Source organism: Cryptomeria japonica, chromosome 5 (assembly GCF_030272615.1).
Source record: "Cryptomeria japonica chromosome 5, Sugi_1.0, whole genome shotgun sequence".
In the NCBI taxonomy this organism is placed as follows: domain Eukaryota; kingdom Viridiplantae; phylum Streptophyta; class Pinopsida; order Cupressales; family Cupressaceae; genus Cryptomeria; species Cryptomeria japonica.
In genome coordinates this window covers 476,729,956-476,802,044 of record NC_081409.1, presented here as the reverse complement: position 1 = coordinate 476,802,044, position 72,089 = coordinate 476,729,956, and positions in this window count along the sequence as shown.

Sequence of the window (72,089 nt, the reverse complement as noted above, 5' to 3'; positions counted from 1 at the left end):
ATTGCTGGTTTGATTGTATCTTGGAACTCATTGAGAGAAGTTCGAGGAACGTTTCAAGCCCGTAGAAGATGAACACACCTTGCTGGCCCAATTGACCCAAATGAAGAAGGATACCCATGAAGGCATGCGTGAATTCATTGCTAAGTCTAATAAACTAGCAAATAGAATTCCTACCAATTTTCAACCTAGTCCTGAGAATCTCAAGTGCTTTTCAATCAATACTTAGTTACCAGAGGTTAGTTTCTTCCTAAGACGAGCTACTCCAACAGATTTAGCCGCTGCTCAAACAATGGCTACGAAATTGAGGACGATTTGATCCTAATCGGTTCAAAGGAAATTCTCATGTGGAGATTTCATCTTCTAGTTCTACCGACCCAATGGTGCAAAAATTAGCAAATGAACTCCTTGCTTTTAGAAGAAGGTATTTCGAAATTCCTATCCCACATCGTAGAAAGATATCCCAAGGTGGACATATCCTAACACTGCTGCCAGTTATGTTGCTAAGAGTCAATCCAAGCTACCTCCTCCTCCCTAGAGGCTCGCGCTTGAACCACCTCCTTCAAAGGCAACTATTGGTTACTATGAGACCGAGTCTTCTTACTTTGATTATTAGTCTGTTGATGCTGCTATTCCTCAACAAGAATAAGAAGACACAACTGGCGACTCTACAGACGCTATATGCACTATGATGATTCTGTTGCTGTCGAAAGGACTCATAGTCAAACTTTTGCTGTAATGACAAGATCCCAGACGTGGTTGGCTCAACAAGAAGAAGCCGCGAAAGTTGTAGGTGATTCCCAGTTACTTGTTACTATTGCTAAAAGAGGAACACCGTTGCCTTATATTCCAAAGGATTTAGCGAAAAGTCAAGTAAGTAACAATAATCCTCCTTTTGCTTCTTCCGTTGATCCCAAGCCCAGTATGCCTAAGCTCAAACCACAATCGAACAATGTTCATCCCTTCCTAGCTAGTTTGTTCCAAGAATTTGATATTAATGATCATGTTAGGAAAACAAAAATTTAAATGTCCGAGGTTAAGTATTTTCAAGCTAATCCTGATCAATTTGATAGGCTAGCTAATTTTGTCAAAAATAAAGAAACTCGTCCTATACTTGAAAATACTACCCCGCAAGAACCTAAGAATTTGCCCAATCATTTAGTGACCATTCCATCAGCTACCCGAGGAAAGATAGAACCCTTTTAGATTTCCTTGCTGATCAATGGTTTTTAGTTGAGCAATTGTGTCTTGGATTCTGGTGCTTCTGATAATGTCATGCCCGCTAAGGTTGCTCAAGCCTTGGGGCTGACCTTGACCAAAACTTTTGGTCATTGCTATTCCATGGAAAACAAACAAGTGCCTCTTATTGGGCAATTCTAAGATGCTCAATTCACATTTGCAGCTTTCCCAGAGAATAAAATAAAGATGTCTGTCTTGGTAGTTGACGTTCCTGCATCATATGGAATGTTACTTGGCCGTAATTTTTGCAAGGACGTTGGAGTTGAACTCAACATGGATATGACTGAAGCAAGGATACCTGTCAAAGGTATAGTGCAGAAGTTAGTCCCTGAAAGAGAGACTAAATACACAATTGTCAAATCTAATGGTCCTCATACGCAGATTCCTTTTGAATCTGCTGGTTTTGGGAATTACTAGTTTCATATAGATGTAAGTCTCTGAGTTTGCTGAAGATTGGCCTTCTAGCAGTTCTGACAGTTCACTACTTTCAGCAAGTGAAAAGTTTGTTGATGCTGAGAAAGATCAAGCATCGAAAGTTGGATCTTCTGGTTTATATATCATGATTGAAGATGCTTCATCTTTTGTTGCCGATGAAAATGCTCAATTACCTACTCAAGAAGAAGAATTTCAGTCTTCTCCTACACAAGAAGGTGGTTCATCCTCTCCTATGGAAGAAGATGACAACTTTTCTTTTCATGATGCATCCGTCTCGGATGAGGGTAGTACTAGTCACTCTAATGAAAACAACAGTTCAAATGATGTTTGGACTCTTGAGTTTGATGGTAGTTGCACTACAAATGGATCCAGAGTTGGTGTAGTTCTTATATCTCCTAAGGGAGAGATTTTCCCTTATTCCTTCAAGGTGCAATTTGCTAATACTACCAATACGACTGAATATGAGTCACTTTTGTTAGGAATGAGCATTGCATTGAAGAGGGGAATCAGAAATCTCCATGCCCAAGGTGATGCAAAATTAGTAGTTTGTCAAGTGAGGAATAGATATCAAACAAGAAATGATAGACTTAAGCATTACCATAATTTGGTATGGGAAAACATTGAAGATTTTGATGCTTTTAGCATCTCAGTTGTACCTCGTGAGTACAATGATAAACTGATTCTCTTGCAGTTTCAACTACTTTGTTGGTTCCCCATCTTGATTTTGGTCAAGATAAATATATTATTGAATTGATCTGCAGACCCAGTGTACCTAACAATTGGGATCATTTGTAAATTTTCAATGATGATAAGCAGATTAATAACTTGTTGCAAGTAGAAGATGGCTTCAACAATCTGTACTTTGAAGGAAATAATTCTCCTTCCTCTTCTTCATCAGTCTCAATGTCGAAAACATCATCCGAACCGGATGAAGAAATTCTTCAGTTAAAAGGAAATAAAATTCCCAAGGGGTTGGTTTCTCTTGAAAAACTCTTTGATCAACATGATCGTTATATCAAGAGATGAAAACAAGAAAGTGTTGATTCTTCCATGGGATATGAGAAGTATAACATTGGCTCGGATGATGACCCAAAGTTTGTCAATATTGGCAATAACTGCACTCCGGGGGAAAAAGATCAATTTATTCAGCTTTTGCGCCAATATCATGATGTCTTGGCATATTCATATGATGATCTTAAATCTTTCCAACGTAAGGAGGTGCAACATGATATTCCTCTTAGGCTTGGTGCAGTACCTTTTTGACAGAAGCAGTGCCAGTACAATCCAAAAATCTCAGGTACCATTCTTTCTGAAATTCAGAAAATGTTGGACGCTCGGATTATTTTTCCCATCCATCATTCAACATGGTTGGCAAACATAGATCCAGTGCGTAAGAAGAATGGAGAGATGCGTATCTGTGTTGATTTTAGAAATCTTAATCAATTGTCACTAAAAGATAACTATCCATTGCCGATCATGGATCAAGTTTTGCAAACAGTGACAGGATTTGAAATGTTATCTATGTTAGATGGATTTTCAGGATATAATCAAATTGAGGTTAGTGAATTTGATCAACATAAGATTGCATTCACTACTCCATGGGGTACATTTGCCTATCGTAGGATTCCCTTTGGGTTGATCGATGTAGGAGCTACTTTCCAACAAGCTATGGACTTGGCTTTCCGTGGTACTGTGGGAAGATATATTGTAGTATATCTTGATAATCTTACTGTTTTTTCCAAAGATCGTGAGAATCATCTTTTTCACTTGAAAGATGTGCTTGAAAGATGCCGTAAGCATGGCATCTCTCTTAATCCCAAAAAGTCAGTTTTTGGGGTAACCGAGGGAAAACTTCTCGGTCATATTGTTTCCAAGGAAGGGATAAAAATTGATCGTGAAAGAGTAAAATCTATTCAAACTCTTCCTTTGCCGTCTAGTAAGACCACTGCCCATTTTTTCTTTGGTAAAATAAATTTTTTGCGAAGATTCATTCCTGATTTTGCATAGAAGACTTGTCATATCATGGATATGATGAAAGGAAAAACTGTTTTCAATTGGAATTCAAAAAGAAAGGCTGCATTCAATGAAATCAAGGATACAATTACTCATGCACCTGTGTTGGTATGTCCTAACTACACCAAGGATTTTATCATGTACAGTTATGCTTCCGAGCATACTATGTCTACTATTCTAATGCAGAAGATTTCATAGGAGATTGAGTCTCCTATTCCTTTCATGAGCTGTCCTTTGAAGTCTCATGAACTCAAGTATTCCCTCATTGAGAAGAACGCTTACACTATTGTAAAAGCAGTTAACTATTTCTGTTTCTACATTTTGAATTCTCATCCATTCTGTTAGTTCCTGATACAACAGTCAAGTCTTTCTTGACGCAACAAGATTTTGGCACAAAAAGAGGAAATTGGATTGCGAAAATCCAAGAGTTTGATTTGGAGATTAGGCCTACTAAGTTTGTTCGCGGTAGAGGACTTTGTCAGCTTATGTTAGAAGGTATTCCAGAGGAGCATGAATCAGATGATTCTGAAGATCTTCCCAACGTGTTGTTTGTTAGTACTACTGATGAATGGTACTCTAATATAGCATTTTTCTTGACCTATGGTGAATGTCCGCAACATTTGTCATTCTAGGAGAAGAGTATTAAGCTAAAGGCTGCGAACTTTGTATTATGGGATACTGCTTTGTATAAAAGAGAATTTGATGGTACTTTCCTCCGTTGTGTTGACAAAGCACAACAAGTCAAATTGTTAGAATCTTTTCATGCTAAGCCTTGTGGTGGTCATTTTTCTGCACGAGTAATTGCTCACAAAATTTTGAGAGCTAAGTACTACTAGCCTACGCTCTTTCAAGATTTTTTTAGATGGGTGCGTAAATGTGTACATTGCCAACAGTTTGTGGGCAAACAAAAACTTGCAGCATTACCATTAAGACCGATGATTGTTGAAGAATCTTTCCGGCAATGGGGAATTGATTTCATTGGAGTTATCAATCCTTCTTCAAGTGCAGGTCATTCACATGTTCTTACTGCTACATATCACTTCACCAAGTGGGTGGAGGCAATACCAGTAAAACATGCTACTTCTGAAATAGTATGCAGATTTCCCAAGGAGAATATTATTTCCAGATTTGGTGTTCCACACAAGATCGTGACTGATAATGCAACCACATTTTCCTCCTCTGAGATTACAAAATTTTGTTTTGAATATGGTATTTTGTTAACTCATTCATTCGATTATTACCCTCAAGGTAATGGTCAGGTGGAATCAAGAAACAAGAACTTGATTACCATCATTCGCAAGCTTGTGGAAGAGAATCAAAGGTCTTGGCATAAGGATCTTTACGATGTTTTATGGGCAGACATAATTACACCCAAAAGGGCTATTGGTATGTCACCATTTTAGCTTTTTTATGGGATCAATGTAGAAATACCCATTACTTTGGAACTTCCCACTCTTAATTTGGCTAAAGCAATTGAAGATGAAACTTTTGAGAATGCTTTAGACAAAAGAATCATTTATCTTTCTCAGCTGGAAGAACAAATAACACAAGTGGTGGACCGGATTGCTCAACACCAACAACAAGTCAAAGTTCTTTTTGACAAAAAAGCAAAGCAAAGAGAATTCCAAGTTGGTGATCGCGTGTTGCTTTGGGATAAGCGAAGGGAACCAAAAGGTTTACATGGAAAATTTTATTTTCTTTGGCAAGGACCTTTCACTATTCACCGTATTGCTGGAGAAGATAGTTTTATCTTGGCTTATAGTGATGGTACACCATTTGCGTTGCCCTATAATGGTTAGCATTTGAAGCATTACTTTGAATAAAAGTTCGAGGTAGCCTCTTGTAAATAATGTTCGAGTCTTTTTCTTTTTGTCCTTTGTCTTTTTGTTTGTTTTCGCGTTGATTGACTTTGTGGCCCAATGGATAAGAGGAAGACACTTAGAGATCTAGTTTCTTTTCTTACACAATCTTGAAGGATACATGAAATAATTGCCCTGTCAAAGCCAATTGTTGTCCTCATTTTTGTTTTAAAAAATGATGGACCATTACATAAATTTTTTGTTAAAAAATAAAAAATTTACTCTATGACACGCTTCCAGAGGGAAAATTTTGCCTTACCCTTGATCTGAACTAATCCTCAGTCCATCGTCAAACCATGTTTCAAATTTAATTGCATTCTGAGTTCCTTTGCTTTGTTTTTCTTTCAATTTCAGGTTTTTTCTCCCTGACTACAGGTGGGATATTTTTCTTAAGATGCAAGTTTTATGTTTTAGCGTTGTAGGGAAATTTTAAGTTAATTACAAGTGCACTTTATGAAAAATAAAACTTGTAACTTACTTTTTTTTCCCCCTTGTTGCTTTTTGGCCTTTTAGTGATTGTAGGAACTTTTTGGACATTTTACAAGTGAACTTTAAATTATAAAGTTTAAATAAAACTTGTTATTCCTTTAAAAACTTCTACTTAAGTGATTTTATGTTATGGTAGGGGTTTTTCTCCTCCATTACAAGTTTTATAAAGTCACTTTAAATTATAATAGGGATTTTATTTCCTTACTACAAGTTTTATTTTTAAGTTATTTTTGTGACTTGTAAAAGGAATTTTATTTTCCCTTTACTAGTGTTTTGTTGAGTTGTTTAAAACTTGTAAAGGGAGTTTTATTTCCCTTTTACATGCAATTTAAACTTGTTGTTTGCTCTCACAAACCTAATTTTGCCTTATGCATGAAAAAGTGAACACTTTTAACTTGCAAATGGGTTAAAGAAACCCGATTTCTTTTCTTCTTTGCATTTTAAACTTGTCATTCCACCTCATGAACCTGACCAACAATATTGGAGAATTTGGTTGAAGATTTCCAACGATTTTTGTGAAGAGATTCAAGGAGGAAGAAGGCGTTTAGGTTTCATACCGATTTTCATGCATCTTTCAACTCCTTTCGTGCCATTTGGAAGACATTGTTGTTGGTTTTATGGCCTTCAAACAACAAAACATGTGTTTTTCTTGAATGCCACGATTTTCTTCTTGAAATGCCAAAAATCTTACCTCTCCCAAGTCATTTTGGCTTGTCTTTCCTAGGCGTGGAGGTTGGATACTTGTCTTGACCGATTCTTCATACTTTGAATGGGCGTTTTGATCTATATGGCATTTTTTCAAAAATGTGGCTAGGGTTTGGAGTGTCGTTTGTTGTTTATTTAAGAGATTTTCTCTCTTCTTTCAAAGATTTCTTCTTATTCTTGGGAGGTCATTTTGATTGATCAAGGTATGTTCTCTTCTCTTTCTCTTGTTTCATTTCTTGTTTTTGTTTGTTTTGATTTTGTTGGCCAATTTGTATATATGTTAGTTTTGTTAGTTTTTGCCTAAAATCGGTTTTGTGAGAGATTTTCCCCTTTGTTCCAAGTTTGCAAAGCAATTTGTGAATTGCATTTGTCTTTCATCATTTTCCCTCTTTACTTGCTTTCGGGATTTAAAAGCCTGATTGCAAGTAAGATGAAAATATTTGATCTTCCCGTTTGGTTGAAAAACCTTAACCATCTTTTGGTGAAATTCCAAGTTTCTAAGTTGAAAAATATTCATCCTTTCAAAATCAGGTTTTTCAAATCTGATTACAAGTTGAAAGTTCTTCCCATTTTCATAAAGATGATCTTCCCAAATCTTTCCATTTTCATTACCATCATTCGTACCTACCATTCCCACCATTTCCAACATGTCAAAATCTCATTTTTCAACCACTTCTTTATTTTCCTTTTTACAAGTACACTTGAATTCGGGTTTCAAAAATTCGATTGCATGTTTGTTCTTCCCCACTTGTATACTTGTAAAACATTCCCCAAGATCCAAAATTCGTCAAAAGCCAAGTTTCAAGCATCCTTATTTATTTCCCATCTTCCTCTCACAAAGTTGTGAAGTGCAAGGGTTATAGTTTTTCCCATTTGAAGAAGAGAAAATGATAGTTGCAGCGAATCTTGATGTTGCTTTGACACTTTTAAGTCTTCAGCGCAGCGTACCAGGTTGTTCTTCAATGCCAAATTTACTATCATCTTCCATTCCAAAGAAGATGAAATACAAATTTGATAAGTACCAGAATGAAGTTTCTCCTTCACAAGTTTCCTCTCCTATGGATCATATCAAGGATATGGAAATATGGCATATTGACATGTCAGATTTCATCAAAAGTGTGGAGGATCTGCAAGATAGTAATATGCAGCTACTGTTGGACAACCACATTCACCATGCTTCTTCTTTTCTGGTGGCTGCCCTAGAACCCGAGTTTGTTCCTGCTTGTGCTCAGCATTTTGATAAAGCGACAAGAACTATCAAAAATGATGATGGGGAGGCAATACTCCGTCTTGATGTAGATACTATTGACAAAGTTTTCAGAATACCATCAACACTTTTGTATATGGAGATTTCCCAGGATAGTGCATCTGATTATTATGTCAAGAGGGAAAAGGATTGCAAACGTCACATTAACAGATGGATCCACGAGCCACAAGTCGCTTTCACAAGATGGGCTAAGTTATACCGTTGTGATTTCAAGTGGGAAATTGGAGACATCATTACTCTCCTCAGTAGGATGTTGGGTCTAGAGCAGTCCCATCACATCTCATGAGGATAATTTATCACTGATGCTTTTTGTGAACAACTTGCAACAGTCCCTACTACCATGATATTTTATATGAACTCATACTTGGTGTATTTAGTGGCATCACTTAGACATTTCCCTGGTCTTTCTACCAAGGGTGATCACTCACTTATACGTGTGTGGGAGTACTATGATCAACTGCCTTTGAGACCCAACAAATTACATTTTAGGAGGGTTTAGGATGCATTCTTTGGTTATTTCATGTCTCAGTTTGATAAGACTCTAAACAATTGAAGAATATTAGAGGAGGCATGGGAAAGAGTGAATGAATATTGTTGCTTGTCCCTTCAATTCACAACTTTCACTTACATGAGAGTTGGATGTTACAACGGGCCGCCGTATATGCTTCCTAGATAGTCAACTGATAAGATTATTCTTATGGAGTTGGGAAGACAAATCATGGCTGTTAATGCACATCAATCTGTCAAGCATAAGGTTGGGATGGGGATTTCTACAACTAACCCATTGAAGATTGGCCGCTACTTCCTCATTACATCCACCAAAGCCAAAGCTATGGAAATCGAAATGGAGGAGATAAAACTCAAAAGGTTTAAGTCAAGAGCATAGTTTTACTTCTGAGGTATGAAGGAGAGAATCAAAAAGTCCTTTATACATGTGCATTGCATAGAGGATATTTAGGTGGAACTTCGTACAGAAAATGAGGTTCATAAGATGGATTATTGCAGGCTCGCCCTTGAACAGATTATTGATTTCAACTTGATGGACATTCCGCAAGGCATGATTGATGATGGGAATGTTCTTGATCTAGAATATGTTTCACAAAGAGTTGATGAAGCTCCACTTCCATTAATTCAGTGGTCACACAAAGAATGCACTTCCATTCTTGAGAATTTTCAGCCTATCCTAGCTAACAACAACACTTGGCTGGAAGGTAATGGTGTTAGACTCATCAAGATCAAGGTTGGAAGTAAAGATGATTCTATAGGACCCCTCAGACGCAAGTCTGAAATCCAGGTAGATAACAAGGAAGGTGCATCATCTTTGGGCACAAGAATCAAGTTGCGGGTTAGTCAGACGATGGTACTTCCTTTTGAGGAGGCGACAGTTCATGGGAATGAGAAATCCCAGCTTCATATTCATGTGATTGATCCTGAAGATCTAGAGGAAGAACAATAAACTAGATGATGCTCCTAAGTCACTAACTTCAGAGTCACCTCATGAGGTTCTTTCCTCAATCCCCATGGAGCTACCTTTATCTCCTCTCGACCTAGTAGTGGATGAGTCTCGTTAGAATGTCGTTCCAATTTTAGCAGCTAAGCCACCTCTTGATCATCAACAAGAGAGTTTGCTGGAAATCTTCGAGGATACTCCTGCATGTATTTATTTGTCAGAGATTGATACCTCTACTTCCAGCTTTGAGGAGTTTATGAAACAATTTTCATACCCTTTGGTTATTGAGCAAGCCATGGTTGCTATCCAGAAGATTTTAGCCTTAACAAAACATACATACACGAACCGGTATACCGGTATAAATAGAATTGAAAGAAGTAATGCAACCAATAAGCCAAACACATAAATGAGAACCATAACACATCAATTTATACGTGGAAAACCTCAATGACGAAAAATCATGGTGGAATTTGTGACCCACAATATTAATTCACTAGCCATATGAAGAGATATTACAATATATGATGGGCTTGGACTTGCAGGAAGGCTTACAGCCTAGAGCACACTGCTCATGACAAAAGGAGCCTCACTGACTACATAACAATCCAGACAACAATCCGGAGAAGTGTGAACTGCTTAGTATAGCATCTCCAATACCAGAATATAGTTCCGGTTTAAGCTTTGTCTGTTCCGATCAAAACGCTAAAGCTCAGTACCGAAATAACCCTTACAATGAATTCCTCACATACATAGTCTGTCTGATATATTTCGCATTACATTACATCCATAAATCCATTCCACATGTCTATCCCTATTCTCTTATTCATCTTCCTATTACAAAATGATCTAATCAATCTCCCCTATATACCCTATACAAATTTATGTCTTATGTCGGGTTACAAGGATATATACAATATTACATTTACATGTCGGCCATATAACATAAATGAATAAGCATTAAACCAAGTTGTTGATGCCGGATCCAAGATGTGTTGGCCTCCAATACTGATGACCTTTACCATACCATGGTGACTTGCATTGCTGGTGATCAAAGAAATCTTCTATCCTGCCCGTGTCGATGTCGGTGCCAATGTAGAGTCTGTGAAGTGCCTGCCGGTACACCATATGAAGCCGGAACCCAAAATCATGTTGCCATCAATGACAACATAATGAAGCCTAACCAATAGAGTGCCAATTGCCAACGATCTCCCCCTTTGGCATTGATGGCAACACTTATGTGAAAAATGGTCATGGTTTCAAGTGTCAGTTTCATCCTGCCCTGCTCCCCCTGAGCTGAATATGCAAAATGCTCCAATACTCCAAAATTCCAAAAACTGTGTAACTCCCCCTAATGTATGCAACCCTTCATTCTTTTTCACATGTATAGTACTCCCCCTTTTAACTCAATGCCAAATTTTTTTTTAAAAAGAATGTCAGAATAATAACTGTACACTGAATATCTCCAAAAATGTCTTACCAGAGCTTGATGAATTTCAAGATTTCCGGATAAGCTTTCTCCAATAACTCCACTTAAGTATCCCAGTCGGTTTTGAATATGCCGGAGATAGATACAAGTCCACTCAGTAAATATGCTAGTGATTCTTTCTCATTAACTTTTGCCGGTGTGGGCTTACCAAGCATATCCATGCATTCCCTCTTATGTACACCAAGTGAATCCAATCTTGGACTCACCAAACCTCTGAGACCTCTGGCTCTCTGAATGATCTTTGTCTCTTTCCTTTTCAAGAGCAGAAATTTGATTCTCCAAAGTCAAAATTTGTCCATCAATAGATGCTGTCATTGAATTAGTCCATCAAAAGAGTTAACAATACTAGCAATCTTGTTCTGTACCTCTTTTATCTTTTCATCTACTTTTGCTGTAAGAATCTCTGTATTGCAACATACCCTAAATATGTTAGTACCTTGTTTCAAAGAATTTTCTATCAAAATTAACTTCTCCTCCATTTTTTCTTCTCTTTGTCAATGATCTGATCAAAAGCGGCTCCCTTAGCCAAAGTGAATTTTTCAAGTGCTAGCCGGTTAGAGATCTGCAGTAATGATTGAAAATCCTTAGAGATGTGTTATGTTATTATCTTAAGCTTGCCGGAAGGGCTTGCTTCATTCTCACTCTTACATTTTGAGACCAATCTTTGCAAAACAGTTATGGATTGATCTATAATCCCTTTATCTGTGGTTCCCTCCTTCATCAGTTTCTGAGAAGCCATCATCATCAGCTATGTGGGACTCATTTCTGTGGTGTTTTTCTTTTTCACTAGAGAAGTGTCAATTGTCAATAATGATGTGCTAGCAACTGGTTCCCTACTAGATTCCCCTGTTTTCTCTGGTGATTTAACTTTTATTGCCTCCTCACTTGCACCGGTGGCTTTGCTACTAGGTGCAGTCTGTGCAATTGTCAGTTCCTCTCTAGGAACAATATCCTCAACTTGTACATTAGTATCCGAAGGACAAGTGTCCTCAATGTTAGTATCCTGTACAATGTTCTCTGTGTTAACCGGTGTTTTTGTATAAGTTTGTACAATTATGTTAACCGGTGGTTCAATTTCCACTATCTTGATATTCTTCAAAATTGAGGGTGGAGTACCCATAATTCCTTTTCCTTTCCCTTCAACCGGTGTAATAACAGTATCAGTCTTTGTCTCCGGTGAAGTGAATAATCCTCTATGCTCTCCCAAAAAAATTATCCAACCCTTTTGTGTCTCCTTTATTATCTCATTCATCCTTCCTAGCATTAGGCTAGTTATTCTACATTTGTGGTTGAATACCTTTCTATCTGCAACCTCTATTGTCTTCTCCATCTCATCTAGAGTTATAGCAACACATATAGCTAAAAGCTATTGCATCTTAATGTGTTTATCTTCTTGCATTGCATCTAACATGTTGTATAGCTTTGCCGATATCTGATTTTCTATTTCAATTAATGCTTTCTTATAGATGTCTAAATATAGAGAATTGCTTCCTCTACCTCTCTCTGTTCATCATCTTTAAATGTATTAAAAAGACTTGACATTATTTAGCATCACATCCTTGGTAATTTCATCTATAATTTCAGCACAAGTCTTAGGCAAAATGATTGTTACATTACCAATCTCTAGTGCCAAATCAGTGTCACTCTTCTTCTTCCTTCTGGTAGTACTAGATGCAGTTGATGGTGTAGCCTTGGGTGCCTGCTTCTATGCCGTTAATTTGATGGTAACCTTCCTAACCGGTTGTTTCTTTGGTTCTACTTTAGGTTCTTTCGGTTTCTTCCTCACAACCCTTTTGAATGTTAATGGTGTCTCATCATCAGGCTCGAAATCTGTAGTCACAGGTTCAATGTGAACTACCAGGTCTTTCCTCTTTCTCACTTTCTTCGGGACAACATCAATGAGCACCTTAATGTCCTTTGAAACCTCTTGTACAAACTTGCTTGCCTTACCTTCTTGTTTTTCCCTCTTCTTTCGGTTGAACTCAGTTTCAACCTCAAAAGTCTTTTGCTGTGCTATTCCACAAGGTTTTTCTGCTTCATCTATCTCAGCATCAATCAGAATTATTGCATATGCATCAAAGATTAATGCATCCACTTCATATCCCATTTCTTCCATCCAAATCTTGCAGGGCTTGACTGCCTCCATGAGAGTCACATCCTTCTTAACCATGAAAAAAATGTCGGTAGAGTATTTCTCTACTATTTGCTCAGGTATCCTTATTCTAGACCTCATAGGTTTCTGAAAAAGCCTTGAAGTAACCCCATACCTTATCATCTCTAAGACTTCCCAATGCAACAATTTATTGCTTAAGTTGTCTCCCTAACGGGATGTCAAAATCCCATTGCTTCCTTCCAGACCCGGGGGTATCATTCAAAAAGTATAACATTAAGAATACTAACAGATTTCCATACCGGAAAGTGCCCTTCTTCTCACCTTTAATCTTTCCTAAATTGATCAATAATTCTTCAAGCATCCAGTCACAAAGATCTAACTTGATATTTTCTCTCATCATTCTTAGGCGGCCAAAATACATGAACTGGAAACTGAATTTAGTCGGTTAGACTGAGTTACCTTGTAGCCTATGGTCATGCTGCCAAATTTGATGTCGGTATCGGTGATGGTGCTCACCTTCATCGATCGCTTGTCTGATGTAGCGCCGGTGATCTTCCTTACAAGGTCATTTGATACTTTCTTATTCGGATGTTGCCCTGTTGATGGCAAACCAGTAATTGCTCGAATGGCTTCCTTAGTGATTTTGTAGGGTTTGTCTAACCATATGAATTCCTCATGTACACTTCTCAGTACATATCTGATAATCTCATCCTCGAACTCCATAATATCCAGAATATCAGTGAACCCTAGATCTTCGATGTGTTTATATGCCAGTTTGATTTTACCAGATTCTCCCATGAGTTCATTCATATACACCCCTTTGATCTCCTAAGTGCCTAAGTCCTCTATATGACAATGAATATAGGCCTTAACATCTTCCACAGATACCACTCCCTCTGGGATGCGAGAAAACGCTCCAACCAAATCTTCCTTGGTAGCCACATGTGGATACCGTTTGAGAATTGGCCTGGGGCGGTCCTTAACTTCTACTACAGTTGGATTTGCAACGAAAATAGGAGTAGAAGATGATCCTGATTCCATGATTCAAGAAGAATACCTTTAGAACGCTGTCAGTGAAAACCTTCAACAAATCCTTCCAGATGTCGGTGTGATCGTTCAAGATGAAATCTGATCCCCTCTAAATAGCTTCTGATTGCGCTAAGTCGCTCTGAATCACTCTGAAAGTGCTTTGAATGTTGGGTGAATAATAATGAAGTGTAATCGACCTTTTATCCATCGAGAAAACCCTAATTCTTTGTTGACATAAATGACTGCCGGTGAATGATATCGGATCTCACCCTGAATATATTAATGCTAGATAATCCTCTCCAATATCTGGAACATCTTCCAGAATCTCCTCCAGGGGCATATGCATCATCTTCCATGAAATTTGCCTACCCCTAAGGCATCTGCCTTAGTTACCGGATGAGCTCACTGCTGGTGCAAGAGCAGCTTCTTCTGCCGGATAGGTAACCGGGACATTCCCATCTGATGATTGCTCTTAATTCTTTCTAACCCATCTCTAAGTATGAACTTGCCGGATTTCACTAACCTTCTCTTTGCCTTTATCATTTGATCCTCCATTGCCAACCAGTGGATTTATGCTTCTGCAGAACTTAGCAATATGTCCAACTTCATTGCATGCATAACATGTAACATTGTTCTTTTGTATTGCCTTGCTAAAAACGATGAAATTGCTTGACCTACACTGATTAGCCATATGTCCAAATTTTCCACAAGCATAGCATTTTACATTCATTTTGCAATCTTCTGTCTTATGACCAATTTTATTGCATTTAGAACATTTACTGGGAGTAGAATTAGGGCTCTGATTTGCTCTATTTCTACATTGCCTAGCCATGTGTCCAAATCTATTGCAAACAAAACATCTACGATTGAATTGCCTTACGGGTGCCTTATGGTTTTGATCTTCATTAGCAGTACCAGAACTCTATCCTTGCTCAAATCCAAGTCCACTGGAATCTCCAATTTGCCTCTATCTCTTCAGTAACTCATCAAGTTGTGATGAGTTGATCTTGATTTTTTCTTTGTACTCACTTGCAGCAGTTAAGTCATCTCTTAGTACTGTCATTTGTATCTCTCTTGCTCATTGCTCCGAGATTGCACTAAATTAGACCTTAATATCTCATTTTCATGAGTCAACCTACCACATTCTTCAAATTTGTTCTTCAGGGATACAACAAGATTTTCTTCCCTTTTCTTTCTGTCCTCAATATCCTTGGACAACCTCATAGTCATAGTTTGCATTTCACCCTTCATAACCATGTTCTCTTGACTCAATTTCTGACATTGTTCCTTAAGTGCATCTTCATCATCCTGATTTTGCAAAAGTTCCTTCCTCCTCGCTTGAACAAATGAAAGTCTCTCTTGTAGGACAATAATAAACTCTTTAGCAGAATTCAACTCATCTTGTAGCTTTAAGTTCTTCAATCTTTCAGTGTCATAATCTTCAAGTGCCATCTCAAGCTGCTTCTCCAAAGCCATATTGAATGATTCCGGTTTCAGGATCTTCCTCAAGCTGTTAAATTTCCTCCAAGGCACAAGGCTCTGATACCAATTGTTGGAAACCAATAACACTGAGAGGGGTGGGGGGGTGAATCAATGTTATACCGAAATAGAAGATTTTAGCCTTAACAAAACATACATACACCAACCGGTATACCGGTATAAACAGAATTGAAAGAAGTAATGCAACCAATAAACCAAACACATAAATGAGAATCATAACACACAGATTTATACCTGGAAAACCTCAACGAGCAAAAACCATGGTGGGATTTGTGACCCAGAATATCAATTCACTGGCCATATGAAGAGATATTACAATATATGATGGGCCTGCACTTGCAGGAAGACTTACAACCTAGAGCACACTGCTTATCACAAAAGGAGCTTCACTGACTACATAACAATCCAGACAACAATCCAGGGAAGTGTGAACTGCTTAGTATAGCATCTCCAATGCCATGAAATAGTTCCAGATTAAGCTCCATCTGTTCCGGTCAAAACCCTAAACCTCAGTATCGGATTAACCTTTGCAATCAATTCCTCACATACATAGTCTCTCTGATATATTTCGCATTACATTACATCCATATATCCATTCCACATGTCTATCCCTATTCTCTTATTCATTTTCCTATGACAAAATGATCTAATCAATCTCCCCTATATGTCCTATACAAATTTATGCCTTATGTTGACTTACAAGGATATATACAGTATTACATTTACAAGTCAGCTATATAAAATAAATGAATAAGCATTAAACCAAGTTGCCGATGCCAGATCCAAGATGTGTTGGCCTCCAATACTGATGACCTTTACCATACCATGTCAGCCTGCATTGCCGGTGATCAAAGAAATCTTCTATCCTGCCGTTGCCGATGCCGGTGCCAGTGTAGAGTCTGTGAAGTGCCTGCCCGTACAACATATGAAGTCAGAACCCAAAATCATGTTGCCATCAATGACAACATAATGAAACCTAACCAATAGAGTGTCAATTGCCAACATATACTTCCTCAGGATGACCACGGTTGTTGAAACAAAAACTGCTTCTCCTCTACTTTCAGCTGCTACTGAAGGAGAACTAATGGTTTTACCTCCATGGCTTAGTTCTTTCACTGCAAATAGAAAAGAGTAGGAAATTTCTCCTGATGTCTTTGATTATCAGCAGCTTAGGCAATCAAGACCCAAGGTTGCCAAAAGAGTCAAGACGATGTCAAGGGTAACAGTTGACAGTAACAAGATGAAGGTGGCTGAAATTGTTGAGCCTCTTGTAGACAAGCCACATGAGGACATGCAAGTTGTTGATTATAGGGTCATAAGGGTAGAATTGGGTAAGGAAACACATGAAGTGGTCAAGCATGATGCCCAGTAGTTCGTAGCTTCACTGGTACAACCATATGACGAGCTTCTAGCAAAGAAAGACACACTGAAAGAAGAGAATAGGCAACTTGTTGCAACTGTTCAAAGGATTACAAAATCCACTAGTGAAGGGAGCAATCCTTTGAGTTCTTCTAGTCCATAAGAATCAATTCAAGGAGTTGAGAGAGCTGCTCAAAAGGTACAAGCATTGGAATTTTGGGTGGATCAACTTCATGATTTATGTGCACAGGTCTTGAAGGAGGTTTTTCAAATGATGCTCAAATTGAAGACCATTGAGGAACAATTGAACCAGGTTTCTGACGCTTTCTTGATAAAGGTGGAAGATAGCTTGACAACATGGCTCAAGATTCGTCAACAAAAGTTGAGTGTTCTTCTAGAACATCGGGTTATTCCTTTGAGGGTTGTGTATCTAGAATACCAGGAGCTCTTGGAGAACAAAGCCCTTGTTCTCAAGTCACTTGTTGAAGACATTGATGATTCTATGGGACTGCGATTGGAAGTATTTCAGGATATTGTTTCCTATTGTGAGAAAGCTTCTTGCAAGGTCATGAATCACAATGGGGAATTATTATCAAAAGAAAAGGTTCTCTCAGATCTACAGTTAAAGATTCATCATGAGTGGAGGAGTGAACCATTTTCAGTTGCATCTAATCAAACAATCTTCTTGCAAGAAATTCAATCTTCCTTTGAGAATAATAATGCCATAGTCCTTTTTTGCAACGATGTTATTGTGAAAACCATGATCGTGGCAAAGAATACCCATGATCCAAATCTCGATGAGCTGCAAATGATCATCTAGAAGTTCAAAGGATTCATGTCTTCACATGCTGCAACCTAAGTGTTTTTCAACACTTAGTTGCATTTTTCAGAATTGTAATCTCTTAGTTGTAGTTTCTCTTTTGACATGTTTACTTGTAAAAATATTTTGTAAATTGCAAGTTAAGTCATTACTTGTGTTTTTGTAATTACAAGTAGACGAGTTACAAGTCAATTTTGAACAAGACTTGTGACTTTGAATAAGTCATAGTTAGTTATTGAATTAGTCTTGGTTGTTGAGAGAATTTCTCAAGTTAGTTAGGATCCACCCACATTTTTCTCAAGACTCCTCCCTTAGAAATATTTGAGGGGGTTTATTTTCAATTTTTATTTTTTGGAAAGCAAGCAAAAACTCTACTAAATTTGCAACAAAAAAGTCTTTGAGCTTTTATGTGTAAATTGAAGAATTGAAAGAAATAGAAGAAGATTACTCAAGTGTTGAATCTTTGTGCTACAAACTTGAGTTTGTGTTCCATATTATCTTTCTTGCAAATGTTTCTTAGAGAGCTTAATCAAATTTGTATTGCAGTCTTTGTGCTGCAAGTATTGGAGGTTAATATAAATTAGAGTAAATATTCTCTTGGAAAGAGTAGTAAGTCTTTGTGCTCACACTTATTCTTGAGAGAGATTAAAAATAGATTTTATGATAAGAAATAGTTGCGAGTCTTTGAGCTAATACTAGTTCTTACTATTTTGTGTAGAAGGGAATAAAATATTTCAGACTATGCTATAATTTGTTCTTGATATCATTAGCATAGAAAATGGTAGATAAGACTTCACATATTCAAGACTTTGAGTTTGATATTGTTATCCCAGCTCGAAGGAAGTGACGAAAGTCTTTGAGCTTCAGGAAACTTCATTTCCTTTCTCTCATTTCATTTCAAAAGTTACTGTTGTTATACGTTAAATTGCTATCACTTTTCTGTGGAGAGAAAAAGATATTGGATTTCTTGAAAAAAGAAGAAAGAGTTTTGTTCCATCCTATTTTAGTTTTAGTATTAGATAGATAGGGGGAGCCTTCTCTTAATTAGGGAAGTATCATACTCACACACTGTGGTTGAAACCACAATTTTGTATATTTCCTCAAGTGTTCAATATTTTCAACCAACAAGATTAGGGAGAGTAGCTTCATCCTTAGCCCCTTTCTGTCTTTCATCCATTTGAGCCTTCCAATGGAGTTCTTCTATCAAACTATGTGTATGGTCAAACCCAGATAGAAATCGCACCTCATTCTCAAAGGACCTCATGAATTTATCCTTCCACTCGTGAACATTTAAAGGTGGTGTACTAGTCACTGACTGTAACTAACAATTAGAACTTTGTTTCTTGTTTTCGTTGCCCTCAAAGCTGCTTCAAGACTCCTTTTCTTCACCACCCACTAATTGCAATTGCTCAATATCATGAAAATGATCGGATTATACTAAATCTTCAAGATTTTGCTTACCACCAACTTCATGAATAGGTAAATTGGATTTGTATTTCAGAACCTCTTTAAACTTTCCATCATCAAGAACCATATGGTCTTCTAACTCTACAACATAATCTATTTTTTGAGCCACATCCGAATCAAAGGGAAATTCATCCCATGTTGGATCCTCTTCATACTTAGTTTCTATTACACCTCGATCCCAAATGCTAAAAGGCTGATTACTTTTTTTAGTTAAAAAGTGCTCACCATAGCTCCAAGTATCATCTAACTTAGATCTCGAATCTTCTCTTGTTTCCACACATTTTTATTTTCACCAAGTGCAATGCTAGAACCAAGTGATGTTCCATCTTCCCACTCAAAAAGTGGATTGTTATATGTTTTCACTATACCCATCTTAAACAATGGGTTATCATTGACAACCACAAACTGATTTTCCAAAGAAAGTGAATTGTTGCTATGATGAATACCAAAATCAAAATCTTTGTCATACCTTTCAGCAGTGATTTCGTGGCTGCCCCAAGTCTCATGTACCTCCTCTTCACAACTTGTCTCATCATCATACTCAACAAATCCCAAAATATGGTTTGACACCTTGCCAAGATAAGGTGAAGGTGATGAAACAATGCTAGACTCATTTAGTGGGGAACCAAAACAATTCATTATCTCCTTGTGGATGATCTATCATAGCTGGTTCTATAATCTCAATGACAGTATCTTCTTCAATCTTCATTTTCTCTTCCTTTGGAAGCACATGAATGTATTCAACACCATCACTAGCTCCATAAGAAACATTAAGGGGTTCATCATGCACAACCTCAAATGTTGATTTTTCTTCTTCTGACACTAGTCTCAAGGACAAGTAATTGTCCAACTTCTGAACCCACGATCTAGAAGAACACTTATCACTCCCGTCAAAGTGGGATATAGTAAGCTTTCCAAGAGCTTGCTGATAATCTCGTGGAACATAAGGGCGGTTAAAATATCTTCCTCCTCTCTTCTTCTTTTGGTGCATAAATTGGTCAAAGGTGAGGATATTCCGGATCTCTACAGGGAGAGAAGCATACTCCATGTAACCATTCCTTACTTCATCCACTGTTGATATCTCAATTTTAGCTTGAGGCACTTCCTTGGGTTGGAAGACGGTTTGCAAAAGTCTTGAAATTGACCCTCCAAGTGTTCCTGCATGGTTACTCCCGTTTCCATTTCCTCCAGGATTATTAGAAATGCTAGCTTATGCTCCATTAGTGGGTTGATTATGAGTCCCACCATAATTCTGATTAAGTTTGGCCAACAACTGGGACATCATGTCCATCATGGTGTCAAACTTTTTCTCAACTCTCTCCACAACCACATTTGCATCATACTGACCAAATATTCTCTCCCATTGAATCCATTGAATTTGCTAAATCAACTTCCTGGCATCTGTTTCTCAAAACTTCTGAAAAGTTTTCCTCTACTGGCACTGACGGTATTTGAAACTGCTGCCTTCTCTGTTCCCAATTGTAGTATCTGATATCTCTATCACTCATAGAACCCTTTTGTCACATAGGCTGGTAGGAAGAGTGGATCTGATCAACTGAACACATAGGCTAGTAGAAAAAACAACTTTGATACCACTCTAATATCTCCACAATTTTTTTCAATTTTTTTTAAGTTACAATCACAACAAGAACCCGTTAAGATTAGGAAATCAAGATACAATAATGCTGAAATTGCAACCCTTCCACTTTCCGATCACCAAGTGCCCAATATGGGAAGGTGAGAGCATACGGTGTTGAGGGGATCGTTAGCTTCAAATAACTAGAAATAATACAATGCTTGGGTGGCAAGCCAACCCCTTCCACTTTTCAACGGGATATGGAGAATATGAAGAATCACTTGGCGGTAAACCAACCAAGGATGATGCAAGAAACTGAAGAACAATCACTCTACTGCTTATGCAGCAGGAGGACTATAAATGAAATAACAATCAACTCCACCACTTATTCAGCGACAAGACTGAAAATGAGATTACAATCAACTCAATTGCGTATTCAGAGGGAGGACAATGTTACAATAGATAAGAAGGCGACAAGGCAACCTCTTCTACTTATGCGGTGGGACAAAAGCAACCATCCAAGTATATAGCAGTTAGTACTACTAATCAGCTTTACAATGCAAGCATGGATTGCACAATTACTAGAATCACTGTCCAAACTAGGCGGCAAGGCCAACCTCTTCCACTATGCAGTGGGACTAAGAAAGTTCAAATAAATTGCTATTAGTACTACTAACCAGAATTACAATATGATTCACCATGGATATTCAAATGCCAAAACTCAAACTAACAACTACAACTTATTACCAAGACTCTTCACACCACATCAATAGACTCACACCTGAAAAACCAACTTCAATCCCCCAAAACTAAATCTGATATGAATGAACAACAGGCTGGAAATACAGACTAGCAACATGAAAATCCTCACAAACACTTCTAAATCACTCCAAACACACCCAAATTATCTCTAAACACACTCCAAAGACCCTAGGTATAAAGTGATTAAGGCAACACTAAGGAAATGACTCCAACAAAACACAATCAATATAACACAACCCCAAACACCTCCAACAAAAACGTGTACAACTAAAAAGTATGACTTGCAATGTAAAATCCCATACTGCAAAATATTCAACAAAAAATTATAGGTTGAGTCGCCCATGGCATAGGAATTGATTTAGCAAACACCCAGAATGAGCTGACACACACATAAGGAGCTACGAGTGAAAACACACTTCAACTACACTGGAAAACAACAACCTGGAAACACACTACAACATTCCCAAAAATAAAAAATCTAATACATAAATCCACAACATTATCTTCAATCCACTCTTCTAAATGAAGAGCAGTCTCTGGCTCGACTAGTTGCTGTATTGCAAGCAAGAAATCAAGCTATGGCTAGGAGGTAAGCATTCCCCAAAGCTATCACTCTGCATTTCAACAACATTTCAGTATAAAATTGTTTTTGGATCCCAAAAATGAGGGCCTAGATGCATATTTATAGCTTTCTCCTCAAGTCGAACTTCCTTTCCCTCCAATATGGGATTAAACATCCACATTCAAATCTCTTTTAATTTGCACTCATTTCATTTCATTTCACTTCCTCCACAAATCGCCCAAGGGATAATAATATTTCATTTAGAACTAAAGTATTTTCTCCCTTTAGTGGCCGCCCCATATAGACAAATATTAAGTCAATTGCTAGGGTATAATTTTAATGAGAAAATACATCAAAAGGGACGTCCAACCTAACATAAGTCAAAAAATAATTCTTAATTTTTCAAATCGACCCCCTGAAGGTAGCAAATATACTTTATGAAATATTCATAAAGTGAGATATAGCGTCCAAGGAAATGAAGTGAATTATTTTTCATAAAATTAACATATTTCTTTCTAAGGCGTCCATCATGCCTTAAAAATAATTCACTTGTAAAATATTTTTCCCAAAGCATGAATAGCCCAAAATAAGCTCCAAGAATGTTGGAAGACAAACTGCTCAAATTGATTTGCCGAAAATGGCCATCTGAACTAGTCTACTGCAAATAGAACTGAATCTTTGGGTCATCATGCCAAGTTGGACTGCCATAAATAGGCTATGTTGCACTGGCTCAACTCAAAACCCTAAAAATAGTACTTACTGAAAATAGTAAGTGTCTCCAAACTCTGTTAGGGCACAAACCGGGAAGCAAGTGTCACTTACTAAAAATAGTAAGTGTGTCAAAATGCAAATTAACCACATATTGAGCAGCCCTCACAACTTACTAAAAATACTAAGTCTGGAAAAGTCTTTAGATTCTTTTGCATGTCACACCATCATGGGGATCTTTGAAAACCCTGAAAAGTAAGTTGTCCTCACCCCCACTTACTAAAAATAGTAAGTTTGGAAATGTCCTCAGATTCAGTTGCATGCCACACCATCACGAAGCTCTCTAGAAACCCAGAAAGAATCCACAATCGGAATTGTAGAATTCCAACTCGTCAATCATCAAAGGGCTCCCACAGACCTCCACAAAAGTTGGAAATCCTAATTTCTGCTTTTGACTAACCAACAGGTCTCAGAATTGGCCAACAATCCCCAAAACAAACTAGAGTGGAAAAGGGGACATTACACCCTACCAACCCATAATCTTTAGAAGAATTGTACCTAATATCAAAATTGTTTGTTCCATTTCCATATGTCAGCGTTCTCTTTGCCACTCAAAAGTGTGTTTCAATAGGCCACAACATATATCTAAAAAATAAACATGTTGCATACATTGTATCAGGTCTTGTGGCAGTGATATATAAGGCTACCCTTTAACTCCTACAAACTATAGAATCTATTGTGCTGCTGCTATAATCCCTAGTTTTTTACCCAAATTCTCAAGAACGTTCAACAAAATATGACAACATTATATTTATTAAGTCAGTTGCATAGTTTTCTGCCCAGTAATCCGTTTTATCCAACTTACCATCATTAATGATGCCCTTAAACTTATCTATAATTCGTAGTTAATCCACCAAGTACAAAAGTTGAGAAGTATTGATTGTTTCAAGAGTCTAAGCATTTAACATTAAACTACCATAGTTTTCATTGGATAGCTTATTACCTTCCAAATAAAATGTACAATATTTAAGGCATATAGAGATGAAGCATTGGGAACAATGCATCATTATAATTTGTCTATGGTATCTAGTTAGGATTGGGCTGAGGAAGTCCATGGGATATTCACTCACTAAAATTGTCATGTCAGCTATATTTAAGGTAGTAAATTACACCCTAATTCCATTTCTGCCTCTTAGAGTTCTTGTTTTAAAATCTCACCCTCTATACCTTTTTAGTATATTCATGCTCATAAGAGATGGTTTCATGTGTACAAATGAAATATGGGTCAGCTGGTTTGACTGAAAAACTAAAAGTCGAATATTGAGAAAAAACCATAATTTGGCACATTGCAGAAAAATAAATTCCAGGACTGAGCATGTGCTTCAGTTGGAGTAGTATTGGGATGTATGACCTCCAAGGAAGACCAAAGGTTTCACCCCTATGAAGATCACTTGGATGCAATTAGTGCTAGTGGATTATTTGATGGCGGTGAGAGATTGTTTCATGTGAATCACTATTCATGAAATTTGGATCAAGGAGTTCGATTGAGAAACTATGTGTGAACAAAACTTGTGAAATGTGGATCAAGGAGTTCGATTCAGAAAATATGTGTGAACAAAACTCGTGAAATGTGAATCAAGGAGTTTGATTGAAAAATTGTGCAATAAAACTCATAGAATATGGATCAAGGAGATTTACTGAAAAACTATGTGAACAAAACTCATGAAATATGGATCAAGGAGCTTCATTGAAAAATTATGTAGTTTAATCTTTAAAAAACATCATGAATTGGCACATTATGGAAAAATACCTTATATTTGTCAATGGGTGAGCTACGGCTCTCTAATCAATGGTTCATAATGCACAATACTTGCTTATGTTTTTGCAAATTGGCTAGCCAGTTAAGTGGGAGTGATCTCAGGGGAAACTACATGGTAAAACATTTTTGAGTTAGAAGAGTGTTGGGATGGGTGACCTTCTATGAAGTTCCAATGTTACACGTTGTGAGCATCACTTACATGTAATGAGTGGTAAGTGGATCATTCATACTCATGAGATATGGTTTCATTGTGTGATTGTGGACCACTAATAAAATATGAGTCAATGAATTTAACTGAAAAATTACATGGTTGATTCCTTGTAAAAATAAGAATTTGGCACAATGCAAAAAAAATACTTTGTAATTGTTGGTGTCCTCTATTTGATTAGAGACCCTAACTAACCTTTCTTTTAGAGACATGTTCATTCCATATTTTCATTTCTACATTTCATAATATATTTTTTGTATGTCATGACCACTAGTGTAATGTCACTTTTCTCTAATATTTGTTTAATTAATATCATAGGATTTAATGTAATAAATATCAATGTTAAGATAATTTAAAATGTATAATATTATCAAAATAGATGTCCATAGTCAATGTAAATTACAAAAATGTGATAATTTGGCAAGAATTATAAAACAAATACTTAACATAGTAATTGAATAACGCATCCACATAATTAAATCAAATTAACATCAAAATCGTATCTAAGTGACCAATTTTTTACCTTTGTGCATATAATAAATCCTCTCACATTTTATTACCCAAACATTGAAAGAATAGCTTTAAACTCTTAACTCACATATGAAGAAATCTAAAAAAAACTTTGAAATTTGGTGTATTGTTTAGAAACTTAAGATGCACAAAATTAGGGTAGGTGGTTATTGGGTCCTTTCCCCTAAGTCATCTATTGTAAGTTAATTTAAAAAAAGTAAGCCTTCCAAAAAAAAGAAGCAGCAAAACATAGTGAAAATAAGGTTTCTTTTAAATTTATTCTTCTTAATTAGTTATCAATTATGGAAGAAAGTTATGAATAAGAGGATTTTGAATGTAACAGGGGTTCTTTCTTTTTCCAAGAAACTTTTCATTCTCATATCGTATAGGAAGAAAAGAGTATTTGAGCTCTACACTTTAAGAAATAAATAAAGAATAATATGGTTGGTCTATGAGACATGTATGGTTTCTTTATGCTCTAGTTTCTTATGTTGAGTTTGCAATCAATTATTCAAATATTTTGTCATGTGATGAATGTAGATGTCTCTTCTTAATATCTATGTTTTTCGTTATGCAACTGGGATGATATTATAGGTACTTCTTTACCTAAGTCATAAATTGTTGGTGTGACCTATTCACACATTTTTGTGAGGTCCAATCTATATCCCAGTTGAGCTCATTAAGAGCTATCTTTTTGTATTGGTCAAGATTAAAGGTGTATTTGGCAACCATATACGCATTCCTTGACAACAATATACTATTTCATCAAGTGTGCAGGCTGCAATTTTATCTTGTGAAGGGATTGTGTATATTGTTTGTGGCAACGATAATCACTACGATTCATTTATGAGAGCCCTATTTTTTTGGCATAGTGATATCATCTGTTTGGCAGTTGCATTACCCAAGGCTACGAAGCCATGGTGGAGTGCTTGTGATGACATCTAATTGGTGGAGAGATTTGGTACCGACGGCTTACAATGTTAGTCAATCGACATTGACATCGACCTCACTTGCAAGCTCGACTTACCAACCATTATTGCCCCATTGGCTATTTTTTGACTTGTGATAATTTTTTAGTTTCATGTCATATTTGGAGGATTTGGTTTGAAGAAATTTGTCCTAGTTTGTTATGAGTTCTACATTCCATTCTTGTTTGATCATCTTGAATAGGGGTAACTATAGGCAATGGAGCAATTGCATCATTATCCATATTAGTGGATTTCATTTATTGTCATATTTGTACAATCTTGTTCCCCCTACCTAACACATCTTGTTAGAAAATTTATTGGAAATGCAATATGGATCTTATCTTCAGAGTCATTGCTATGCATGTTGATGATGACATGTTCGAGTCTTTGTTAATTTTGATTGTCCTCATGCTCTTTCAACTCAACTTTGGGAGTTAGTTATGTGGAGATCTTGATACTCAACCCTTCCTGGAAGATCCTATTGTACATCTTCATTCTTTAGCAAAAATACCTCATGATAGTGACCCTTTGGAGGTTTTTGACACTTCATAAAGGTTGCTTTAGAGGTTCTTGAATCTTCTTTAGAGATAGTTGATCCACCTTCACTTTCATCAACTTCTTCTCTAGAGTCACTAATTGAGACTTTCATCATTATCTTTCACATTTGGTTGGAGGAAATATTTCAACATTTTTTTGTCTTTTGAGTTTGTGCTATATTAGTTTCCACATAGTTCTAGTTTGTCACTTTCTTATTTGTTTGGGCATGTGCTTGAATGGATTGTGGGATCATCATTTTGCATGGACAAGTAGACACATGAGTAGTTCTTAGAGACATCATCTTCATTCTTCATGCTTCCATCTTTCATTGCATATCTAGAATGGGAAGGATGCTTGCATTTGTATATTCTTTTGTTTCTTCCTAAGGGAAGACAAATGGTTTGTAAGCATTGGGTCTTGTTTTTTCTCCAAACCCTTATCATTCTTGCAAGAGATAATTCATTGTGGGGGTGTTAAATAGTCTCTCTCTTTCTCTCCTACAAGGAGGAGGAGGATGAGGGAGGGGAGGGGTGGCGAGGAGAGTGAGGGATGCTATCGATTGGATTATTGTGATGGATGTAGTTTTTGGGGGTGTTGGTGTTGATACCTCCATACATCACTTCATTCCTATCACTTATACTCATTTGCATTATCTCATTTTTGGAGAGGAGTTTTGTCCCATTAGGTTTTCTCCTTTTCTTCGTTTGTAGTTGTATGATTAGTTGTACATGGGTATCTAACATGGCCTAGTTGTGAAGACCCACATATTGCATCTTCATATTAGTCTTGTGTCATTTGCATAATAATTTCACTACCTAAGTTGCACTTAAAGGGAGGTGTTGGTGTGAATAAGGACATATCTTAAATAGTTCTTAGTTAGCACCTATTCCAACATGTTATGTTTACTTAGGATAGCTTAGTTGTCACATGGAACTCACATTTAAAATTGTTCATGTTAGTTATCTTAGGTGTCATTCTAGATATAGAGGAGTCATAGCTCATTATTTAATATTAGTTTCATAATGCTTTTGTATCAAGGTTAGTTGTAACTACTTCATCACCTCTTGCCTATATAAGCAAGGCTCATTTATACATTGTATCATATCAATTCATCTCAAGCATTTTATTTTGATCTCCATTGTTGCTCATGCTACAACATTTTCTTGTGGTGGGTTTGTTTCTTGGTCGATCCCTTGAAGGTTGCATCTTCATGATGGGATCTTAATGTTCCCAACATAAATAACTATGGATGTATCTTTCTTACATTAGACAACATTTCACTTTTAAAACTATAGTTGCACGCTTCATTTAAAAAAATATTCTAAAAAACAAATCTATGAGTTTATTTCTCTTATTTTTTGTATTTCTTGTTATCGTTTTCTATTTCAATTTTAGTTTCTTTTCCATTTTGCTTCTTAGTCAAAATCTCATCTCTAAAAAGCCCAAAATCATATCATAAGTGGGAATTGGCCTTCTCAAATATAGAGGAAAACCACTAATCTAATAGTGATTTCTCTAACTTTGGTGAACTTTTTCATTTCCCATTGACCTAGTCAATGCTGATTTTCAATTATAACCGTAATGACAAATATGTTTACGAATAGATTTTTGGTGATTCCATTGGGGAAAAAAAATGGTACATCTTTATTTTCCAAAAACTTGAAGGTACCTCCTTGAAGATGGAGGTTGACAACTATAAAAAAATGAACTTAGAATAATGGCTTGGTATCAAGGAAGAAAATTGTATCTCATATCCATGGTTGATAATGATAATGATGAAGATGAAGAAGACTTCTCTATGCATACATTGCAAGAAAAGCAATTACTTGATCATCCAAAGCAAGTGAACTTTTAAAAACATTATGCCAAATCCTTGTAAAAGTTTGAAGGGATGGGAAATGAGTCCTATTTGCTCATCTCTATGATAACTCTCATTATAACACATGAATCTACATCCGCCAATGCTTAAATACTCGAACAAAGTGAAGATGTAATATGAATGATAGAGGTGGAAAAAAAGAACAATATTGAAATGTATTGTTTATATGGTGAGAACAACAATAATGAACCAAAACATTGTTTGGATGATCAAGAAAATGGTACATCTTCCATCTCTTTGGAGAATATTCATTGTTGCATTCAATTGTAAAAGGCAACAATATGTCCTACTTTAGGAGCCATAGTTTGTGAGCAATCTTTTAATGATGTCACTTATTTACAAGAATGTGCAAATAAATTTTTACTTGTTTCTTCTTCTTCTACTCAAATGAAGACAAAGTCCTTTTGAAGTCAATGATGAATATTTGGTCACCAATGTGCTTGAAAGAAATAATAAAAATTAGTTTGAAGTCAAAGGTTGTGAAAATGATGCGCCAAGTGTTCTTCTAACATACATGTACTCCAAGATTGAAGAAAGTAACAAAGAAAGGATTTTGCAAGGGGGTCTTGTGATATTTTCATCCCTAGTTGGTGTCTTAATGCTTCAGATGATGATTTTCTACGTGTAGAAGATGTTTATTATTTTTCCTTCATTGATCATGGAAGAGACAAGCTCTTTTGATGCAATTAAAGGTAGGGGTTCATCCTTTCTGTATCTTCACAATTGTACAAAATATTTCATTAGCTTCAAAGAAAGATGAATTTTTTTTGTAAAAAATGATCTTGTGCCCCTTGACGAAGTTGTCCATGAGGTGACTTTATGACTTGAACTAGTAGAAGTTTTGGGTCAACACATTAAAAATTAATACACGCATATTTTGGTGATAGCAATAAGGAAGGTAGAAGCCTTATTTGCAAGGGTAGTCCAACAAGAAGTAGGGATATATCATGGACAAATGAAAAGCCAATAATTTTTTGTTCACCATTACCAACACGTGCAATGAAAATACATTTTACATTGAGAAGATTCCTCCAAAGTTTAATTGTTATTTAGTACATTCTGATTAGACTACTAAAATTAAATTTGAAGAGTCTAAATTATTGAAAAAATGAAAAATAGATTGCACTTAGTTGGATGAAGTTCATTTAAATTTGCAATCCCATGGTGTCTTCTTTCTAAATCCTTGTCTAAAAACTTGAAATGGTGACTTAGTTTTTAGAGATGAAATCACTCTTTCTTCTTCATCAATTACATAAGAGACCTCCTTGGCTCATAAAATGTGTAACGCAAACTTGTTACTTTTCTCTTCTTCATGTACCATCCTTGGATAGGGAATTTTGAGTTTGGTGTAGTAAAGAGGAAGGGAGTTCATTTACACCAGATGATCCAATGATGGAAGAAGATATCTTGAGACCTTAGATGATGATTTTCTTTGTGGTGAAGATATTTTTCCTACTCCTTTGAATATGCTAGAGGAAAACACTTCTGTGAGTGAGCTGCAAAATACAAACTCGCCATTGTCTTCTCTTCTATCATATTTGGATAAAGAGTATTTTGAGTTGCTTGTAACAAAAGGAGATAAAGTTTATATGGTAACAAATTGTCTTATAGTGATTAATGTTTATATTCAAAAGCCAAATTCACAACCTACACTAGTAGAGATCTCCTTGCCTTGTAGTTTACTTGAAGTATATTCAGTTAGCGACTTACTTTTCTCTATTTCAAATTGCTATAAATACACCCAAGTATGTAATTCAATACACTCGATGTAGTGCATGAAGATATAACCAAGGTTATTCAAGGCAATGTAACATGAATTTCATAATGGCTTTGGAAGTCTACAATGAGAAGTGGTTGTTCAACAATAATGTATCATTCAAGGAATTCTCAGATTTCATATATTCCAAACCTCTCATCAAGATTGCAAAGTGGAAATTGGGTTCACATGCATTTCTTGATTACCATTAGTTATTTTGCACAATTGCCTATTTCTCTCAACTTGTTAGTGGGTTCATATCATCATATTCAAATTGTGGAGGTAGGGATTTTCCTACCATGTAATATGTTAAGTGGGAGTTTCTTTGTGTCAATTTTGCTTTTAGTTTCGAAGTGTCCTTTGCTTTAGGTCCCATGTTGTCCTTGGCCAGGTCTCTTTTCCCTTGTCACGTTACATTAGTTTTTTTTACTCTATTATCTAATGGTTAAGGTACTAGTCTCTTTGCTTGAAATTTTGTGTTTCCTACTTTGTAGTCTATCTCTAGTTAGAACTAGTTGCTATTTTGTTCTTAAACTCAATTTTTAAACTTTTCCCAAATTATGAATCCTCATGCATTGTCAATTCATTTCCCCATGTTCCCTTGCCAAATTGAAATCACCAATTTGTGCTCATAATCGTAAGCCATGAACATTTGAATTATGTATTACACACTTTGTGGACTTAGTTGTCATAGCTTGTCCATCTTGCAATTTGTGCATATGTATGATTGGGTTTATGTCAAATGTAGTTCAAGTTTTAATAAGGAATAAAGAGGACGTGGTTTGAAAGAGTACATCTTTGAGAAAGAATGTATTTGTTTGTGTATACATGATTGTGAACCTTGGATTTTAGTGATAATCATCATTCTTACCAGAGAAAATAAAATGGGTAATATTATTCTTTAGTTGGATTGGTTGGGTCTCCATACTAGTGGAACAATATTATCCAATATTCAAAGTTAATATAAACCAAATGGGAAGATTTAAATTAATAATTCATGCACAAGTTTCTATTTCAAGAGAATTTCAAAAAGATTTGTCAACTAAGATTCAAGAATATAGGTTCATTAATAATAAAACGATTATAATTGTGGATTATTTGTTTTGTTCTTCATGGAGTGTTTCATTGAAAGACTTAGAAAGTTCACCTTGTGATCTCAATGTAAACTATGGTCCCATGTACAATATATTAGTGATAGAAATGAAACATTTAATCTGTCTAGCATTATGAACACAAAAATGAAGGGAACATGGCCTCTATCTCACTTTTGTTTACATCAAAATATTCTAGACCATACCACAACATAATCAAATTTCTTGAAAGAAAAGATAGTATATGAAATAGTGTAGTACCCCTGCCCTAATCAATTTCTAATCTGGGTTTAATCTTGGTTAGTTTATCTTAATATAATGTTATAGTTAGATCTTTGATTTAACGCATAGCTGTTGATGTGGATTTTCACACTAGTTGTATGCAAGTTGTTTAGTGTTCCTATTTCGTGGTATTAATATTGGGCTAACGCTTTCATTAAGTTTCTATATGTATGCATGTATGACTCTTGGTTGCAGGAGATTTCAGGTACAACGCCGCATGAGTGCGAGGTTCGTCTTCACCTGGATGTGCAGGTTTGGGTGTACCTCTTTTATCCTTGGATTAGGTGGTCGTAAGACCCTAGTTGACCTTAATCGTGCTCAAGTGAGCATCGCCAGTCGTCGTCGGTATCCCTTTTTGTTTGGGTTTGTGAGTCGTCTGTTTGGTTGACCTTCTCGGTTTGCGTGCTTGGTGTGTATGGTTAAATTGATTAATTAGTCCTTAGTAATTATTTTGATTAAATATGTATTTGTGCATTAGAGATTAATGGACTAAATTAATCGGGATTTCGTTATGCGATTATCGTTGATATTGGATTGCTCATTTTAAATTGGGAGTAAGTTCGATTAAATGACTGATTTTGAATACTAAATGCATTTTGTATATGCTGTTGACAAGAAAGTTTTGTATTTAAGCGCAATAGATTTAATTGTATTCTGTTGGCCGTTGAAATTAGAAAAGTTAAATTGTATTAAATGAGGAAATCAATTTGGAATTGAAAGGCAAGTTTAATTTGTTGTTATAGATAGAAAGAATTAATTTTGAGAATTATTTTTAAATAAAAATTTTAATTCAAAAAAAGGAATTTTGGTCAACTCTTCCTTATAACCTAAAATTTGGGGAAATTTTGGGGGGATGGATATTTTTGGAAAATTTTTGGTTGGAAAGAAATTTTGGGATGAAATTGGGGGTTTTGGGAGGAAGGAAGTGCTTCTGGATCTGGCAGGATTGGGCTCTCCTTCAGCTATTCCAGGAATGCGTATGAAGGTAGGTTTTACCTTAACTGTTCTTCCTTGTTGTTATGGAAATGGTTTGTTGGGTGTTGAAACCCATTTGGGTATGAGAAAATGAATACCCATCAAAATAATTTGATGCCAAAGCATTGTTCATTCTAGCTGGAACTTATTCTAAAACGAAAATTTTTGAGCAAATGTTGATTTGTTGTTTAAAAAAAAAACGCTGTGTGTTAAACGTATTTTTATCGAACCTGTGCGTATTTCATTTGAGTTTTTTATGGGTTTGGGGTTTGGAGGGCGGGGAGCGGAGCTCCACCCGCCTCCTCCTCCCCTCCCTCGCTTGTCCCCCTTACTCTTGCTCGTCGTTCACCAGTGACCGCGGCTCACTGTGGTGGCCGCAGGGGCCGCGGTGGCTGCAGGGCGCCGCAGGACCTGCGGGCACCACAGTGGCGCCGCCGCACGTTTCCCGCCTGCGGCTAGGGTTTGGGCGCCCAGCTGTCCCTGTTGGGAGGTGGGCCCCGCCTTCGCCACCCCTTTTTAAAATGTTGTTTTTAAATTAGTTTTTAAAAATGTTTTTTTATGTATTTTTTTTTTATTCAAAAAAAAAATATATATAATATTTTAATTTTATTTAATGGGAATTTTTAATTAAGATTTAATTATGAGCACTGTGGCATAAATGAATATATGCTGATGATTCTTAGATAGATTATTATGCTAGATTTAATATTAAATTGGGTATATTTTGGGTAGATGAAATATTGTTGTATTGGAAAAATCTTTTTGAGTTAAAACGTACTTTATTCCCATATATATATTGTTTGAAGATTTTAAGGGTATAAGTCATCTGGAAAGGTTCGAAATGAATATTTAACCATTGGTCATTAGAAATTTAAACGATATGCTTTTGGAAATGATTATCTTCATTTAGACTCTCTTTTTATATTTATATTTCCGTGATCCGTATAGTGCATCTGGACTTGGGAAAAAAAATAAAAAATATGAAACTGTAGAGGTCGGTTTTGAACCAGTATGTCAATGACGTTTTGATTGGAGATTAAATATCTTATTTAATTGATTAATGGTTGTCTGAGATTTATTAATATGAATTGGTTTAAAAACTTATTATGGCTTAATATGTCTGTTCGATGCTTTGAACCTTAGAGAGTTAGAAAACCAAGAACAACCTATTCCTAGATGAGGTAGATAACTGTAATCTGATTTAGATCTTGTAGAAAACTTGATCGACTTTTAATGATTAGATCAATTCGGAAAGATTGTATCTGTTGAATATTCCTATGCGAGTTTAATTTCTGTATTCGCTTTTGCTTATGTAATGGCAAGTTGTGCTTGTTTTGATAGGACCCTGTCGTATGGAATGACTTGGGGTACCTGTTTCAGTCCTCGATTCCGAGTTGACTGTTGTATTGTGGTGTTGTCGTAGTTGGTCATATCCCTTGTATGGGTGTCGAATGATGATTCGTGGTTGACCTTAGTTTGTCAGGTCTCTAGTTAGAGTACCGTCAGTAAGTGTACCACTTTTGAGTCGTGTTTGACAAGATGTTTGTTTCTCCCTTCTTGAACTCCGTTCGTCTGACCATGTGTATTCCTTGGGTTTTGAGTTCGTCTGAGTATAGTCTAGTGTCGTATGGGAAAGTGGCTTTCGATTGGGGGCCGCGCCCAAAGTGGCTGCTGGGTAACCCGTCGAAAGTGAGTCTAATAAGTGATAACCTAACAGTAGATTAGAATGTAATCTCTAAGTAAGATAAATGTGCCTCACACATGGGACGAGTGCTAACACAGACTCGACATGCTGTGAGAAGGCCTGAAAGGGCAAACCATCTTCCTTGTCTTCACGAGAGGATGTGTGGGTCCACATGAGACTTGGATGGGCCGGAGGCTCGGATTAGGTTGCCAGGGTAACCCAGTGTATGGGGCCGGGACCTATGAAGACCTGCCATGGTAACCATACCAGGTTGTGTGATGACACTTGTCCCTACGTTCGCTAGCGTGTGGTCGTTTTGTCCTGTTAGGAGTACCTTTGTGGGTCGTCCTTTTGTCTATACCCTTGTGAGTATCGGTTTCATGTTAGACCTTGGGTGGTGATGGCTCAGTTTTATGGATGCTCTCCTGGACTTTTGTTTTAGCTTCGATTATGTTCAGCTGGATCCTTTACTTTTCAGGGATCGTTTATGTAGTATTGACCGATGCGGTCGTTGTATATTGTTTATGTTTTGCCTTGATGGCAGGATTGTAATTGGTGTAACCTCGTGTATTCTTAACTTTATTATTTATCAGAGGGGTCTTGCAGTTGAGCAGACCCGGAGATGTAGCCTTTTAGGGGTGAACTCCGAGATCATTATGGTGTTATGTGATGTATTCTCTTATGTTTCCCTTATTCAGCTTTATCATGTATGATTAGCTTATGTTAGAATGGATAAGTGGATAAATGGAATTAACTTTAAATGCTTCTATTCAGTCCTTTCTTGAATGCCATGTTGATCGAATGCTTAAGTGGTTTAGATGAGATTTATCGTAGATGCATGTATGTAATCGTCTTTTATAATGCAATAAATTGGAATATGAAATAATGTAACTTAGAGTAATGGAATATATTCAGTTGTTGTTAAGGAAATTAAGTATGCTTGAAAAGATCTCTTATGTTTATGATGGAATTCTAGTGTGTTAGAATATTAGATGTGTGGCTTGTATTTTTATGAAAAGATTGAATGAAGATTAAGGATAGATCTCAATGGTTGAGTCATTGCTTGTGGTTTATATTTCCATCTTTTGAAAGAAATTATCTTGATTAAGAATTATCTCGTTATTAAGATAATCCGCTTATTGGATTAATTGTGTGAGTTAAGTGAATTGTGAAATTTAAGTAATCTCGTTGGGAAACTCTTTAGGTGTTAATTGATGTCTTCCGCTATGTAATCTGAATCTTTGATATCTTGTTGTATCTTAATGTGGTGTAACTTTAAAAAAAAAAATTATTGCTCTCTATTCTTGTGTTATGGCTTAATCCCTTCGAGGTTTTCTGGCGGGGCATTACTTTTGGTATCAGAGCCCATGTTGCAAACATTGGGATCTCTGGTGTTGCGTGTGCCCTCTATTGGTGTGAGGTGTATCGACCTTATGTGTATGCTTGTCCTCCTTTTGCATGTGAGTGATTGAGCTTACCTTAACTTGTGTGTAACGTGTGTGTTCACACCTTGTTTTCGCCTTCTTGATGTTGGTGTTTGAGTGTTTATATGTGCATTGTGTGCTTATTGATGTCTTGGTCTACGATTACTCTTATTCTGAAAGAGAGTCGTATGTACCTTCCTTTATTGAGTGTTGTGCTCTTTAGACTAATCCATTTGGGTTGGTCCGTGCTTGTCTTGAATCTGAAAGTGCGAATTGTGTTTGTTTAAGATTATGATCTAGCTTAGTGTTGTTCGCTTGAAGGACTAGTATGGCAATTATTGAATGCTTATTTTATAGAAAATTAAATGATTATCACCATTTCTCTCTCTTTTTCTGGAAATTAAAATGATTAGGATATGAGTAATTATCTTTGATTTGAGTTTCTTGTTTGCAAGAGAAAAGGGTGTGACTTTTTGAACCCTTGTGTGAGCCTTATGATGCTTATGTTTTTAGATTATTAAGGGGCTATGGGTTTAAAAATTTATTTTGGCAATTGGGAGAAAACTGTATGTGTACGTTTAAAGAATTCTCTAGGTGTATGTTGTAGGAGTAGCATGATTAAATTCTATCTTAGTAAGGTGCATTTCTATGTGGATAGTTGAATTATGTGAAACTGCTTGGTTTGTAAAAGAAGTATTAAAAAAGAGCATGTTATTGTAGCTTCAAGAGAGTATTAATGTGTTTTCTGAAAGATTGTCTTATGTGTTTCATTAAACCAGTTTGATTGAAGATTTATTTTAGCAAATGCTCCATTGAACTCGCTTTCGGGTATATGTAATTACCTTGATGTGTTTAGAAAGTGCGGATGAAAAGTTTGTTTGATGTGCATGCATTAATATGTTTTATTTGAGTAATAGCTCCTTGCTTATCTTTGATCGTAATGTGATCTTCTCTAATAGGTTGCAAAATTATGACATGTGTCTATATTGTATTTTTGCAAGTGAGTGTTCTTAAGAGGTCTTGCATTATCGAAAAGATTGCCTCTCTTGATCTCTGTTCTGTTGGAAACTAGAACCTCCTGTTGCAACCATAATTATTGGAAGTGTTTTGTTAGGCTAATTGTCATCCTTCTAAAACGGCAGCGAAATGAAAACCGTGTAATTAAATGATAGGCTTATAGTGAGAAATTTTATAATGTAGTGTGATCTTGATTGATCTTGTGTCTTTGTAGGAAACAGTTTGATTATCAAACTCTCTTTCCCTTCTCCTTGCCTAATCCTAAGATTTTTAGAAATGGTATTAAAGAATGCGTTGATTTAAATAGAATGTTTATAAAACATGTGAAATTGTACTATTGCATTTTGGCTTCATATGGAAAGATGGAAGTCCTCTTTGGGAAAAGAATTTGCATAGTTAGTAATTTAGTTGCGGATGCTTAGTGAAATTTAGGAAAGATATAGGAATGATGTTATTTCCTTATATAATTGTGAATTGTTAATAATTTCAGTACTTGAATCTAGAGTAAACTTGATTCAGTTATTTATATAGAAAGCATAATTGAAATCTTCCTTGAATAGATGTTAGCGTACTGAAAAGTACTCCTCGTAAATGTGACTAAACCAGTACTGGTGTATTTGTGTGTATTGTAAGAAACCAGTGCTTATTATATGTGCCCATGGATTGGTGAAGTAATCAACCATGGAGGATATGTTGCTTATGAGTATGGGAAACCATACTGTTTATGTGATGTTGCTTATTTGTTTCCCTGCTGAGTACCAAACCTCGGGTTGTGGGTAACTCAGTATGTTAAGGGGTAGTATTCGAAGTAACCGTTTCTTGAATAGTATGGATTGGCGTACGAGTAATGTCGGCGCGAAGCGACTTTAGCTTCTCTACTTCGAGGAATGATATAGTTGTACTACTAAACTGTATCAAGGTGTACTCAATACTTTCCCTTTTTGATGAATCTATTTATAGGTTTATGTGTGTCAGCCTATTCCTCTCCTTTATTTGAGCATATGGATGGTGATTCTTGTGTCAAGTGATGGTGTAATTTGGAGGATCCTTTGCCTTGTCTTCATGAAAGGTAGGTTTATTCACATGTGCTGCCAGTTAGTATGTGTTGGTGGGCATGTGGGTGGACCCTAGTCATGTATACCTCTGACTTTCGGCGAGTATCCTTCTAGATACGTCGCTATGCGGGATGTGACTTGCGCGTGCTTTTTCCGCGAGGTACACTACCATGCGGGATACGTCCATTGTGTGTTTTCTCCACTTGGGATATTGCCATGCCGCGTGACGACGTGATGCGGGGTGATGTCAAGGTGCACACCGCCATGCCGTGTGGGTAGTGTGACTATGTCGCAGCACATGATGAGCTACTGCAATAGCTAGTCAGTTGTTCCTTCCTTCCTCGTTGGTGGCTAGATGTTAGTCACATAGTGATGTTATGTGCAATTGTGATATTCTTTTTATTTCTGTGGGGATCAGCAATTTATTTTACTTTGACTTTGAAGGTTTAGCCACGATCTTGTGATCTTTTGCACTTTTGATTTGGTGTTGCAATTCTGGATTATTTTCTTGCCTTACTGTTGGAATTGATGATTTATTACCTTTATTCATCTGTACTTTGGTGGCTAAACTGGTTTATCCTTATTGTTTTCGGATGCTGGTCTTGTGTCGAGATGTGAAATTCCTCTCCAAGGACGTATGATACGGATTTGGTAGAGTGTGTGCGAGGAAGTTGATGTAGGGAACCTTGAGGATGGGGGTATGTGAGGCTATGTTGCAGCTAGTATCCACTACCTACCTATGTGTGGTGACTATCTCTTGGAGGCTAACCACCTTGCTCAACAAGGGATATTCACAAAGGTCTTGTATGGAAGGTAGAACCGCTATGGTGTGCCTAGCACCATCGAGCCCTTGAGTGAGATATTGGTTATTTATGATCTTATTGTTGTTCTGAGATCAGGCATAGGGATGCTGATCGTGCATGTTATCTTTGACTGAGCATTCGACATGCTCACATGTGGCCTTTTCTGTTATGCATTCCAGTTATGTGGATGGTTATTATTTGTATCATGGAGTAAATTGTGTTAACTTGTCACTATGTTATGGGACATAGTCATTGGAAGGGTTCTCTTATGCCTGGCAAGTGTAATCAATTGAGTTATTTTTGTTGCTCTTATTTATTGAAAGTTAATTTGGTTGTAGAAATTGATATTTAAGCTAGTTCTATTCAATAAAATTTTATGATAAAGATGGATTGGTAAAGGAAATTGATCTTGATGGCATGTTTTCTGGTCATGTTTGATAGACGATTATGGTAATTGTTGTTTACCTTGTTGTAATGCTTAAATTTGGTGTAATAAAAGGAAGAAAATTCTTGTTTCTCTGCTATGATTGTGGATAATTCCTAGAATATTTTAAGGAATGTATGGTTTTAGATGTATCTTGCCAATGGATAATGGCGTTTGTAAAGGATTTTGCAATAAACATTTCATTTATTTATGGAAAGATTTCTATGTGCAATTTGATCTTTGTTGAATGAGTTTCAGGGCTGATGCGTACGACATGTTCTCCATCTAGCCTTATGACTTCCAACAGTAAGTCGGAACCTAGGGGGGGAGAATGTAGTACCCCTGCCCTAATCAATTTCTAATCTGGGTTTAATCCTGGTTAGTTTATCTTAATATAATGTTATAGTCAGATGTTTGATTTAACGCATAGCTGTTGATGTGGATTTTCGCACTAGTTGTATGCAAGTTGTTTAGTGTTCCTATTTCGTGGTATTAATATTGGGCTAATGCTTTCATTAAGTTTCTATATGTATGCATGTATGACTCTTGGTTGCAAGAGATTTCGGGTACAACGTCGCATGAGTGCGAGGTTCGTCTTCACCTGGATGTGCAGGTTTGAGTGTACCTCTTTTATCCTTAGAGTTGGATAAGGTGGTCGTAAGACCCTAGTTGACCTTAGTCGTGCTCAAGTGAGCATCGCCAGTCGTCGTCGGTATCCCTTTTTGTTTGGGTTTGCGAGTCGTCTATTTGGTTGACCTTCTCAGTTTGCGTGCTTGGTGTGTATGGTTAAATTGATTAATTAGTCCTTAGTAATTATTTTGATTAAATATGTATTTGTGCATTAGAGATTAATGGACTAAATTAATCGGGATTTTGTTATGCGATTATCGTTGATATTGGATTGCTCATTTTAAATTGGGAGTAAGTTCGATTAAATGATTGATTTTGAATACTAAATGCATTTTGTATATGCTGTTGAAAAGAAAGTTTTGTATTTAAGCGCAATAGATTTAATTGTATTCTGTTGGCCGTTGAAATTAGAAAGGTTAAATTGTATTAAATGAGGAAATCAATTTGGAATTGAAAGGCAAGTTTAATTTGTTGTTATAGATAGAAAGAATTAATTTTGAGAATTATTTTTAAATAAAAATTTTAATTCAAAAAAAGGAATTTTGGTCAACTCTTCCTTATAACCTAAAATTTGGGGAAATTTTGGGGGGATGGATATTTTTGGAAAATTTTTGGTTGGAAAGAAATTTTGGGATGAAATTGGGGGTTTTGGGAGGAAGGAAGTGCTTCTGGATTTGGCAGGATTGGGCTCTCCTTCAGCTATTCCAGGAATGCGTATGAAGGTAGGTTTTACCTTAACTGTTCTTCCTTGTTGTTATGGAAATGGTCTGTTGGGTGTTGAAACCCATTTGGGTATGAGAAAATGAATACCCATCAAAATAATTTGATGCCAAAGCATTGTTCATTCTAGCTGGAACTTATTCTAAAACGAAATTTTTTGAGCAAATGTTGATTTGTTGTTTAAAAAAAATAACGCTGTGTGTTAAACGTATTTTTATCGAACCTGTGCGTATTTCATTTGAGTTTTTTATGGGTTTGGGGTTCGGAGGGCGGGGAGCGGAGCTCCATCCGCCTCCTCCTCCCCTCCCTCGCTCGTCCCCCTTACTCTTGCTCGCCATTCACTAGTGACCGTGGCTCACTGTGGTGGCCGCAGGGCGCCGCGAGACTTGCGGGCACCACAGTGGCGCCGCCGCGCGTTTCCCGCCTGCGGCTAGGGTTTGGGCGCCCAGCCGTCCCCGTTGGGAGGTGGGCCCCGCCTTCGCCGCCCCTTTTTAAAATGTTGTTTTTAAATTAGTTTTTAAAAATGTTTTTTTATGTATTTTTTTTTAATTCAAAAAAAAATATATATAATATTTTAATATTATTTAATGGGAATTTTTAATTAAGATTTAATTATGAGCAATGTGGCATAAATGAATATATGCTGATGATTCTTAGATAGATTATTATGCTAGATTTAATAGTAAATTGGGTATATTTTGGGTAGATGAAATATTGTTGTATTGGAAAAATCTTTTTGAGTTAAAACGTACTTTATTCCCATATATATATTGTTTGAAGATTTTAAGGGTATAAGTCATCTGGAAAGGTTCGAAATGAATATTTAACCATTGGTCATTAGAAATTTAAACGATATGCTTTTGGAAATGATTATCTTCATTTAGACTCTCTTTTTATATTTATATTTCCGTGATCCGTATAGTGCATCTGGACTTGGGAAAAAAAAATAAAAATATGAAACTGTAGAGGTCGGTTTTGAACCAGTATGTCAATGACGTTTTGATTGGAGATTAAATATCTTATTTAATTGATTAATGGTTGTCTAAGATTTATTAATATGAATTGGTTTAAAAACTTATTATGGCTTAATATGTCTGTTCGATGCTTTGAACCTTAGAGAGTTAGAAAATCAAGAACAACCTATTCCTAGATGAGGTAGATAACTGTAATCTGATTTAGATCTTGTAGAAAACTTGATCGACTTTTAATGATTAGATCAATTCGGAAAGATTGTATCTGTTGAATATTCCTATGCGAGTTTAATTTTTGTATTCGCTTTTGCTTATGTAATGGCAAGTCGTGCTTGTTTTGATAGGACCCTGTCGTATGGAATGACTTGGGGTACCTGTTTCAGTCCTCGATTCCGAGTTGACTGTTGTATTGTGGTGTTGTCGTAGTTGGTCATATCCCTTGTATGGGTGTCGAATGATGATTCGTGGTTGACCTTAGTTTGTCAGGTCTCTAGTTAGAGTATCGTCAGTAAGTGTACCACTTTTGAGTCGTGTTTGACAAGATGTTTGTTTCTCCCTTCTTGAACTCCGTTCGTCTGACCATGTGTATTCCTTGGGTTTTGAGTTCGTCTGAGTATAGTCTAGTGTCGTATGGGAAAGTGGCTTTCGATTGGGGGCCGCGCCCAAAGTGGCTGCTGGGCAACCCGTCGAAAGTGAGTCTAATAAGTGATAACCTAACAGTAGATTAGAATGTAATCTCTAAGTAAGATAAATGTGCCTCACACATTTGACGAGTGCTAACACAGACTCGACATGCTGTGAGAAGGCCTGAAAGGGCAAACCATCTTCCTTGTCTTCACGAGAGGATGTGTGGGTCCACATGAGACTTGGATGGGCCGGAGGCTCGGATTAGGTTGCCAGGGTAACCCAGTGTATGGGGTCGGGACCTATGAAGACCTGCCATGGTAACCATACCAGGTTGTGTGATGACACTTGTCCCTACGTTCGCTAGCGTGTGGTCGTTTTGTCCTGTTAGGAGTACCTTTGTGGGTCGTCCTTTTGTCTATACCCTTGTGAGTATCGGTTTCATGTTAGACCTTGGGTGGTGATGGCTCAGTTTTATGGATGCTCTCCTGGACTTTTGTTTTAGCTTCGATTATGTTCAGTTGGATCCTTTACTTTTCAGGGATCGTTTATGTAGTATTGACCGATGCGGTCGTTGTATATTGTTTATGTTTCGCCTTGATGGCAGGATTGTAATTGGTGTAACCTCGTGTATTCTTAACTTTATTATTTATCAGAGGGGTCTTGCAGTTGAGCAGACCCGAAGATGTAGCCCTTTAGGGGTGAACTCCGAGATCATTATGGTGTTATGTGATGTATTCTCTTATGTTTCCCTTATTCATCTTTATCATGTATGATTAGCTTATGTTAGAATGGATAAGTGGATAAATGGAATTAACTTTAAATGCTTCTATTCAGTCCTTTCTTGAATGCCATGTTGATCGAATGCTTAAGTGGTTTAGATGAGATTTATCGTAGATGCATGTATGTAATCGTCTTTTATAATGCAATAAATTGGAATATGAAATAATGTAACTTAGAGTAATGGAATATATTCAGTTGTTGTTAAGGAAATTAAGTATGCTTGAAAAGATCTCTTATGTTTATGATGGAATTCTAGTGTGTTAGAATATTAGATGTGTGGCTTGTATTTTTATGAAAAGATTGAATGAAGATTAAAGATAGATCTCAATGGTTGAGTCATTGCTTGTGATTTATATTTCCATCTTTTGAAAGAAATTATCCTGATTAAGAATTATCTCGTTATTAAGATAATCCGCTTATTGGATTAATTGTGTGAGTTAAGTGAATTGTGAAATTTAAGTAATCTCGTTGGGAAACTCTTTAGGTGTTAATTGATGTCTTCGGCTATGTAATCTGAATCTTTGATATCTTGTTGTATCTTAATGTGGTGTAACTTTAAAAAAAAAAATTATTGCTCTCTATTCTTGTGTTATGGCTTAATCCCTTCGGGGTTTCCTGGCGGGGCATTACAAATAGAGTGTAAAATAATTTTTGACGACCTCATCTTATTGAAGATTGTGACGATATAAAAAATATTATAAATTTTTTAATTTCTTGGTCACAAATCTTCATTGCTTTTTGAAAAGTTACTTTGGTCACCTGTTGTAAGTTAAGTTAGAAAGTACTGGCTTTAATTTTAGAAAATTAGAGAAACACAACCAAAATAAGATTTATTTTAAATTATTTCTTCTTGAGAAGTAGTTATTAGTTAGTTATAGGGAGAAGGATACAAATAAGAGGATTTTGTATGCAATAAGGGCTCTTTTTTTTTGGAAACTTTCATTCTTTCACATTGTATAGGAGCTCTTCATTTTAGGAAATGAATAAAAAATATTATGGTTGACCTATGAGCCAAAATATGACATCATGGAAAGTAGTTTAAGCATGAAAATAGGTGAGAAATATGACTTGTAATAAAGGACTAGATCCTTTTAATCAAGTACAAAAGTGGCTATACACAAAGGACTGAATCTTGGTATTCAAGGCACTGTTGCAATTCATGTTGGCATAGGATTCAACATTGTTTTCATCTTGGATGTCAGCAATGCCAATTAAGAGTTATCTTTGGTGAATGGGTAATTAGAGAGCAGAAGATCATGATAACATGAGATATCATTCAATTTAATTAGGCTAGGTTTTGGAGGCCTAAATCTATTGAAGAGAATATATATGCTTTTTCTAATACATTTGTTTCCTAATTATTGTTGAAAGACAAATGTAATGCCAAATATGTAAATAAGTAGAAATTTTATAGCATTTGGATTGAAAAAAGCATAATATTCTATAAAATACCTCTAGGAGGGCCACCTAATAGAGGATGGCGTATGAGAATATATTTTTATGAGGAATAATTTGTGAGGGCTCCATTGCTACTATGGGAAACAAAAATGTTACATAATTTCCTATCTTATTATAGTATTCACATGATGGAATATTTGTTTAAAACGTAACATCATCCAACAAAAATCACACTAGTGCATGTAAGTTCATAACACAAAAGACAATTAATTTATTGGATTACAATAAGAACATGCTCATATCACCTATGTATGAAGAGATTGCAAAGTGAAGATCTTTTTGTCACCATTAGAAATGGGGAGGGGAAATTTATTTTCACTACTACTGTAGGGCAACTAGTACCATCCATAGTGTAGAACTATAGTGCTCATATGTTTTACATGTTGGATAAATGCAAAGGAAGGAAGCATTGATATGGATTCTCATATTAGTTCTTGCACATAAGAGTCAACTAATATCTAATATGCAATTCACCTTTAGGACTAATAAAATTAAATGGTGACTATACTTTATATTGATATGATCATAATTAGCCAATACAGTGAGGTTGAAATGACACGCATAAAGATGCCAAGAGAAGTTTGGGACTGTAAGATACATGGTACAAAAAGGACACAAATTCATCTTGCTTCTATTGCTGATTTTGAATAGTAACATAATCATTTTTATAGGCAATCATTTGTTTATCATGCTCGTATTATAAATGAAATAGGGAGTCTGTGGATATACCAACATTAGAAGGAGATGCTTATGCTTCTAAAATTTTGTGTATGATGCAAACTTCGAGAACTTTTCCATCTTGCAATAGCATGCTGAAACTCATAGAGTTGTGTATGACTCACAATTAGAGGAAGTTAACCCAACATAGTTATACTTCAAAGATATTTTTAGGGAAATATTGCATTGGCATGTTCTCACTGATAAGACATTGTACAATGTTGAAATAAATGATATATGTTAAGAAACATTCATCTTATTCACAAATATTTCATAGTTCATTAGTGAGTGGGCATCAATTGCAAATGTTGCAACTCTTTTCTTTGAAAGAGGAGACATGAGTATAGTTGCAATGGGTTTTCATTTCATGGTTGGGTAAATAAAGTGTATGATGATTAATTTCTTGGATTGGAAAAGAGTACTTGGTAGTCTACAATATGATATGGGGCATCCATGAACATTTTAACTCTAAGACACTACAAGTGGCTCAAGGGTATTTTGAGGCTTCATAATAGGGTTTGGATGGTATAGTAAGGCATACCAATGGAATCAACTTTCTTATGACATTGAAGGACTATCTTGGTAGATAGGTTAGGGTAAGCATAGTAACAACAACTCTTCAAGGACATTAGTGTAGTATAAAGTCAAGAATAACCAAGAAAGTTGGAGAAGCATCACCGAATGCAAAGTTTCCAATTCTTAATTATATTATAGTAGCACAAAATAAATTAACTAAATCACAAGCAAGATTGCATATGTCCAAGGTTGATTTGGGATCTTGGTAACTCTAGAAGTATCCTAATTTGTGGTCACTTGAGGACAATCAATCTTCGAAAGGATGGATTGCAATGTCCCTTCTTTGAACCTAAACTTGATTGCATATAATACATACTAAGCCACAAATTATAACAATGTTTATGACTTGTGGGAATGATAGGGTGAAGAAAATATGCTCAACATGAGTATTAATATTAGGCATATGAATTAATGCAATGTTGGATATTTTTGGACATCACATATTTAGTTGACTCAAATATGTTAGCCTTGTTTTGAAACCACAAAATTTAAAGTTTTTATGGTGAAGCAATAAACATTGTCATACATTACAAGCCTTTTCAAGTCCAATGTCAAGCTCCACCTGAGGTGCAAATCATGAAATGTCCTATGTGTATATGCTCCAAACTAATCTATTACATTGGCCAAGATGAAAAAATAATTAAATCGTGAAAATGTTAAAGCTTCAAGAGAAACCGTCTTGTAAGCATACCTCTGGTACCATTTTGAGAAATGTGACCAATTTTCATGAAAACTCACGTCATCATTTGTGAGATTTTGGTACTTACATTTTTGTGAGCCTTTATTCGAAAAATATTTTTATTCCATTTTTTTGTATGCCTTGTCATAAACAAATTTTCATGGGTTATAGTCACCACATCCCAGTCAAAAGTTATGTTTGTTTTCCTAAAATCGAACCACTAGATTTTAAATGGGAAATAGTAAACTATTTTTCAAAATAATTTTAATATCTTTAAAATAATTTTATTTATTTCCAATTTATTTTTATTTTAATGATTTGGGAGGGGAAATAATAAAAAAACCCTTTTTACTCCATATTTCCGTCCCTTATTGTGCTTGGATGCCCAAAAATTTCTAACTTTTGAAACCATGTTGCTCCAATGCTAAAAAAAAGTCGAACTTTTGAATCTTAATGTACTCCTATACTTCAAAATTTGTGTGAATCATTCAAAATGCTCCAATGCTCAACAATTCTAACTTTCTAACCTCATGACTACTGCTTGCTCCAAAATGTGAAGTTACGAAGTGCTCAATGGAAAGGAAGTCATTTATACACAGTAGATTTGGTTGAAAGGAAGTTCATAAATTTTAAAGCGCAGGAGTTCCACGCATATTCGAAACCTGCACCGAATCAGACTGATAATGGATTTGTCGAAAATGCTTTAGTGAACAAGGCAAGATATGCATGTAAATGTGAAGGCATTGAGAACTGTTTCAAAGAAACGTCAGCAATGATTATGGTGGCATCGAGTGACTTCCAATGGCAGAACTCTTCAAAGAAGGATTTTGTCAGAAATACTCTGGTCGACATGAATGAAAACTGTGGAAACTGAGAATAGTTCAACAGAACGCCTCATCTAATCCAACAGAAATATATCGTCCAAATTCCCGGAGGGAATTAGTAACATGCCACTATCCTTAACCTCCTTAGCGGTTATGTGGCTCAAATCTAACTCCTCTAGGGTGGCAACATCACCAAACATATTACTTTCAGATTGGCCTTTCATCTTCAACCACAAGCCCTTAAGTTGGTGTTTTTATAAATTCAACCTAGCAACAAGCACAACATGCTCATCATCAATTTGATCAAATGGAACTAGTGCTTCCAAATCCACCCTATCTTGTGGCTCTTGGCTCGAAATGGTTTCTCTTGGAGGTGTCCTTAGTAGCTAATCGACCTCTTGCTCCACAGCTAAATCTTGTAAAGCTCAAGTTACCTCATCTGTACCTAAGGTCTGCTCAGTTATTTCATATTCAACAATGGGTGGCATTTGTTGCTCTGTTGGCTGATTAGGTAACACAATTTCCCTCCTCCCTGCCAATAGCTCCTCTAATCTAGCAGGAACATATTTTAATGCTTCTGTGGTGGCTCTTGTTCAATTACCTGAGGCTCATTTTCAGCTATCTCTTTTGTTGAAGGCTTCTCTATAGCCATGGGCCTTTGCCCCTTTAGATCACATTTCTAGTTTATATGCTCTCAAAATGTGTGAGCATAAGCTCCATTCTCCTCACTTCATTTTTCTCCTCAGGATAGAATCCTACAAAATTAGCATCCCATTTCTTCTTCTTAGTTCCAATATTCGATAAAATGGACCATTTCTTTCTCCTTTGGACTGCCTCTGCGGGGCATGGCAATTTTTGATCAAGTCCTCTGCATAATACTGATGGACTTGTAAATCACGGAGAGGGGGGGGTGAATCAGTGACACCAAAAACAATACTACTTTAAACACTGACCAGTAGATATACTTAACAAGTTTGTTAAACACTATGCATGCAATCCAAAATGATATAAAATCATCCACAATAAGTAAAACATCCACCATAACACAAGTGTTTATACATAGAAAACCCAAACGAGAAAAACCACGGTGAGATGGGACTCACAAGTTAACTATCTGCAGTAATAGATAACTAACCGGTTAAGGTCTACAAAAAGTTGCTCTGCTAGGAGTGAATCCTGTTAAAGATCCCAAAACTTAGTTAAAAGTTATACCCTATTAAAGGTAGTACCCAGTTAGGAGTACCTCCATAGAGGATTTCTGAATCCAAACTAATGGATCACCTAGTTAGAGGATTTGTACAATGAAGCTTGTTAGAGCTTAACCGGTTAGGGGATTTGACCGTTGTAGTGATTAGAAAACAACATGTGGTGTGATCTAGTAGTAGCACAATTTGCTTGAATAGATACTCTTTTGCACACTCAAAACTTCATTACCAACATACTCTGCAATTTAACACTTTTGCCTTCGCATAAAATCATCTCATATCATATCTCCTTCGCTCATACAAAATAATTCATTGCGATGTCAATATATGGATTTTTATATTTCATGTCGGCCTCTAGAAACCATATCACAATTTCCTAGGTGCAGTGTATTTGCTCAAACAATCATAACTCATCACAAAAATACTGCCAAAACTTGTTGGTTAGGATAACTCGTCACATAATCAATGAATACCGGTTGGAGTTAAACATATAAACCATTTGTCCTTCGATGCTCCTTTGATAATCTCCGTTGGATCTTCAGGTTGATGTCGAGTTATGTGTATCCATATATAAATACACACCGGTTGTCTCCATGTATATACCAGTTGTCACCATGTACCGGTTAGGTATAAAATTCTAGTATACCGGTTGCAATATAAACAACTTTGAAATCACACCGGTAGACAATATGAACATATGTGTGTGTATCTATTTCATCAATGACAAATATGAAGTTATTCATTACAATCATCACCAAGTCAAAAATCTCCCCCTTTGGCATTGATGGCAACACTTAGAAACTTTTACAGCAATACCACTAAGTGTGCATACAAAAAAAAATTGTACACATATATTTCTACTCCTACTCCCCCTTACTCCATACAACATACAAAAGTTTCACAACACACATACATATTTCTACTCCCCTTTGACAATAATGCCAAATTGAAAAGAAACACACACACACACACACACACACACACACACACACACACACACACACACACACACACACACTTACTTTTATAGAAAAATTTGTATCAAAATGTTTTACATATACAAAAACTTGAAAATCTAAATCAAGATGTATGCAGTGCAATCCTTAGAAAAATGTCACTAAAGTTACTCTTCAATTGAGAAAAAACATGTTCCCATGTCTCCAGCAAGTTCTCAGTGATCTCAATTGTCGTCATAACCTGAGTACAAAACTATTCCATTGAATCAAGTGTACATGTCTCTGAAGAAGCCAAAATTGCTTCTGCACTCTTGTAGGCTCTTTGCAATATGTCCACTTGGGGTCTGAGTAGATTCTTCAACTCCTTCAGGGATCAGAGTCTTTTTGCCTTTTCAAAATCATAGGTATCTAACCTGTTTTGCAAATCATCCACAGATTTGCCAAAAGCAAAAATAGAATCTTGTAACAATACATATGCATTGCATATCTTCTCTAGCTCTTGCTCTATTTCAATTCGCCTGTTATTGATATCAGAATAAAAGAATGAAACATTAGAAGTAGACACAAGAATTTTCCCTCCTATTTCAATAGCTTTGCTTAATAAATCTTTATTAAGAGATAGAGCAATTTTTCCTGTATCAATCTCTTTCATAAGCTGCTCTCCATGCTTCTTCCTGTAACTCTTCTCAGCATAAGTTTGCATTGCTTCTTCTAGGGACTTAAGTTGGTCAGATGCATCAACAACCAATTGACCAAGCATACAAATAGGAGATGACAAATGCCCTGTAGCAGTTTCCGGTAGTAGACTTGTCAGAATATCCACAACATTCTGAATGGGTTTTGCTTCCATTCTCTGTTCTTTAAGTCTCTTCTTTTGTGCCCTAGATTGCATGACAGTTGCAATCTTCATCATTTCTGATGCACTCATGTTATCAACAATTATAGGCCCCGAGATGCCTAAAGAGTCATCATCATCTTCATCAATTTGTTGTATGACTAATCATTTTACCGGTTCAACAGATGTTACCTTATTAATCTTTTCTTTCTCTTGTTCTTTCTCCCTTTCCTGTTCAGAAATCTGTGTCTCAACGTTTTCATCAGATTCCTTCTGAGTGGCCTGTCAAACTGGTGGGAGTTGGGGTTTCATTGGTTGTTCTTTGGTTGGTTGAATATCCACTCCTGGTTGAGTTTCCAGTATCTCAACTGAAGTAACCCATGAGTCCAAAATTGCCGGTGGCTGCATATCTAGTGTAGTAACGTTTCCAGATTGATCTATTGCTTCCTGAATATCATCAACAAGTATGACTCGTTGGGAAATAGTGTCATCCTTCTTGACAGGATAGACAACATCAACTTGCACAAATTCTTCTTCATTCATTTCTGGTAGATCAATAGTATCTTGCTCATCTATAGAAGAATGTATAAGCTGTTGTATCCGTTGAATATTATGAGCAATCTAATGAGTCTCAATTTCAACATGTTGCACCTTTCCACTAAGTAGCTTCAATCTTCTTGGCTTGAAAGCAAATTGGACTTTGTACTTATCAAGCAATTCATTTAACTCATCCTTTGACAAATCAGAAAAATATTGCACAAATACATCATCTATAATTTCTTTTTCTTTCTTCACAGCTTCCTCCGATTTATTCAAAAGAATAGTATGTAAGGATTTAGAAATATCCTTTTCAAGATCATGAGGTAATCTATTGTAATGGCACAAATAACTGATTACCTATTGAACAATTTGTTCCTTCTGATCTTCATTGAATGAATCAAAATGAACTTTGACATTATCAAATCTGTTTCTTCCTAATGTCTTCATCGTTTTTTCAAAATTAGTCTCAGGGTTGTAAGTTAAGACATTAATAAGCACAGTTGCCTTTGGCACTTCTTTCATTGGTTTGGTTGCTTTGTCAATTGCTTTCATTTTCTTGGGTTCCTCCTCAGTATTAGTAATTTTAGATTCTGCTTGGAGAATCAGTTTCCGACCTCTTTGCTTTGATGCAATCTCCTTCTTTACATATACTTTAGGTTCCGGTTCCTTTTTAATTTGGACACTTCGTGTCACTCTAGTACTTTTTATTATCGGAGGTGCTTGCTCAATCTTCTTCCTCTTACCTTTGCCACTTTTGGTTGGAACACTACTGGTTTCAGCTTTTGCAGTTTGAACTTCAACTGTATCCAATCTTGTCTTCTTTTTGTCCACTAGAGATACCAACAGGTTATTGGCATAACCGATCAATAATTCATAATTGACTTCATAGCTCATGTCTACCATTTCATCTTCTCTAGGCTCAATAGCCTCCATCAGACATAAATCAGTGGTGACTGTGAAAATGATGTCCTTAGCAAATTTTTTCACCACATCCTCAGGTAGCCTTACTCTCATACTCATTTTCTTCTGAAATTCATTGAAATATTTATTCATTGCAGCAGAGAAGGTGTTCCGCACAACCTTAATGCTGTTCTTAATCTGGGCAGTTACCGATAGATCCTTAGACCATTCAAGATCACCAATTTGCGGTAGAAAATTCGGGAAATAAAAGAATAAACCAATCAACAATTGACCAAATTTAAACTTTTGACTGCTGTTCTTCTTGATAGATATAAGATTCAACATTAATTGGCTCCTTATGGCCTCACATAGGTTATAATTTACATTTTCAGCTATCATTTTATAAGCAGTATGCACTGCTGCAGACGGTACACTATTCATTCTACTAGAATAGACTATTCGGTAGCCTATAACCATAGTTGCCAGTTTAACTGCTGGGTCCTTAATGTTACTGATAGAAAAAGCACGCCCATCAGAGGTTGATGAGGTTAAAGTGTTTTACTGTCTCTTTTGAAATTCGCCTCAGTTTAGGTACTTCATTGGTTGAGCAAAAACCAGTTATTGCTTGATAGCCTCCTTGGTTATAGTGTGTGTCCTTTCCAAATACATATTCTCCCCATGAACATGACTCAGAATAATTCGGATATGTTCCTCTTCAAAATCTTCAAGAAAATAACCTGCATTATGAAAACATTTCTCATAAACCCTAATATACTCGGGTTGAGTCTTTCCGTTTTCATCGCAAAGAGATTTCAACTGAGAATAAATTGACAATGATCCTAAATCCTCAATTTTACAATTAATGTAGCTAGACAAATCTCCTTTCACTATGACACCATTAGGCACTTGAGATAAAGCATTATAAGACACAATTCGTTCCGACTTCACAACCTCCAAAGGTTTAGATGTGATCATCAATTTCTCTACTTGCTTGGACGATGATGCCATTTCAGATAAACTAGATTCGTAGCAGGATTTTACAAAGGAATACCTTAGTTTACGCATGCTGCCTTGTTTACTGGTTGATTACTCAAGTGCACACCAGTTCAATCTTCACTAACCTTCAAATCAACTTGATCACTCAAATCACGATATAACTTCGACTCTGCAAGTGCTCACGAATTCTCTTTCGAATGCATTATGGTAAAAATAACAAAGTAAAACTCGCTTTTATCCTTTTTACGTACTGCATTAAATGCTCACCCGTTAGGGTTACAAACCCTAATTACACCGCTTAAACATGCATACAATATTGACAGATGTAAAACCGGTTGATAAACTTTTGAAAAACCGATTGACAAAAGTTATCAAAATTTCATGCATTCAAACTCTCTTACCACTCATTCTTTTCAAGGGGTCTGGAAGTAGATTTTACCGCTATACTCCCCTTAGCCATATTGAAAGGCTCAGTGCACCGGTGTAGGATTCTCCACTGGGTGAAGGATTAGTTTCTTCTATAGGTATATCATCACTCTTCTTTTTCCATATTCGATTCATTTCTTCTCTGGTTTCCTCAATATTTACCTTCTCCTTGCCTTTTTGATCTTTAGAATGATTAACCGGTTTGTGCTTTCTGGATCTACAAAACTTCACCATGTGTCCTGGTTTATGACAATGATAGCAGGTCATTCTAGATGATCTCCAAGGTCCTGCAGTGCCTCTTCAAGTTCTCCTTCTGCAATTCATAGCCACATGACCAAAATTGTTACAAATGGTGCAAATGACATTTGTTACCTTTTCCATCTCAAATGGACTAAACCGGTTGCCATAGGGTCTTTTCCAGTTCATGTTACCTCGGTTATCATAGTCATCCAGTTTCCATTTGGTCTTGGATTCATATGAGTTACTTGATTATTTGCTTCATATCTGCATTCAACTGATCTATGTCCATACATTTTGCATGTGAAACAATGAACTTCAAATTTCTTGGACATATACCTAGTATTTGTATTGTAGCTTGCATTTCCATTAGGTTTGTTTCTACACACATTTGTAGTATGACCAGGTTTATGGAAAACAAAGCAAACAGGTTTAAAAACCTTCTTACCGGTAGGCTTTTTAGCCTTATGAGCATTTTTGTCCTTATGAATGCTGCTCTTTGTACCGGAAGATTCTCCTTTCTTAGATGTGTTAAAACTGAGTCCAAAGGTATCACCTTTCATCCTTTGTGATTGACTTTTCTCATTTAGCAAGGTAAAACTTTTGTTGAACTTTTCCAGTTTCCCATTAGCTTTAGTGAGTTGTCAGGTAAGATCTTCATTATGTTTTGACAGAGTCTCTCTCAGAGGTGATGCCGATTCAAGATCTAGCTGTAAGGTCTCTTTTTTTTCTTTCTCTGCATGTCAATTCTCATGCAAAGTAGCATTCTCTCACTTGATCTTGGCAATCTCATGATCTCTTTCTTTGATGAGATCTTTAGCTGTCCTCTTGGCTTCTAGTACCTGACTCATGCAGATAGTTAGGATTTCTAGCTCTCTCCTCACATTTAGATTTTCACTGTTTAGTTTTTCAACTTCCTCACCTAAAGCATCAATATTGGCCTCATCTGAAGAACTATTATCAGATATTTCCAACAGTTGTTCAGTTAGCTCTCTCTTTTTGACTTGAGAAGCTTTTAGTTTGACCCTTAGGGTTTCAAGCTCATTTCTACTAGCTTCAAGCTCTCGAGCCATCTCAAAGTTGCTCATATTCCCCATGGTGGCTTTAGGGTTTCCTTCCAAGTGATTAAGCTTTAAAGAAGTTAGGCTCTAATACCAATTGATGGACTTGTAAAGCACTGAGAGGTGGGGGGGGGGTAAATCATTGACACCAAAAACAATACTACTTTAAGCACTGACTGATACATATACTTAACAAGTTTGTTAAACACTATGCATGCAATCCAAAATGATATAAAAGCATCCACAATAATTAAAACATCCACCATAACACAAGTGTTTATACATGGAAAACTCAAATGGGAAAAACCATGGTGAGATGGGACTCACGAGTTAACTATTTGTAGTAATAGATAACTGATTGATTAAGGTCTACAAAAAGTTGCTCTACTAGAAGCGAATCCTATTAAAGATCCCAAAGCTTAGTTAAAAGCTATACCTTGTTAAAGGTAGTACCCAATTAGGAGTAACCTCGACAGAGGATTTCTGAATCCAAACTAATGGATCACCTGGTTAGAGGATTTGTACAATTAAGCTTGTTAGAGCTTATCCGGTTAGGGGATTTGACCGTTGTAGTGATTAGAAAGCAATAGGTGGTGTGATCTAGTAGTAGCACAACTTGCTTGAATAGATCCTCTTCTGCGCACTCAAAACTTCATTACCAACATACTTTGCAACTTAACACTTCCTCCTTCTCATCAAATCATCTCATATCATATCTCCTCCGCTCATACAAAATAATTCATTGTGATGTCAATATATAGACATTTAGATTTCATGTCGGCCTCTAGAAATCATATCACAATTTCCTAGGTGCAGTGTATCTGATCAAACAATCATAACTCATCACAAAAATACTGCCAAAATTTATCGGTTAGGATAATTCGTCACATAATCAATGAATACCGGTTGGAACAACAATAACAGTTGGAGTTAAACATATAAACCGTTTGTCCTTTGATGCTCCTTTGATAATCTCTCTTGGATCTTAAGGTTGATGTTGAGTTATGTGTATCCATATATAAATACACATTGGTTGTCTCCATGTATATACCCATTGTCACCATGTACCGGTTAGGTATAAACTTCTAGTATATTGGTTGCAATATAAACAACTTTGAAATCACACCGGTAGAAAATATGAACATATGTGTGTATGTGTTTCATCAATGACAACATATGAAGTTATTCATTACAATCATCATCAAGCCAACAATCTCCCCCTTTGGCATTGATGACAACACTTAGAAACTTTTACAGCAATACCACTAAGTGTGCTTACAAATTTTTTTTGCACACATATATTTCTACTCCTACTCCCCCTTACTACATACAACATACAAAATTTTCACAACACACATGCATAATTATACTCCCCCTTTGACAACAATGCCAAATTGAAAAGAAAAATACATATATATATAGAAAAATTTGTATCAAAATGTTTTACATATACAAAAAATTGAAAATCTGAATCAAGATGTATGCAGTGCAATCCTCAGAAAAATGTCACTAAAGTTACTCTTCAATTGAGAAAAAGCATGTTCCCATGTCTCTAGCAAGTTCTCAGTGATCTCAATTGTGGTCATAATCTGAGTACAAAACTCTTCCATTGAATCAAGTGTACATGTCTCTGGAGAAGCCAAAATTGCTTCTGCATTCTTATAGGCTCTTTGCAATATGTCCAGTTTGGGTTGAGTAGATTCTTCAACTCCTTCAGGGATCAAAGTCTTTTTGCCTTTTCAAAATCATAGGTATCTAACCTGTTTTGCAAATCATCCACAAATTTGCCAAAAGCAAAAATAGAATCTTGTAACGGTACATATGCATTGCATATCTTCTCTAGCTCTTGCTCTGTTTCAATTCGCCTGTTATTGATATCAAAATAAAAGAATGAAACATTAGAAGTAGATGCAAGAATTTTCCCTCCGGTTTCAATAGCTTTGCTTAATAAATCTTTATTAAGAGATAGAGCAATTTTTCCTGTATCAATCTCTTTCATAAGCTTCTCTACATGCTTGTTCCTATAACTCTTCTCAGCATAAGTTTGTTTTGCTTTTTCTAGGGACTTAAGTTTGTCAGATGCATTGGCAACCAATTGACCAAACTTGCAAATAGGAGATGACAAATGCCTGTAGCAGTTTCCGGTAGTAGACTTGTCAGAATATCCACAACATCATGAATGGTTTCTGCTTCCATTCTCTGTTCTTTAAGTGTCTTCTTTTGTGCTCTAGATTGCATGAGAGTTGCAATTTTCATCATTTCTGATGCACTCATGTTATCAACAATTATAGGCCCTGAGATGCCTAATGAGTCATCATCATCTTCATCAGTTTGTTGTATGACTAATGATTTTACTGGTTCAACAAATGTTACCTTATTAATCTTTTCTTTCTCTTGTTCTTTCTCCGTTTGCTGTTCAGAAATATGTGTATCAACTTTTTCATTAGATTCCTTCTGAGTGGTTTGTGAAACTGGTGGGAGTTGGGGTTTCATTGGTTGTTCTTTGGCTGGTGGAATATCCACTCTTGGTTGAGTTGCCGGTATCTCAACTGAAGTAACTCGTGAGTCTGAAATTGCTAGTGGCTGCATATCTAGTGCAGTAACGTTTCCAGATAGATCTATTGCATCCTGAATATCATCAACAAGTATGACTCATTGGGAAATAGTGTCATCCTTCTTCTTGACAGGATAGACAACATCAACTTGCACAAATTCTTCCTTATCCATGTCTGGTAGATCAACAGTATCTTGCCCATCCTTAGAAGAATGTATAAGCTGTTGCATCCAACGAATATTACGAGCAATCTAACGAGTCTCAATTTCAACATGTTTCACCTTTCCACTAAGTAGCTTCAATCTTCTTGACTTGAAAGCAAATTGGACTTTGTACTTATCAAGCAATTCATTTAACTCATCCTTTGATAGATCAGAAAAATATTGCACAAATACATCATCTATAATTTCTTTTTCTTTCTTCACAACTTCCTCCCATTTATTCAAAAGAATAGTATGTAAGGAATTGGAAATATCCTTTTCAAGATCATGAGGTAATCTATTATAATGTCACATATAACTGATTACCCGTTGAATGATTTGTTCCTTCCTATCTTCATTGAATGAATCAAAATGAACTTTGACATTATCAAATCTATTTCTTCCTAATGTCTTTACCATTTTCTCAAATTTAGTCTCAGGCTTGGAAGTTAAGACATTAATAGGCACAGTTGCCTTTGAAACTTCTTTCACTGGTTTGGCTGCTTTGCCATTTGTTTTCATTTTCTTCGGTTCCTTCCTCAGTATCAGTACTGTAATGCCCTGCCAGGAACCCTAAAGGAAAACAACACAACTAGGCAACTAAAGGGTGATTTTTTTTTAAGACTAAGTGCACTAACTATAACCATTGCACGTTTAATAACACAACGGAAGTCTAACATATGATTTCCTAAGGGTTACCAGTGAAGATTAATTCGTAGATTATATTAACACCACAGTTAATCCAATTGTCCATTTAATTAGATAAATTAAATGCTTAAGTTTAAAACTACACATACGTCTAAATTCCAGAATGAAGAAATGAAAGTATTCCTATGTATCCAATTTCCACAAAACACTTTAACATAAGATCAAAGCAACTGAAATAACATACATTCCACTGACATACTATTAAAATATCCATAAATACATGGCTTCCAATAATGCCATAGATTACAAAGTTACAATATCAAGGTTACATAAAAGTTGATACAATGACCATAAGGTCTCAACTGAACAATGATCCCGAACAAGAGTTGGTACATGAACCACGAACCAAGAAACACCAATGAAGCCTTTCCTCGCCTGAAGATACAATCCAGAACATCCGATGGGAAGTGGCACTACCACCTGACCATGTGATCCTGAAATGGAACCACCCCACCGTGCTAGAAGATAGTAGAAAACCCTCAAGCAAGCACATTAAGACAAGTACAAAAGAACTACAAGACTCCGGAAACATCCATGTGACTCAACTCACAAAACACTAGTGACTCTAAGGAGAGAGTGTCATCGCATAGCTTAAGATGGATACCATGGTACAACCTCCATAGGTCCCGGCCCCCATCCCGGGTTATCCTGGTAACCTCTGTCGAGCCTCCGGTTCCAACTAAGTCTCATGCGGACCCTACCAATCCTTTCGTGAAGACAAGGTGGTAAGTTTGCCATTCCAGGCCTTCTCGTAGCATTATGAGCCCTGTACAAGCACTACACCTATGCATGAGGTACATTATCTTAATTAATATTTATTCTACCCACCCTCTAATTAATTATTAGGTTATCACTTTTTAACTGACTTTCGACGGGTTATCCAGTCATCCACTTCGGGCACGACCCCCGCTTGAAAGCCACTCTCTCTCATAGGACACTAACAGGAAAGGTCTCTCTCTACGAGAACTCTATGGCGAAACAGACAGCTATAACTAATCTTGACAAAGCACAGGTGAAGGATACACACTCACTAACCCAAGATTGACCATTTGGACAAACACACACAATGGCTCACATCAATAAGGTTATACAACAACACCTGACCAAGGAGAGATAACAACATATGACATAATGAAAACACAACCAAAATTGCAATGAAATCAAGCTTGACTGAAAACACCATTTACACAAGATCCTATCACAGACAATCTTTTCTCAAAACAGCCAAAAGCATAAATAACTTGCAATTAAAAAATTTCTAGAAAATAAGAATTACAACTATATAAAATAAATCAATTTGTCAATTGTCCAATAAGGTTAAAGAAAAACACATATGAATAATCTCCTAATGTATTTCCAAACATATAAAATCTAAAAATTATAAGCTTTTCTGGAAATTATCAAACTCTAAGTTATTAATATATGTATAATATAATTATATGAATACATATATATATATATATATATATATACACATCGTATATGTATATATTTAATTATTATAATCATATTACAAAATATATTTTTAGGTAACTCATGAATTAATTTCCATAGTATTAAAAGAATAATACTAAATAATTTAATGCCATATTAAAATATACTATATATATATATATATTCAGATTCTGCTTGGAGAATCTGTTTCTGACCTCTTTTCTTTGATGCAGTCTCCTTCTTTACATAAACTTTAGGTTCCAGTTCCTTTTTAGTTTGGACACTTCGTGTCACTCTCGTACTTTTTATTACCAGAGGTTCTTGCTCAATCTTCTTCCTCTTACCTTTACCACTTTTGGTTGGAACACTATTGGTTTCAGCTTTTGCAGTTTGAACTTCAACTGTATCCAATCTTGTCTTCTTTTTGTCCATTGGAGATGCCAATAGGTTATTGGCATAACTGATCAATAAGTCATAATTGACTTCATAGCTCATGTCTTCTGTTTCATCTTCTCTAGGCTCAATAGCTTCCATGAGATAGAAATTAGTGGTGACTATGAAAATGATGTCCTTAGCAAAGTTTTTCACCACATCCTCAGGTAGCCTTACCCTCATACTCATTTTCTTCTGAAATTTATTGAAATATTTATTCATTGTAGCAGAGAAGGTGTTCCTCACAGCCTTAATGCTGTTCTTAATCTGGGCAGTTACCAGTAGATCATTAGAGCATTCAAGGTCACCAATTCCTGGTAGGAAATTTTGGAAATAAAAGAATAAACCAATCAAGAACTAAACAAATTTAAACTTTTGGCTGTTGTCCTTCTTGATAGACTGAAGATTCAACATTAAGTGGCTCCTTATGGCCTCACATAGGTCATAATTAGCATTTTCAGCTATCATTTTATAAGCAGTATGTAGTGATACAGATGGTACACTGTTCATTCTAGTAGAATAGAATATCTGGTAGCCTATAACCATAGTTGCTAGTTTAACCGTTGGGTCCTTAGTGTTATTGACAAAAAAAGCACGCCCATTAGAGGTTGATGAGGTTAAAGTGTTTACTGTCTCTTTTGAAATTTGCCGCAGCTTAGGTACTTCACCGGTTGAGCAAAAACCAGTTATTGCTTGAATAGCCTCCTTGGTTATAGTGTCATTTGCGAAACTACGAAGTGACTTATCACATTGCTTCCTTCTCTATGCACCTTTGCAAGTCCCCTTTTCTCTGCATTTGATCACTTGTGGACTTGTAGAGTATCACCTTCCACTTTTCATGCTTCACACATCTCTGTAACTTCACATGGAATCATTTAAGTCTTATTTTCCACCTGTGGACTTCTAGATTAACATTAATGTTTACAACTTGCACTTCGCAAGTTCGTAGGTAATCATTTTTCTCTTCATTTTGACCTATGGATCTGCAGAGCGTCATTCACTCAAGTGATTCAAAATGCACATGTTTAAACAACTTACTTACCAAAGGGTGTCGGATTAAAACATTTTAACATTAGAATTTGTGAAAAATATTAGTCGATTAGCACCTAAAGTCCTAATGTAATGGGGTCAGTCACTTAACGATGTTGAAGACTTGATGTTGTGTGAGGAAAATGTTGGCAATTGACACTCATCCAGTGACTGTTGATGGTTGATTATTGGTTTAGGTTTATCATTGATGGAAACTCTTCTTGAGATTCCTATCCAGCAATCATGGATCTTGATTTCCGGAAGAGGATGTCAACCGGTAGCTAGTTAACCGGTATTTCAATTTGAGCAGAGAAGTTTTGGTTCGGATCTTTTCGGTGATTGCGGTGTTATGAATTGTGTATGGGATGATTGGGCCAACATAGAAACATCATTTTATCATCGTTTTGGTGATCCACATTTATCTTTGGTGATCCGGTCAAGCCGACATATGGCTACACGTTACATTTGCAGGCCGACTTGGTGAATGATCTATTTTATGATTGCGGATATATAAGACCGGTGTGGAAGATCTTTTTGGTGTGTGATATGATTGTATGCGAGTGAGTGGTGATCAAGAATTTGTTTTGGCACAATTTCATGTGTGCATTCTTGATCCGGTAGCTGACTAAGACATAAAACATAGCAGAACGGAAGAGGTGATAGAGTCAGAATATTTGGCACTTAACCATAACTCATCCAGGCATTGTAGATGCTATTTTGGAGTTCATTCATTGTAATACATCTTTGATTATGATTTGTAAGGTAGTGAGATTTCCAGGGTTGTAGCACTTATTGTAATTGAGTAGTGAGCTCTAGGCAGTGTGCTTGAATGTAAGTGCATTCCCCATATTGTAATATTGTTTTGCTACTGGCCATAGTGGAATAATATTGTGGGTTCAAATCCCTATGTGGTTTTTTCCATTTGGGTTTGCACATAAAAATCTCGGTGTTATGATTTTGTGGTTGGTTATTTTGTGTTTCTGCATTTTAGTTTCATGTGTATGTTTCCAGTGGTTTAAAGAAAAGTTGGAAAATTTATTAACCGGTAGATCACTAATTCACCCCTTCCCCCCTCAGTGATCCCTGATTCCAATAATTAGTATCAGAGCCTTGTTCCTTTGACGAAGCCTAACCACTTGAGGAAAGTCCAAGAGATTGAAGCAATGGGTTTTGGTTTGTAGAGACATCTTTGTGTGGCTCTTGAAGATCTTGATGCAACAAGAAATGAAATAAGTTCTTTGAAGAGGAACCTGAACGCAACTGATGACTTCATTAATGACTTGAAGGATCAAGTGATCACTTCAAGAGACAAAAGGAAGGAATTGATGGACAAGCTGAAGGAGAAAGAAGATCAAAGCATTGAAAATCAAGACAAATCTAGTGAATGTGACAAACTTGCTAGAGAGAATGTTGCCTTGAAGAATGAAATGCAATCCATTGTGATGAGGTTGACTAAGGAGATTGAGGACCGAAAGAAGAATGAAGAGAATTTGACACAATCATTGAAAGACATAGCAGATGAATGCTTCAGGCTTACCTATGAGAATGATCAGTTGAAGCTTGAGTTGACACAATCGAGGAATAATGGTCAAGAACTTGAAAGACAGATTGTTTCCCTAAGAGATGAACTGCTATTGCAAATGAATATAAAAACAAATTCAATGCTGGCTGAGCAAGGCTTGATGAGATGCTGGAAAGTCAGAGACATGGAAAGGACATGTGAGGACTTGGATTTGAGAAAGGTGAATCCTCTGGATCTGGACAAAGCAATGCAAAACCTAATAAGAAGAAGAGCAAGAATCCTATGGTAAAACAATCTAATGCTCATAAATTCAATGGTAGATGCTTTACTTGCAATAATTTTGGTCATATGGCAAATCAATGCAAAAGTAGGATGAATAATGGAATAAACAATATGAACAATGGTCCTACCTTTACTGGTCAGTGTTTCATATGCAATAATTTTGGTCACAAGTCAAATATGCGCAAAGCAGTAATGAATAACTTCCAAAACAAGAGATGCTATGCTTGTGGGATGTTTGGACATGTAGGATGAGACCAAATCAAATGAACTTCAAACCTATGCAGAATGTTGTTTGCCATGAATGCAATAAAATCAGTCACACTGCAAAATATTGTAGAAGCAAGAATACTGCTCCAACAGACAAGAACAAATCATATGAGAAAGGCAAGGCAAAGGTAGAGGAGATCAGAGACAAGCATGAGAATATGTGGGTCCGAAAAGATGAATCCAAAGAAGACAATGGATCTGCACCCGAATCCGGTGCAGGATCTTCATCCGGTAAGTAGGGCTTTTTGCCTTATTGGGAACTTTTAATGTAGATTCTAAGAACCCCCTCTTCGGTGATCTGCAATCGATTCCAAAAGGATGCAAATGGCTTAAAATACATGTGCATATATTATCCAAAAGTTCCAGTGAAGATTTGATGCTTCGGTAAGAGACTCCATGAAAACAAAGGTAATCGGTTGCAACATTTATTACAATGCACAATTAGGTTTTTGAAGGTTAAAAGGGAATTTCAAAGCTTTATTATTCACAATGCGATCAAGAGAATAATGTAGCGAAGAAGAGCAAAGTGATTTGGCAATCTAAACAATGATCCTAAAGAAAATTCCAGGGCCCCATTGCGAATTGAGGTATTTATCTGTTTCAAGCTATCAGTTTCTGTAAACCCTAAGTTCTAAATGGCTCCAGCTTCTGGAATAGCTACCTCGTTGGTTGTGGAGATCAAGGATAGAGCTTGACCCATTTTTAAGAAACATCCTTTCAAATCAGTTGAGGATGATCCCAAAGGATTGTTTTCCTCTGTACCCTACGAGGTTCTTCATAATGAGGACATAAGGGCATATATCAATTGTGATCTTGATGAAATCGAGAGCGCTAATATGTTGACCTTGTATATTAAGCATCTGGCGGACAACTTGAGAAATCTCAAGCCAGAATATCAGCATTTGCAGGCCAAGGGTTTCTCTCAGTTCATGCATTTTCTGACATTTGATGAGAAAGAATGGATCCAGTTCGTACTCAACAGAATTCATGATGAATTTATGTGGTTGGATAAGCCTCACAAGATCACTAAACAAGCAATCCAGGTCGTGACTTGTCTAAATGCATCCAGTGAAGCTCCTAGGTTGAGGAAAATATCAAAAACGCTATGATTGCCGTCACTAGTTCTCAATTTGACAACAGAGCGGAGACAATAAATGACATTCTGGAACATGATGTCAAGTTTGCATCAATGATGTACAACTATATACTCTGCTTATCAGATGTTGAAGGAAGACAAGAGGTATGACTCATGTATGGTTCTCTTGAATGAGTTGCTAAATAATTTGAAGAAAATTAAACAAGACAAGAAACACACGTTTAAGTTTGACACCCTTATCATTTGTTTGGCTTTCTACTTCATGAATGAGATCCCCAGTGTTCAAGGAAAGGTCCAATGGGCCTATGATAAGCCAGTTGCTATACATATCTAGGAAGGGATTATGGGGATTGGTGATGCCACAATGAGGATATCTACTCTGTGGGGTTATTTCAAAACGTTTCAAGCCACAATGAAGAGCAGTGAAAGAATTCCAAAAGATATAGTGGAGAAGTATGAGAAAAAGTTTGCTTCATGGTTGATAAGGACCAATACCGAATGGAAGAAGTTGAGGCAAGGACTATGTGGATTCTTCCCATGGGTTATGAAGTTGATGCTGCTACCCTATATGTCGATGCTCAACATATGTTGAGTCAACCGGTAGATGAGAAAGAAGGAAGGTTGAACATTTTTAAGGAGAAGGACCTTGAGTTGCACAAGTAGTTCATTGCACCTACTAGGAAGAGGAAAGTTTCTAAGATGGCTGAGGAAGTAGCTGTGTAGATGGGATTCACCAGAGAGGAGGTGAAGTAGGCTAGAGAAAGCATGCTCAGATGCAAGCTAAGGAGGAGTCAAAGAAGCCTAAGGCCGACCCAGTTCCCTCTAAAGCTCAACCAAAGGAAACTGAGTCTGCCCCTATTCCGGTAGTACCATCTTCAGGATAGAGCCCATCTAGAAATGGAGTTTTGAAGAAGAAGGAGAAGCCTAAGCGAACCTATGTTGTTGTATCTCCGGTGGCCTCTGAGATTGAGTCAGATGAGGAAGCAGGCAAGGCTAAGAAGAAAGGTGAATTTGTAAGGGTGGTGAGGAATCCGTAGTCTAGTGGATTCCAATAGAGTAAGGAAGCCAAATATGAACCTACCCCTATTAGAAGGCCCAAGAGAGGAAGAAAGACCAAAACTCAACTTGACAAAGATCTTGAGTTTGATGATCAACAAGGTAAATATACATTTGTTCCTCCAATGACAATAGACCAATTGATTAATGAGATAATTATTGATGGAAATTTAAAGAATATTGGAGTATATTAAGAAAATTTAGATCAGACAAATCCGAGAAAGGTTGAAGAAGCTGTTGTTCTGTAGTTACATAACTTTAGTAAAGCTTTGATTGATCTAAAGCGAAGCATCCCTAAGGATCTATACAATATTATTGATGCAAGGAGGCTAACATCTAGTAAAATTGATGAGGAAATGAAGGAAAGAGAATTGATTAATGTTTGCACCTATCTATCCCAAGATGAGGCCAAAAGCCTCATTGAGGAAGCTAACAAGAAAGAATTTAGAAGCAAAAACAAGGTGAACAGGTTGATGATTGGCAAGGTGGAAGAGGTGAGAAAGGAGACTGAAGATATCTAGAGAAGAATCATGAAGAATGATCCTCTGTATAGAGATGCAGTTAAGTCTTCTCAGCTAAAAGTAAAGGAAGGTGTTTCCGGTGATCAGAAGGATGAAACTCAAATTGAGGGACATTAAAAATATCAAGGCAACACAACCCTTGATGCTAAGATCAGTGCTAATCCTCCAGTGGTAGATAGTTCTGCAGTCCCTAAGATTTGAAAGGATGATACTGCACTAAGTGGCAACACCAGTGCACAAGATAAAGGGGATGGAGCAGAGGAAAATGAGCCTGAGAAAATATAGGTGCAGGATGCTAAGTTAGACAAGGGAAAAGGAGTTGTTGATTCAACAATTGACACTCCTCCATTCAAAAGGACCCCACCCCAAATCTGTATAACTCTTGATGGTCCTCTAAATCTTGGACAAATGTCACCTGCAGAGAAGCTGATGCTTGCAACAGTTGTTCAAGCTCAGGCCAGTCATGATCTTCAAATCAGAGTCCGAAGATAAAAAGCTCATTTTGATATTGGTTGATGTTTTGCAGAAGGTGGCTTCGGATGTGCAACTTGATCCCAATTCTAGCCCCTCCGGTAAATTACAACAATTGATTAATAGTGTAAGTACCAATTTTGATTCTTTGGAGAAGTCTACTACTAAGCATGTATTAGATAGATTTAAGGATGCAAACATTTTGGAAAATGATAGAGGATGATAGAGTGAGATTGAATAAAGGTCTGCAGATAGTTTTAGATGCATTTAAAAAAGGCGGTAAATTATATAAGTCTTGTCTAATTTTTCCCAAGTTCACAGTAGACATAGACAAACAAATAAGCGTTTGCTAGGGTAAACTTGCTGGTATTTCACAATCTTTCGATCCTAATGTTGGTGGAGGAGAACCGACTTGACTTCATTTTGGTCTAAGTGTGACTTAGGAGTTTAGAGGATTTTGATTTATTTGTTGGTTTGAATAAAGGTCCTTGGTGACCGTTTTATCTTTAGTAAGTGTCTTGTAGGGTCGATCTTGTGTCAATGTTAATAAAATGGAATAAAATGATGCTCACTCGGTTGTAACTGAAACACAGTCCATAATTTTGCGGTTTTATATGCCTCGAAAGCTATGAGGAAGGAGCTAGTTTTTGTTAGATTTTGGTTGTTGAAAGGTTGGAAGGAGGAACAAATAGAAACTGTTCATTTTCTACTGCTGAAACTATTTTTTTTATGTATTATTTCTTTTGGCTTTCACGACCTGTACGGTCTGTTATAGTATTGAATTGCAGTCTGTTAATCGTGTGATATACTAGTTTTCAATAGAATCTACAAGAGTTTCAGGAGCAAGGAAGTTAGTAGTTACTATCATTTCTGTGATAGGAAGAGTTTGTAGCCACGAACTTAAGTGGTTTGAAAGACCATAACATGAACAAACACCATTCCACCATACTATAGATATTTTCAGGTGGAATGGGTCGTGTTAGGGTTAATTTAATCATAGAATTAGGCAATGTAGTAGAGGGTGGAGAGAGGATTGACTCTCTTTAAAATTGAACCTAGCATCTTCATGTGCTAGGTTAGGAAGTTTACTGTTGATTGTAAGTCTGAAGAACCTATGAGAAGGATAGGGAAATGATGAGTGAAGATTAATTCCACCCTCTGTTACATCAAGCGGTATTAGAGAATGACTGTAGATCAAAAGGGAGAAGTGAATGAAACTAGGTACAAGTAAGTTGAAGTCCAAGATACCTCCATTTGGGAGTTGAAAGATCAACTGCTCTCGAAGGAAAACCTTTTCAAAGAATCTCAAGAAGCAACCTTGGCCTAGTTAACAACTTTGGAAAAGAATAAAAGAAGATAAATGGTCAATGGTAACCAAAGTGATGAGGAAGAGAAAGGGGGTGATGGTATCAACCCTCCAGATGCGGGTCAGCAGGTGCTAGAGCCACCAATGGACCCTGAAGAGTTGAGAATGGTAAGGATGCTCAAGGCTATGAAAGGGGATAGTGTCTCCATGGCGAATGTTGAAGTGCCCATGTATGGAGGAAAAAGAGATAGTGAAGAGCTCCTAGCATGGATAGATGCACTTGACAATTTCTTTGAATTTGAGGAGGTAGAGGATACCAAGAAAGTAAGGTATGCCAAAACAAAGTTGAAAGGTCCAACACTCACTTGGTGGAATTTTGTTCAATAAGAGAGGGTGAAAGGAGGTAAAACAAAGATAGTGTCATGGGACATAATGGTCTCAAAAATCAAGGCCCAGTTCCTACCAATTGATTATGCTATGCAGACATTTAGGAAAATTCAAAATATGAAGCAAAAGGATATGGATGTTATGTCCTATACTGAAGAATTCCACAAATTGACTTTGAGAGCCGGACACCATGAAGATGACATGGAAAATATTGCAAGGTATGTTAATGGGCTGAGATTCAACATACATGATGAATTGAGTTTGGCCACCCCAAGGACTGTGGAAGAATGTTATCAACTTGCTTGTAAGGTTGAAGAAAAGATTAAGAGAAAGCAAGAACAACAAGGAAGAGGTAGGGGAAGAAATTTAGAGGCAGAGGAAATCATGGTGGAAGAGGACCACAAAAGAACCCAGGTGAGTAGAATGTTGGACACAATTGATCACTGAGAGGGGGGTGAATCAGTGATTTAAACTCTTTTTCTTTAATAGAGAGATACCGGTAAAGTAGAGGACAAGTTGAATGATAACCGGTAACTTAAAAATGCAAGTAGAGTGAGTGAAAGGACTAGCTAAAACATTAACATCACACATGAACAAGAATACATGAATCAAATCTTATCTAAGGATAGAGAGCCACCCGCTTGCGTTTTCAGATACGAGTGAGTGAGCGCTTTTTCTGCTATGAATGACCTCTCCATTTTAAATCTTGCTCTTTGAACTGGCCTATCGCTCTCCTCTATAAAAAGGTTCTTCTTCCGCAATCACTCTCAATAAGACATCCATTCCTCTTTAAAATTCACAGACGCTTCACTCCACTTCGAACTATTCACTGTGGGGCAGATATTGCACACAACACCAGATATATACGAGGAAAACCCAATGTGGGAAAAACCTCAGTGAGAATAGATGCTGGAGATCTTCTGCTCCAATCTAGCCTCACAATGAAACTCTGATTACAATATTTAGGGCACCAACCCAAGGAGCACCAACCCCTGATTTATGAGAACCAACTCAAAGGAGCACCAACCCTGGTTTATGAGCACCAACTCAAAGGAGCACCAAGCCTTGCACAATTTATAGGCTACAACCTAAAGGAGTTGCAACCCCTGCACTAAGCTACAATTTAGTGAAAACAAAATAAAGCTCAGATATACAAATGAAATCACTATCACAAATGAAGTTTTGCAACCTTACAATATTCTCCTCTGTCAGTTTCACCCTTACCAGTCTGTATTCTCTCCACCCACTTTGCAACTTGACTTTGCTAAGCACCTTTCTCAATCTCTCTCACAATGTCTTCCTCCTCTCAACTCACAATCAATCACTCTTAATCAGACACAACTTCTATCAGTTTTTCACCTCTGTGTTCAAGGCACTCTCCACCGGTTGTTCCTTATACCGATTTTCTCTACTTCTCCTTGTAGATCTATACTTCTCTCATACACACTTCAAGTGTTTTTCTCTTCGGCTCTCAAGAAACAATTTCACATTTGTCGTCTTACTGTAGTAGCATCAATCACAGTCTCAAGTCATCATATTTAAACTTGAGCTTTCCTGCCAAGAATCAATTCAAACTTGGGGCGGTTAGGGTTTCCTTTACCCGACACAATCTGCATGAGATCCGATCCAGTCTATCTTGGATCAATCACCTGTACTTGAGAAATGCATCTGTACACATTTTCCATTATCCAATGCATACTTGCTAAAGATAACAATCTCGTACATGATTTTCTAAAGCTCGGCTGTTTCCTTCTCGAGATCGTCTTGCAATCTGATTTCTTTTCTTCGATCCAGGTGCCAACTACTCCTTGATATTCCTCTGTTATTCTTTCTTCCTCGACCTGCATTAGTCAGTTACAATCCTGTGATTTTTGGCTATTTCATTAATGCTGACTAGCTGTTTCAACAACCATGTTGATGGATGCTTCACCGACCTTTGCATGTTTCCACCTCAGCTCCACATGGCATCACAATGGTCATACACCTAGTTCACCAACACACAATCGGTTTACACTTGAACATTCAACAAACTCATACCGTTACAGGCCTTTACCGATGAGACCTTCTTCTCCTACTAACTGATAGTGCACGCTACATTGGTAGAACATCTTCACCTCCGATGGTTTTGGGATTACTTTAACATTATGCCTCTTCATCATAAACAAACAACCAAACTCTAGACCGGTTTAAGCTCTATCGGCTATCACTCAACATGCTCACACACATATGCATCTCACCTCATACCGGTGAAGTCACTAATAGTCTTAATAACTGCTTGTCTTCCACCATACCGGTTGAGAAGCCTTCATGTTAATCTTCTCAATTTTTCATACCGGATGGCATACCTCTACCGGTAGCCTGCCTGCCATACCGGTTGACTTCAATCACAACTCAATGCCAACAATCTCCCCCTTTGGCATTGATGTCAACATTTTCTTTAGCGACTGCTCTCCCCCTTTGACAACAATGGTAAAGGGAAGCTTAGTCTACCCCCATTAATCTCTCCCTTGACTACATCTGGTTAAGTCATACTCTGCCCCTGTGTCCATGCTTCAAGAGTCATAAGATAGTAGCAATGGGTGACTCCCCCTAAATCATGCAATCTCCTATGCATTCAAGTGCTGCCAGATGGTGGGACAACTCCCATCTTTTGTCTCAAATACTGAAATGGGCCCAAGGGAAGTGGCTTGGTAAATATGTCAACAATCTGCTCATCAGTGGGAATATAATCTACTATGACCTCCTTGTCTGCTACCTTCTCCCTCAAGAAGTGATACTTGATTGCAATGTGTTTTGTTCTTGAGTGCGTTACTGGATTCTTGGAGATGTTGATTGCACTTGAGTTATCACACCAGATTGGAATTGGTTCCGGTATCTCCACCTGTATGTCTTTCAGTGTCTTTTTCATCCATAAAACTTGTGAACAACATGTAGCAGCTGCTATGTACTCTGCCTCAACAGTAGATAATGACACTGAATCTTGCTTCTTACTGTTCCATGATACTAACCGGTCTCCTAAATAAAAAGCACCTCCACTTGTACTTTTCTGGTCATCTATACCTCTTGCCCAATTTGCATTAGTGTAAGCCTGCAAAGAAAAGTCTCCTTTCTTTGGATACCACAGGCCATAACTAATAGTTCCTTACAGATACTTGAAGATTCTTCTAACTGCATTTAAGTGAGACTGTTTAGGAGCATCTTGGAATATTGCTACCATGCAGATAACTTGTACAATATCAGGTATAGATACTGCTAAATACAACAGTCTAGCGATCATAGACCTATACAGTGTTTGCTCAACTTACGGTGATTCATCTAGTTTTCTCAACTTACAACCAGTAACCATGGGAGTACTTACCAGTTTTCTATCTTCTATTTGAAATTTCTTCAGCATGTCTTTCGCATACTTGGTTTGGGAGATGAAAATTCCTTTCTCCTTTTTTGAGATCTACAAACCAAGAAAATAGGACAACTCACCCAGCATGGACATCTCAAATTATGTCTTCATCTGATCTGCAAATTCTTTGCACATGATGTCCTTGTCTCCACCAAAGATAATATAATCGACATATACAACTATAATCATGTGATCTCCATTTACCTTGACATACAAGTAGTTGTTTGCATTCCCTTTCCAGATTCCTTGCCCCTTCAAGTATTTGTCTAACCAGGAATACCATGCTCTGGGAGCCTACTTCAAACCATATATGGCTTTCTTCAACCGACATATAAAACTCTCATCTTCATGTAATAAATACCCTTCCGGTTGTTCCATATACACCTCTTCTTCAAGATTACCATTGAGAAAAGCAAATTTCACATCCATCTGATATACTTTATATCCTTTATAGGCTGAGAAAGCTAAAAACATTCTGATTGCCTCTAACCTAGAAACCGGTGCAAAGGTTTCTTCAAAATCAATACCTTCCACTTGAGCATACCCTTTGCAAACTAGCCTTTCTTTATTCCGGACTATCTTACCTTCTTCATTCATCTTGTGCTAATAGACCCATTTTGTACCTATGACATTCTTGTTTGCTGGTCGAGGAACAAGTTCCCAAGTCTGATTTTTCTCAATTTGTCTCAATTCTTCATCCATGGCATCTACCCACTTCTCACTTTCGCTAGCATCATCAAAAGTTTTGGGCTCTACCTCAGTCATGAGAGAGAAATTTACCTGCTCACCTTCCTAGGCTAATCTCCTTCTGGTCTGCACACCTTCATTCCTATCTCCTATGATCTATTCTTCTAGATGATTCTTCTGCACATACCGGTTGGGGATCTTGTTTGGTGTATCTTCTACCGATCTATTGTCAGATTGTCCTTCATTTTCAACATCTGAGTCATCAATGTATGGTGCCGGTGCATAATTTTCTCTATGAGTCTTCACCTATTCTCAAATTTACACTCTCAACCAC